General features: G+C 33.8%; 2 protein-coding genes across 6 annotated transcripts; one reads left to right on the forward strand and one right to left on the reverse strand.

Moving 5' to 3' along the window:
• The first annotated feature begins 1,652 nt into the window (after positions 1-1,652).
• LOC105782367 (vacuolar cation/proton exchanger 5) lies at positions 1,653-30,410 on the forward strand. Of its 5 annotated transcripts, none has more exons than XM_052631797.1 (13): positions 1,655-2,309; positions 23,568-23,689; positions 27,659-27,910; positions 28,026-28,093; positions 28,218-28,246; positions 28,328-28,518; positions 28,603-28,797; positions 28,874-29,041; positions 29,129-29,245; positions 29,327-29,380; positions 29,529-29,645; positions 29,800-29,894; positions 30,001-30,405. In XM_052631797.1, coding segments are annotated over exons 3-13 (1,284 nt in total). In that variant the 5' UTR covers positions 1,655-2,309; positions 23,568-23,689; positions 27,659-27,661; the 3' UTR covers positions 30,002-30,405. The 5 variants fall into 5 exon arrangements, with proteins under 5 accessions (XP_052487759.1, XP_052487757.1, XP_052487754.1 ...); XM_052631794.1 differs by having other exon boundaries at positions 23,574-23,689; XM_052631799.1 differs by lacking the exon at positions 23,568-23,689 and having other exon boundaries at positions 1,653-2,309; positions 30,001-30,406.
• A 15,588-nt stretch (positions 30,411-45,998) lies between these two features.
• On the reverse strand, positions 45,999-48,098 carry LOC105782390 (probable calcium-binding protein CML21). The gene is made up of 5 exons (XM_012607096.2): positions 47,724-48,098; positions 47,255-47,476; positions 46,947-47,149; positions 46,590-46,758; positions 45,999-46,451 (listed from the first exon to the last, which is right to left on the reverse strand). The coding sequence occupies exons 2-5, from the start codon at positions 47,406-47,408 to the stop codon at positions 46,330-46,332; spliced, it is 648 nt and encodes a 215-aa protein (XP_012462550.1). The 5' UTR covers positions 47,409-47,476; positions 47,724-48,098; the 3' UTR covers positions 45,999-46,329.
• Positions 48,099-72,089: the final 23,991 nt, after the last annotated feature.

Here is a 72,089-nt window from a genome sequence, read left to right on the forward strand (position 1 = left end):
ACTTCTCTTTCAAATAAATAGAAAACAAGTAAATAGAAATTCACCTTCTTTAAGAGGAACTTAAGCATATTTTAAAAATAACGCAACAAATCAAAAATCCCAAATTAAATAAAATCTCAAACATAAATGAAAGGAGAACTAAATCCGTAGAGTTTCCAAAGAGTTAAATGTACAATATCCACCAACAACAACAGGGGAAATTTCTTTCATTCATGATTCAAGCATTCACTCATGACTATAAACTAACTAGTATTTTCTAGCACTGATATAAGTTTTTGATTTTTACGTCTTGTATAATGGACACATAATTCAACTGATAAGAACATCCGCTCTACAAGCATCAACCTTGTACCATGACTAGGTGGCCACAATTTCACTGACAACGAGTGTTGTTGAAATGCTTGCGTTCCAAATTCCATATCTAATTGACCCGAGACCACCAAATATTACAACTACATCATAAAGATGAGATAACCCCATAAATGTAACAAAAACCAAAACAATCAACAAAACTAAAGTTCTTGTTAAATGAAGGCATAATGTCAAAAATAACCCCTAACATTTGACTGTTTGGTCACTTTGACCCTTTATGTTTTTTTTGGAGCACTTTCACCCCTAACCTTTTTTCTGGGTCAAATTGATCAATTTTTAACTGACATGTTGACGTGGCCCTTAGTTAACTAACGGTCAACATTAACTGCTGACGTGACGGTCTAAATGTAATTAAATGTTGACGTGGCACTATGCCAGCAAATGAATTTAAAAATATTAAAATTATTTTTTATTTTTATAAAATTATTAAGATTATTAAATGCATATAATTTTTTGTCCAATTTCATTTTTAGAGTTTATATTTTTAGAGGCACAACTCGACATAATGGCAAATTTAGACACAAAAGAAAAAGTAATAATGGACACGTTCCCATGTAGGCCTTATGTATGGATTAAATTTGAAAGGTAATACTTTTTCAATATTGAAAGGGAATGTTGGGATTTTATTCTTAATATTTATATGTTTATATTCTTTTGCTAAAACAAAATATTCCTTACCAACCAAAAAGTTCCAAACTGTAGCGAGATAATGAGAAAAAAGCTTATCATCTAACCACCAAGACGCCTTAAAACTAGAAACCTAAAATGCTAATATAACGGCACAAACATCCTATCAAATACCATAAAACAATAACAAAATTAATTTAGTTTTTATATTTTTATTTTTTAAATTTCAATTTATAATTTTAATTGTTAATAATATTAATTTTTTAAAAATTTGTTGGTGTAATATTTTGAAATAAATAAAAAATATTCACTTAGTGATATCGTAACTAAAAAAATAATGTTATAATGAATCATAATTTAATAAAATAATGATGTTGGCCCGAATATTAAAATATAAAAAGTTAAGAAATTAAATTCTAAAAAATATAAATATAAAAACTAAATTTGAAATTTATAATTAAAATTAAAAATAAATTATTGTGGATAAAGGAACAAGTTTCTGAGACTTTTCTGGCACATCAAAAATCATTCTACACAAAGAACTAATTGATTTGATAAATATGGCCAAGAGCAAAATCGTGACTTTGATTTGGCTGTCTCTTTGAAGGGTTGTATATGGGGGGTCAAGTTTTATGCTGGCCACCCGTCACAACATGTTAAAGGCACTACCAACCTAGCAGTAACTTGGCCACCTGATTACCGTCACTGATGCATACAAATACAATCCAAACAGCCCTTTTCAACACAATAACCGCTCCTTTACCTCACTCATCAATCTCGGAGCACCTTCAATTCCAAAAACCCTTCAACAGATTAGACAGCCAAATCAAAGTCACGATTTTGCTGAGTCCCAACATAACTCAGTAAAGACCAAGCAACTTTATCTATCAATCGACCCTACCTCCATGGAAGTATTCTCAAGCATTCCTATACCCATATTTTCTTTGTTTCCCTCCTTACCGTCTTCGTTTTTATTCAATTATTATCTTCATCAGGCTTTGACATTGAGGCCCAATGCATTGAGCGGGAATTGTAGCCATAACAATAGAGCAAATGAGTTTAGCAGATGAGGTCCCATCATCAGCCTTTGTATTCCATTATATAGTAGACCCCAGAGGGGGTGGCTGCAAGCTAGGAAGAAACTAGAAGCCAAGAGAGAGTGATTAAAAGAAAAAAAGAGAGGAGAGAAGAAAAGGCAGGAGAGGAAGAGATAAAGCCTAAAAGAGAGAGAGGAAAATAGCAAGGAAGCAGCCACTACCAAAACAAAAAAGACAAGGAAGGAAGACGTTCAAGAAAGGAGAAAGGAGAAGGTATGGAATATGTACTTTCTTACTTACCTTGTTTTACTCGTGATGGTCTTACTTTGCCGGTCAACATGACGTACTCACAATTAGGGATTCTGGGGTCTTATATATTTTGGATCTGGTAGTGCTGATATGGCCCTCGCTTGTTATTTTGATTTGACATGCATGGTCATAGTTTCTTTTCGGCATGGATGTATAAAAGCATGTGCCTTCTTCCTGCAAACCTACTTAGCTTAGGGTCTGTTTGATTGACGTAATTGATTTTCTGAAAAATTATTTCCAACTTTTCCAGCGTTTGATTGACAGAAAACATTTTCTATTTGAAAAATGAACTCCAAAACAAGGGAAATGGGTTACATGTTAGGGAAAATGTCTTACCCTTTCAATTTCCGTAAGACATTTTCCGTGCTCTCCTCTCTATCGCCTCCTTCATTCCTTCCTTCATTCCCGTGAAAATTGCTTCATTTATCGATTTTCCAAGAACTTGTTTTTTAATTATTCAATACTTATTTTTTAACACAATTACAAATAATTTATTTGATATTAGTTTTTTAATTTATAACGATTAATATTGTAGCTTAATAATTGAGTATTATTATAAATAAATCATTACAATATATGTAAAAACAATTTAAAATATAAAAATTTATTAATACATATTAATATATGCAAAAACTACTTTTCCGGAAAATATTTTCAGAAAATCTGCCAAATAGCAAAAAATATTTTACACAGATTCAATCAAACACCAAAAAATATTTTCCAGTAAATCATTTTACAGAAAAGTAAAACATTTTCCAAAAATCATTTTACGGAAAATATTTTACTGGCAATCAAACTGACCCTTATTCGCCTTTGGTATGAAAATGTTTCTTGGTTTTTTTTTTAGGTTACGTTGCCTTCCTACTTCCCTTTTCTTTTTGTTTTTATGGAAGAATCCTCTCTTTCAAACATGGAAAATGGGTATTATGTATGGTGGCACGTGCTGTAACATATATAGTCACATTCTCTTGGATTATAGGATAACAGAAATAAATTTCTTCTGCCCCACATTGTTAAAGTATGGTGGCACGTTCTGTAACAAATATCCTTAAAGTATTGGAAAATTATAATAACTTTTATTTTGATAAGTATTCACAAATTTATCTCTTACTAATATAAAATTTAAATTTATAATAATTAAATTTTTAGAATTAGGATTAAATTGAGATTATTTGTAAAATTTGAGAATTACTTTTTAAAATTATGACTAAATTGATATAATATGTAAAAGTTGAAGGCTAAATTTATTATTATACCATTTTTTAATTGTCACTTGCCGTTTGTGATTTTAATGGAGTGACTAAAATAAACATGGGTGTTCAAAATGCAAACTATTTATTTTAGATGCATAAAATAAAAATTGTTTTATAGTTGAGTGATTATCTGATAGTTTACTTTATTCTAAACAAAATTAAAATTTAAACTTAAAATTTTTATAACATGATATAATATAAACACAAATAAAATAAAATTTAAAATATTTTTCATTAAATAATAATTAATTTTTATCTATTTATCATTTCCACAATTTTTTATGGAAGAAAAAAAATCTATAAAACACTTCAACCTAAACACACACCCACGCTTTAAAGACAATTATGAAGACAAAACCTTTGAAGTCCACAGAGCACCAAAGTACTGTAGCAATATAGCTCCGTAAATGCCAAAATATCAAAAGCAGAGCACGCCATTGCAATAAAACAAGGGAGAACACCCCTACGATTTTCATAATATTTTCAATGATGAAGCTCTTAATCTCCCCGGTATAGCCCAGCACATCATAGCAAAAGCTTCCTTTACACAGCCGAAAATTATTTCATAGCCACAACTTTCAATTGAATTATAAAATCATGAGATTCCTTATTGGTTAGAATTCAATCCATATAACCGAGCAAACATACCCTGAACAAGCAGCTTACTAAAACTAGAAAGACCAAGCAAAACAAGCACCCTAAATCAGCAAAAGTACATAGAACAAAAGAATACCCCTACAGCCTGCAATATTATCTCTGCCACGAAAAGCTCCACCAACGTTAGCTCCTTGTTGATACAATGATACAATAACGGAGAAGTACAGAATAGGATGTGATGGTATCGGTGGAGGCCGATTCACCTAGTCGGGGCGTAAAGCCAAAGATTACAAAATGTGAAAGTGGAGAAAGTCTGAAGGTTGAATGCGAAGGCAAATTGGCAGAGTACAGGCTAGTGTGCTTGAGAGTTCATCCCCTTCATCATCATCTTTGAGGTTATTTATAGGCAAGATCCCGTGTAGGATGGCATTAGCATGTTAGTCCTGTAATCAAGCCATTATTGCAAGATGCATGGGTTAGATGTTTTCAATGGGATGAAAATGTATTCTGTCATTCAATCTGATTTAGAGGTACAGAGCAATTGAACCCACGTAAGATTTGATGACCAAACAGATCACGTTCCTAACAGAAGGTCGAGTGCTTGAAGGGACAAATGGTTGGTTTCCTTTAATGGTTACCTTTCATTTGTTTGGGTGGCTAGAACGTGCCTTCTCTTGGCGACCTTCAAATTTGCATCGGGAGAGGAGTGTCTCTCGAGTAGCCTTCTAAATTGCTACATGTCCTCATTTGTGGAGGGGGTATAACACTCCTCAACCTCCTAAAGTTTTAAGTTCAATTTCATTGCTTCGATATGAGCTAACTCTTCGGTGACTTCTTGCTCATGACCATCGACTTTCAGCCTCAACAACTTCCTGAACTCCCACACTTCCTTTGTTTCCTTCCAAATTACTTTTCTTTTCCTCGACTACTAAAATCAAAGTTAGAAAGTGACTCATTTGTGAACTTAGATGAATGTACCTGAGAGGTCTCTCTATTATAGGACCTAATCAAATTATTCCCTTTACTATTAAAGTTGGCATTTTCTATTGGAAAAATATTATTTACTATTTAGCAGAGTTAACATTTTTAAAGTTTATATAATTTTGTAAATGAAATCTTTTGTTTGGAATTGAACTGCAATTTATTTTAAAAAAAAATTAAGACATTTTTTATAGGGTAAATGTTAACTCTCTAACAATTTGGGCTTATTTGATTTTTTAATACTATAGGCATTAAATTGGTCCAATTAAAAATAAAAGAACTAGTTTGATCCATTCCCTATAACACAAGGACCTCCTAAGTACTTTAGCCCGTCAACTTACCACCATACGAAGTATGGCTTAGGAAATTTGTTTTGAGTAAACTACACTAATTATTTGTAAACTTTGTTTAAAATTATATTTTGGTCATCTAACTTTCAAAAGTTACATAACAGTCACTAACATTATCAAATTGTTACATTTTTGTCACTCAATTGTTAATTTCGTGAAAAAGTAAGGTTGCACATTAGTTCAAAGGATTAATAGATAATTTGGTCCCTAAGCTATAGTTAAAAATTATTTTAATATTTTTAAAATTTTCTTAACAATAATTGTAAATTTTTTAAAAAATTCTTAGATTAAAATTATTAAAAAATCTGTAAAAACATTTAAAAAATCATATTTTTAAATATAAAATATTTAAATATGTATAAATCTAAAATTTCTTAAAATTAAAACTACAATTTTCTAACTAACATTTCTTGCAAATATTTAATATATAAAAATCTTAAATTTTCAAATTAAATTTCATTTGCTTTCCATCATTGATCAACACCTTCAATCACATTAACAACTTCATGTTGTTTTACTGAGAAATTGCTTTTCAAAATATATTTTATTTTATTTTATTCTCAAAGCCCTAGCAAAATATATTAATGCAATATTCAAATTTCACTATTAAATTGATTATTGATGCTCAAGTTTTCAAGAAAAATCTAGGCTTGCAAAATCGTTTTCATTTTTGAGAATCGTAAAATTTTTACCATCAATAGCCTATTTGCAAGATTTTCTTAATAGTTATGAAAAAAAAAAGAAAGGAGAAAATAATTAAGTAAAAATAGGGCAAGAGTGAAAACAAAATGTTTTGTTATATTGTCTGAGTTCTTTGGTAAGTTTCAATTTGATCGAAATTTAGGTTTTCTTTTTCCTTTTAACTTATAATACAAAATACCCTACTTCTTTTCTAAACTCATAATTTCTTTTTTTGTAACTCCCGTTATTAGATTGATGGGGTTTTTGAGTAACTTTCCGTTTTGGAATTTTTAAATTTATAATGCATAATGCTCTTATTCTTCTTCTCCAAACCCACCATTTCTTTCTCAAATTTCAAGTTGAGATTTTACTTTCGATTATAAATAAAAACATATATACATTATTTTTAATGATTTGGGAAGAGTAAAGCCGACGTCGATCTGCATGAAAAAAGAGAGCAAAGAAAGATGAAAATGAAGATAGCATAAAACAAGAAAGGAAATGAAAAAAAAGAGTGAGATCAAAGTTGATGGTTATATTTTTTTTTGAAAGTTTAAATATTGATTTTTTATGAGATTAGATGTGGAAAAATTAGCTACAAAATTCTTGGTTTTTGTTTGCTGCAATTGAATTTTATATTTATTTTTAAGACTTTTTTAAAATTTTTACGATTATTATTAAGAAAATTTTAAAAATATCAAAACAATTTTTTAATTATAGCACAGGCATCAAATTAATTGTATAAAGTCTTTGAATTAAAGTGCAACTTTACTTTTTAATGAAAGCTAACAACTGTGTGAAAGAAATGTAATAATTTGATAATATTAATGACTATTATGTTATTTTTGAAAGTTGAATAACCGAAATGTGATTTTAAACAAAATTTAAAGATCAATTTGTATAGTCCTTGGTTTATGTTTCTTTTTTTATTATAAAGGCAAGTTTTATTGTTAATATAGCATTTTCTTTTGCATCGATGCACATGGCTTGATTATCTCTCTTTCTTACCTTTCTAGTATTTGAATGGAACATTTAAGAATTCAAGATGAACAACAATTGAGAGGAAAATAAGGTGAAAGAGAAATAGGCCTAGTTTTATTATTGATAGTTAGCTCTAATATCTAAAAAGAAAAGAAAAGCTATTTATTTACAATAATATTGATGGAATCCGTTGAGTAATTCACACTAACAAAATACTACTCATCCTTGTCCATACTTGATTTCAACCGTATACTAAGAATATACCCCTAACAACACTTATAGACACTTACCAATACTCAAAACATACTCTTAACCATCAACAATATATTTATTGAGTTACACTCACCTATATAGTGATATTCTATGATTCACCCAACTTGCCATATCTCTACAATCTTCTCCTTCTAATATGTTCTCTATCCCTACAAACCATGAAAATAACTCTGCCAATCTAATTACAAGTTAAGACTCAAATCTAGGATCTAGGATCTCATGTTTTAATAAAGTTTAGGTGGTAGCTATATTTATCAATTTGATGTACTTTGTATGTTAAATAGAGTTTAGGTGGCAACATATTTATTAGAAAATAATGGATATTTTGGAACTTTGAGGCATATTATTTTATTGATAAAATTGAAGGTTTTAATAATAAATTATGAATTTATATTCTATATAATATGCTCAAAATTGTTAAGTGATGAATGATAAATTGATGCTCAAATTAAACAATAGTTCTGTCTTTTAATGAACAATTGTATCTTTTGAACAATTGTATCTCTTGGTGAACAAATTCATTACTTTCGATTTAATATTGCATCTTTTCATTGTGTCTGTTCACTTATATCTATTAACTTTTCAACAAAACTCTTCATAAATCAATCTAGATCTCTTCATTCGTTTCCTTTCCTCTATATAAAGCCAAGTTAAAAGACTTCCAAAATATACCATCAAAAACCATCATTATAAAAAATTCCTTCTAAATTCATTCCTCCTAGTGATAGAGAAAGGTAAGATTGTGTTCGATTGATCACTGTTGTTGTGCTACTACTGTGATTGTTTGTTGTTGTATCTTGGGAGACAGACATCCAACGTTACTCAAAACACCGAGGAGAGGTCGAATTTGTCTTAAGGAAACTGTTCATATAGGCCTTAACAAAATTCTTTTCTAATTTTTAACTTTGTCCGATTACAAGTATTCTATTGTGTTACTGCTACTGTATTGTGTTGCATTATTATTGTTACTGACATATTAATACTACATACGATATTATATTTTTCATACAATCTTTACTATGCTAAATGATACTTATATTGGCAATTGTTACATTAGTTGTGTGTCACGGGCCTGAATTTTAATTGAGCTAATCATGTGATCTTAGGTGGTGAATTTGCTTCAAATTACTTAAGTCATCTTATACCCTCAAAGTTAAGAATCCTAAATAATTTTCTAAAGCGTTGAAGGTAGAAAGCTATTACGCGAAACAAGCAAGAAGGTAAGAAAATTCAAGAAAGCTTTTAAAGTAAATGTTTTCAATTTGAGTACTCAATGGTAAATGATACAAATGAGGCTGGGGAGGCCTTTATTTATAGCTAAGCCCCCATTAGAACAACCGCACAAATTAAATTACATCAACGACTTAGATTCAAACTCTTTATTATCTTTATCCTTAGATTTCAAATTAACCTAGTAAATTACAATTTATTGAACTATATTACTCAACCAACAAGTTTCAAGTAGACAAGTCTTTTAAAATATTCCAAGAATTGGACCAATCTTTTTGCATTAAGTAAGTCCAATTTATTCAAATGATTACCTTTATCTATTATGCACGTCTTGGTCATGCACCTTTGTGCATAGGCCGTGAGAGATGCATGTAACTTTTGGTAAAGATAGTTGGATTTACATTGACCATATATTTTTTTTGTTAGTAAAATTTATAATGACGTTGTTGGAAATTGTAGATTGCAAATTCATAATTATTCATGAGCACTTATTAGAAAGTGATGATTTATTCAAAGGATACATTTGATTCCGTGAGACATGTTTTTCTAAGAAGTATGTCCAATGGAAATCAAATGTAAAGGTTGTGACTCTTCAAAATAGTGTCCATTGAATATGTATAAATAGAGGGTCTATGGTGCTAAAAAATACAATTACAATCAATCTTATTTTCAGCAATTAGAGTAAAAGTTAAGGAATTCCTCGATTTTGCTAATCAAAGGAAATTTAAAAGTTTCGTTGTATCATGGGAGGAACTTTGCCTTAACCTTCTAGCAACTATGTGTAGGGGGCAAATAGTTTTCTTTAGAAAGCGTCACCCGCTCCTCGAGGTCTATTGTTTAATTCAATATCGTCTCTGAATCTATCTTCTCCACTCAATATTTTCCAACAATTAAGGAGAACTATTTTGGAGATGGCGATGGAGGCTACCACCGCATTCAAAGTGATGAACCAAGAGTTTGTAAAACTTGACCGATATGATGGTTTAAACTTTCATCGCTGAAAGGACAATATGTTGTTTCTTATTACTTTCTTAAATGTGACAAACGTTCTGGATCCAAACCTACAACCCGTAGAAGTTACCACCTCCAATGCAAACCTCGAGGAAATTAGAAAAGTGGCCAAACTCAAGAAGAAGCACGAAGAAGACAATTTCACATGTCGATGACACATCCCCAACACCTTGTTTGATTGATTGTATGATCTTTACATGTCGATGCAATCCCCGGTAGAAATATGGAAAGCTCTTGAAGAGAAATATAACACTGAGAGATAAGTTACTGATAAATTTTTAATGATGAAGTATTTCGAATGCAAAATGCTCGATAATATCCCAATCATGGATCAAGTCCATGAATTACAAGTCATTGTAAGTAGGCTTCGTGACTTGAAAGTTGTTATTCCAGAATTTTTACAAGTTGGGCAATCATCTCGAAGTTGCCTTCGTCTTGGAACAATCATCGGAAGGAACTTTTGCATAGGGTAAAGGATTCACTGTGGAGAAAATACTTAGGTATTTACGTATTGAAGAGGAAACTCAGAAACGTGATGTGGTGTATCTCCCCCAAAGTTCTAAAGTGAACCATGTGAGCGAGTCTAAGAACTTTCAAAATGGTAAGCGAAAGGCCACATCCGAGACCAAGGACGTGCAAGACAAGAAGAATAAATTTCACAATTTTTATCATTGTAATAAGAAAGGACACTATATTAAGGATTGCAAACTTCTCAAAAAGAAGCAAAATGCCACAACTTCCAAAGCCACTACGGTGGAGGACATGGACTTACTGGCCATGGTTATGGAAGGGATCGAGAGTTTGGAGATTGGTATGATTACCAAACTTAACATATTCATGACTGATAAGTCCTGTAATTGGTGGTTCGACTTCGGAGCTACTATTCATGTGTATAATGATTGACAACAATTCAAGAGTTATGAATGACTGGCAAACCGTGAAGTGCTTATGGGCAACTGTCAATCGGTTAAGGTGCTCTGCAAAAGGATGATGGAACTCAACTTAACATTTAGGAATAAATTGACTTTGACCAATGTGTGGCATGTTCCCGATGTGAGAAAGAATTTAGTGTCTGCGAGTCTTTTATGTAACAAGGGGTGCAAGATTATCTTGGAATTCGATAATTTTGTCTTGCTTAAGGGTGATATATATGTAGGAAAAGGATATTGTAATGAGGGTATGTTCAGGTTGAGCATTGATATGAATAAAGTCAATTCTTCTGCTTATATTGTTGAGTCTTATCTTATATGGCATGCGCATTTAGCATATTTTAATTTTAAAATTTTACAATATATGAAAAATAATGATTATATCAATCTAAGTAATGATGAGTTTTTGGATAAATGTGAAATTTGTTTTCAATCAATAATTACCAAGAAGTAATTTCCTAATAAGTGTGAAAGGAATTCGCAAGTGTTAGATTTAATCCAATCGGATGTTTGTGAATTAAATAGAACTCTACCAAGAGGTGGAAAACAATATTTTATCACTTTAATAGACGACTTCTCTAAATTTACTTATGTGTACCTCATGAAAAGTAAAGACAAGGCTTTTGATATGTTTAAACGTTTTAAAAATGAGGTTAAGAATTTTTCTAGTAAGAAAATCAAAGTGCTTCGTAGTGATAGAAGTGGTGAATATTTTTCAAATAAATTTAATGTATCTTGTGAGGAACAAGGTGTGGTACATAATTGTTACACACCTTATACTCTGAAACAAAATGTTTTGACGAAAATAAAGAACCATACTTTAGTGGATATGGTTAACTCGATGTTGTTAAATGCTAAAATTTCATATAATATATGGGGTGAATCATTATTGATTGCGTGTTATATCATTAACAGAAATACCATCAAGAAAATTTAACCATCAAGAAAATTCAAAGTATGAGTTATGGAGGGGTCGGATGCCAAACTTAGATTATTTCAAACTGTGGGGGGTGTTTGGCTTACTATAGAGTTCTTGACCAACGGAGAACAAAGTTAGGACCAAGAGCCATCAAAGGTGCATTCGCTAGATATGCCTAACACTCTAAGGCTTATCGTGTTCTTGACTTAGTGTCAAATACGACAACTGAAACAAGAGATGTTGTATTAATTGAAAACAAGGTTTTTGATGATTCAATAGATTTCGAAAAAGAATATCATCCAATAATCTTAAGTGATCAAACCAAAAGAAGTCTTTGTGACAATAAGGATACAGAGCCGATGAAAAGTCAAAGAGTGAGAAAAGTAAAGGACTTTGGTCCTGATTTTATTTTCTTGCAATCTCTAGCATTTCTTGTTGAGAGAAATAGATAATCTGTAATTAGGAAGATCCTCATAATGTTTAATGTGGATGGTGATCCACAATCCTATGGTGAAGCCATGACTTCTAGGGATGCTGCATTTTGGAAAGAGGTGATCAATGATGAAATGGATTCAATATTGTGCAACAATACATGGATTGTAGTTGATCTTCCACAAGGATCGAAGCCTATTGAGTGTACATGGGTGTTTGAAAAAAAGAATACTCTATCAAGGGGTTCTCCAACCTTTAAGGTTACATTGGTGGCTAAAAGATTTAAGCAAAAGGAAGACCTAGATTATTTTGACACCTATGCACCAGTGGGACGACTTCCATTCGAATTCTTATAGCACTTATATCTATCCATAAGTTACATGTACATCAAATGGAGGTTAAGACGACTTTTTTGAATTGTGATCTCAAAAAGGAAGTCTACATGAAGCAACCAGAAGGTTTTGTGCTTCCTGGGAATGAAGATAATGTGTGTAAGTTGATCAAGTTATTATATGGTTTAAAACAAGCGTCTAAATAGTGGTATGAGAAATTTGACTCGGTTATCTTGTCATATGGTTTTTTACATAATGGTGAGGATAAATGTATTTACACTAACTTTACTGATAGGTACGGTGTATTTATTTGTCTCTATGTAGATGATTTGTTGATTTTTGAGACGAACATGGAAGGTGTTCGCGAGATCAAAGAGTATCTAGCCTCAAATTTTAAGTTGAAGGATCTTAATGAGGTAGATACAATTCTAGGTATAAAGGTGAAAAAGTATGAAAGAGGCTTTGCACTAATCCAATCTCACTATATTGAGAAAGTATTGAAAAAGTTCAAACACTTGAATATCAAGGATTCAAACATTCCATACGATTCGAACTTTAGGTTAAGTAAGAATGATGACAGGGCTATAGCGCAACTTGAGTACGCCAGTGCAATTGGAAGTCTAATGTATGCAATGCATTGCACTAGACCCGATATCACGTTTGCTGTGTGTAAATTGACGATACTTACAAATTGTCCTAGCACTGATCATTGGAAAGGAATTTGTAGGATTTTTGACTATCTTAAAAAAAAAATTTGGGATTATTTTATAGTGATTATCCTGCATACTAAAAGGTTACTCGGATGCAAATTAGATTACAAGTGTAAGTGACAATAAGTCCACATCAGGATGAATTTTTATGATCGGAGGTGGAGCCATTAGTTGGGCCTCTAAGAAACAACTTGTATCTCACATTCAACTATAGAGGCTCAATTTATAGCCTTGGCAGCTACTGGCAAGGAAGCAGAAAGACTAAGAGATCTCTTGCTAGATAAAAAATTGTGGCCACAACGTAGGTTCACCATTTCCGTATATCGTGATAGTGAATCCACCATGTCTTGAGCATACAATAAGGTGTACAATGGAAAGTCTAGACATGTAAGTTTGAGACTTGAGTATGTGAGACAATTCATAAGGGACAGTGTGGTAACTGTTACCTATGTAAAGTCAAATGACAATTTAGCGGATCCATTGACAAAAGGTTTGTCAAGGGGTTTAGTTAAGAGTACCACCACTAAGATGGGATTAAAATCATTCTAATCACGTAATTGATAATGGAAACCCTACCTTGTTCTAGCCAAAAGTTAGTTTCGAGGTTCAAAGGGTAATAACAAGTTATCGAATGACAACGTGCACTAAGAATCAGGATTTAGTGTTTATGTTTTCGGATGATGAGTTTTACGTTTTAATTGATGGACATTAATTTTCATGAAATCCACCTATATGGACATGAAGTGGTGTCGCTTCAATGAGAGTTTCCTTATGGTTTTTTCTTATACATGTTCATGAAATTGGATGAGCACATGACCATAACTGTGCTAAAACAAATAAATCTTACTCTAATACATTACGGTTATGTGTGAAAATTTTCCAATATTAACTTTAAGAAGTGATGGTTTAAGCGACTAGCCACCATTCACTTTGTTGATACTTTGAGGAGTTTGCACTAAATGAAGGTTCAATTTGCAAACACACTTCTTTATGCATAATCGTTGTGTACTTATTTTTTAGAATTAGCAATCTAATGGGGGATTGTTGGAAATTATAAATTGCAAATTCATAATTATTCATGAGCACTTATTAGAAAGTGATGATTTATTCAAAGGATACATTTGATTCCACGAGACATGTTTTTTGAAGAAGTATGTCCAAAGGAAATAAAATATAAAGGGTTGTGACTCTTCAAAATAATGTCCATTGAGTGTATATAAATAGAGGGTCTATGGTGCTTAAAAATACAATTACAATCAATCCTATTTTTAGAAATTAGAGTAAGAGTTAGGGAATTTTAGGGAATTCCTCGATGTTGCTAATAAAAGGAAATTCAAAAGCTTCGCCGTATCTCAGGAGAACCTTTGTCTTAACCCTCTAGAAACTATGTCTGAGGGCAAACAGTCCTTTTTGGCAAGCGTCACCAACACCTTGAAGTCTACTGTTTAATTCAATATTGTCCCAAAATCTATCTTCTCCACTCAATATTTTTCAACAGGAATTACATATAGAAACACACTTAAATAGAATTTTTGTCCGATGATATAAGATTTTTAAACTTATACTGATGTAGTCTTGGTTTTAGTGACAGCCGAGATAAATTGTTTATAGCATCGACATAAGGAATTGAAAGTTTTATCAATTATACATACATTATACATATATAATTTGTAGCAATTCATTTGGTGCCCTAATGAATGACAATGGTGTGGTCGATGTGTAACACCCCTTGTCTGACCCGATCGTCAGGTCCGAGTTACAAAATGCCACATTTGTTGCTGGAGCAACTATTGACAAAATTAAAAAAAAGCATCATTTCTTATAACCATTCATACAATTAATATCAATACAACACTAAATATCAAAAACATTCTTTCCTAGGTTTTAATACAAATATGCGAATGTTTTAATTCAATTTGAGAATAAATAGGGACCTTTTTGTAACTTTTTAAAAAAAAAATTCAAATAAAATACATCTTAAATAAATCATTCAAATATGCAATCATATCATAAACTTCTATATATTATGATACACATTTAAGTCCGAGCCTTAATCAGGACTTACAAAAACTCTTTTGTAGACTTGAGTATGATATAGGACCTATTTTCAAAGTTTTCAAAATTTCAAAGTAGGTATCGATACCCTTGGCAGGCACTTATACCATTTTTAGCTACGATGTTCAAAGAAATTGAAACAAAATCACAAGTATCAATACATGTCATAAGGTATCGATACTCTATGTAAAGAATTAGTACCTTATCACAGTATTGATACCATTTTGAGGTTTAAAGTTTCAAGAAATGATGAAAAATTACTAAGAATCGGTACCCTCCCCCACGGTATCAATACCTAATGTGAAAAATGGCAAATTTGGTACTTAAACATGCTTCAACTCAACCCAAAACTACCCTATACAACTAATGCATAATCATCAACTCCCTTGCACAAAAACCATACTATAACATACCAATTCACATATCAAAATATAACATCATCCAACATCTAACTAACATGCCTCAATTGACACGAATTCACTTTAAATCTACTTGTACCATTACAAGTTGAACAACCTTACATATAGCTATAGTACACCATCATTTCATCAAGCCAATCCAAATCCAAAATGGCCATTCGAATCATTATTTTACCATACCAAAACATACTAAAAACACCATTCAAGTACCACACCAAAATAACACAACATATTGCCAAGGTAACACCATCATACAAACTTCACCATATTTCCATCTTGTAGTTATCATAAATTTCAAACTAATACATTATACCAAGTTAAACTAAATGAACACCTATGTACATGCCACATAACCGAACATAAAATGATTAAAAGACTACTAATTTAAAAGTGGGATAGTGTGAGCTTCTAGATGATCCACAAGACATGCTTGATAATCTACAGGGAAAGGGAAAATAACGGGGTAAGCACTTCAAATGCTTAGTAAGTTCATACAAAATTAACTTAACCTACCTTGATAATTCAACAATTTAGAAATTTAAAGACATATTGAAACTAAGCACAAAAATCTTTTGTCATCCTGTTACTTTCATATGTACATCAATAAAACAATCAATAGGTTAGTTTGCTTACACATCAAACACTTATAATGCAAATCACATATACATATTCAATTCATAAACATATATAATTAAATTTTTATTCATATCACTTTCAAATCATGCTTGTTTTCCATCATAACAATTTAATACATGCTCGATCTTTTTAACCACTTCATTTCCGTTTAATTACCATTTTCATTTCTATTTTCGCCTGGAGAACTAAAGTAAATTGGACTCGGATACATGGTTAACTACACCACACTAGAGAGCACGTAGTGCTAAGCAAAGAGCACTGAAGTATTGAACAAAAAGCGCCGAAGTGCTGAACATGTACAAGTGCACAAATAACCTTATTGACATGCCAACAACATCCTAATCGCTTACTACGTTTACATAGGATTTAATACTATATTTATACTATTTCAAACCATGTAGCAGTATATACATGTCATACAATCCTATAAGCATTCCATGTCCATTTTGGTACCATGTACCTATTTATAAATACCATAGACTTCATACTTTGTAATTTAGTCCAATTGATGCCAAAATCACTAATTTCACATATATATCAACTAGTAAACAACATAAATACAATTCAATAATAACATAAAACAAAACAACAAGTTCCAAATGAACTTACGACAAAAATAACAATAAACAAGGTGTCGGGGACTAATTTGTAATTTTTCTTTTTCCTCGATTATTCTCCGGTTGATTCAATTCTCGATCTATAATAATTTATTTCAATTTATCAATCCTAAACATCTTATAATATCTTATTATAAAATGTATCAATTCAATTTCATTTTTCAATGTCTCCTAAAATATTGCATTTGATTCAATTTAGTTCTTAAAACCGAAATTACCATAACTTTAAAATTTGAGCTTCAATTTCAAAATCGATCTCAATTTCATCCTTTTACAATGCTCTATTAACTAATATTACAATAAATTCATACCAATTTTAAAATATTTACACTTTAGTCCCTATATTCAAAAACTAGCAATTAAACTTTACTAACTAGTCTTTTTTCATATCTAAGCTTAAAATCTAACTAATTAACACCAATTTCATCAAGCATTCATCAATGGAAGCATTCATTATTTGCATTGAAATCAGGAGTAGTATTGCCTCCGAAGTGCTAATTCAACAAAAGTTAGAAATGACCATTCAAGAAAGAGCTCTAAATTTATATCCAACATTATGCGAAGTAGATGGTTTAACTGAGGATGAGCGCTATCGCGCATTGAGCAAAATTCCAGATCATCCAACGCAAATGCTCATTTTCTTTAGTTTACCTTCTTCTGTACGATTGGAATGGGTCAGAAGATTTCTTGCTGACCATTAAAATCGTGCTTGTGTTGATGATATTTTGGTAACTTTTTGTGTTTGTAATATTTGGATGGTATAATGACTTGATAGAATGTCATTACAATGTTGTAACTTTTGATGTTGTAAAATTTTATAAAATATGGATTATGACATATAAACTAATGAAATAATGTAACATTTTGTTAATATATGAATATTATGTTCGGATGTGAAATATAATTCTCAAGTTATTTATTACTTCTAATATTTTGATTTTTATTGTAGAATAATTAAATTATTTATTTCACTAATGATATTTTAGCACATTAAATATGTATTGCAATTTAAAAATAATAAAGTAGATTATATATTATTTTTATAGTATTATATATTATGATTTTTAATTCATATAATAATTATATTAAGAATTTTATTAAATTATATATTATTTTATTAAATTATATTTAATAATAATTATGTTAAAATATGGTTAAATTATTTATTATTTTATTAAATTATTTTAATAATAATCTTATTAAAATTTAATAACAATAACAATAATCATCTACCTAAAAAAATTCTACTAAGGGTATTCTAGTCATTTTAGTTTTTTTCCTTATGCTATTACAACATCATTCCATTCAACCAAACACAAGAATACTATTATAGTTCTATTCCATTACATTCAACCAAACAATTGAATTACTGATTGTAGCTCTATTCAATTACAGCCCTATTTAATTACAGCCTTATTCCATTAGAGTGAACCAAATGTACCCTTAAAAGCCAAGGCACAGCGTGCACGACAAAGTCAAGAAACAATGGAAAAAAAGTAAATTTTTTACTAGACCCTGTACTTTACTTAAATTATGGATTTAATACCTGTATTTTAGTTTTACCAATTTTAGTCTTTGTATTTTTCGAATCGATCAATTTTAGTCTCTATACTTTTCGAATTGGGTACCTATGTGGTCACCTAACTTTTGAATATGTTTTATTTTGATTTCCCAACTTTAAAAACTTTTAATTTCATCCCTAATGTTTTCAATATTTAAAATTTTAGTCACACATCGTTAAATACTTAACAAAAAGTGATGTAAGCCTTTTCTTATTGGCCTAATAATAATTTTAGCCCTCTAGTATTTACACATTTTATCAATTTAATCCTAAATCTAAAAATTCAACAAATTTAGCCCTCAATGTTTACAAAATTTGTCATTTAATTCTAATTCTAAAAGTTTAAAAAATATTAAAAAAATTCATTTTTGGATTAAAAATGATAAAAATGATTTAAAAAATCTAAAATGCATAAATAAATTATATAAAAGCCAAAACATTAAGAGCTAAATTTGTTATCAAGCTAATAAAAAGGGCTCATGTCATCTTTCAAAGCTTAATCAACAACTTTATCCTTTCCCTTTCCTCTACTTGCTCCAACACCCTCCATTACATTCTCTAATAATTCATGCAAATCCATAATTAATCCATAATTAACATCATGAATTTAGCAATTAATGGTCACTTAATGACCACTCAAACAAATGGTGTCATGGAATGCAAGGCTTCCTAATAACCCTTCGGACCCATTATTCGAAATTCTTATATATTTCAATTCTCTTGATCGAATTGAAATCCGATTCCACAATTTTTCTTTAACGACTTCAAATTATCATTGAATACCAATTAATTCTAAAATTTTCATCTTTTACAATTAGGTCTCGACTTATACAACAAAAACTTATTTAACAATTACTTAAATTAATTTAATCACAATTTCACCCACTTTACCATTAACTTGTTTTTCACCTAACTTAAACTTAATCAACTAAGTAATTCAAAATTTTCGCTCAATCCCTTTACTCCTTTCAATGGTAACTTGTATCAACTTTAACAATTGAACAATCAAACTTATGGGTCAACTTTACTAAGCTAAATAGATTAGAAATCTGTGAAAATTTTAAAAGAAAATTTTGAGTACCTTCATTGATTTTGGCCAACTATGGAGGATGAGCTCAATCCATTTCCTCTCCTCTACTTTTGGCTACGGAGAAAGATGATAGAAAATGTTATCATCTCTCCACTATCACATATATTATTATTTTTAACGGTGTAACGGTAAGATGACGTGGAACGTTAAATCATCATTTCAAACGAAAATTTTAGGTTAAATTATACAATTGGTCCCTATATTTTTTCATTTTATGCAATTTAATAATTTTCTTTTATGTTCTTTTAATTTTCTTTTTTTCTTTATTTTCCATTCGCTTCTACTTCTCCCTCTATCTTCCTCCCTTCTCCATTTCTTTTAGTGTAATTTTTCTATGTTTTCCATTTCTTTTAACATAACTTTTTTATGTTTTTGAAACAAGAAAAGGTCAAAGTTGAAACCAAAGTAAAACTTGCCTCGTACATTCTCACTCCACAATTACAAATCATCATCATCCATTGTCGCTTTGACAGACCAATTCGAATATCTCAATAACTTAGTCCACAAGGTCACCTCACTCGAAAACCTCGTTAGTCGTGACTTATGACGGTCCACCCTAAAAAAAGTTTCTTGAGCCCATTCCCTCAATCTCCTAACCAACCTCCATAACCACCTTATCTACCTTACCTACAACTTTTCGCCCTCTCGAAACTACGTTATTTCATAGATTCTTTAAATGAGCTCGACACTCTCAATGACTAAAATTACCACCATACGAAACTTACCCTCAGCTTTACCTAGACTAGTTAGGTTCCATGCTTCCTTTCTCTCTCCGATTTATCCATGCTCGACTTCCAATCAAGCTTGCTTGGGAATATCTAAGAAGGTTTAGATCAGTTTTATCGTTTGCTTAATTTTATTCGTCTGAAAATAAAAGAAAATGAAATGAATAATATACACGAATTTGCCAAAATTTGGAAAAGGAAAAAATGTTTTGAATATAAAGAATTCAATTTATGTTTAGATTTGACTAAAGATATGGTTTTTTATATTGATTAGTTAGATCTAGATTTAGTTTCAAAATTAGGTTATATTCAAATCGAGATTTGATTAAAAATGATTATTTGGTTTTGAGTGAAATTCAATTTAGGAATAATGTGAAATAAACAAGGACTTGGTTTATTTAGTGGGCAAAGATTATGCTTTTGCAGTGAAGAATATGAGATGAGAGAAAAAGAAAGGGGAAGAAAAAGGAAAGGAAAAAAGAGAAATAAAAAGAAAAATTAAATTTTAAAAAAATAAAAGTATAGGGACTAGTTATGCAATTTCACCCAAAATTTTAGTTTGATATGATGGAATAAAAGGCCGCGTTAGATTGTCGTTACACCATTAACAACACTTAACAACTCAATGGCTAAAATGTAACAAAACTATAATTTAAGTGACTAAAACGTAATATTTTAAACATAAGTGACTAAAATGTAACCAGAGGCAAACAAAAGTGACTATTTTGGTAGTTTACCCATAATGTTTTGTTTAATGTAATGGGATAATAATGATATTACTTAATGGCCATTATCTTATTAATTTATTTATTTTTGGTAAGGAAAACAAATATAATAATCTAACTACATAAGATATCTTTGAGCAAGACTATCACTTGCTTGAACATTAGAAGACGGTGCAATCACCTCCCTTGGAATCTCCTTAAATATCTTCAGGCCATGATTTATATCAAAGGGTAGCTTGGCTAAACAATTAACAACTTTATTAAAATCTCTAGGAAAATGTTGTATGGTCAAAAATTTTGCATTCGCTAGAAGGAGATGGATATGTCTAATAAGAGCATAATTTGAACTCGACAATGAAGAGTCTTGAATGATCTTGATCGCTTCCAAGCTATCTATTTGGATCATTACACTCTTATATCAACTGTCTTGAATGAGGGTTAATCCATCGAAAATAGCCCACAATTCAGCATCAAGAACTGAACATTTGCCCAAACATCTGTTGTATCCCATAATCCACTCCTTTTTCCTGTTTCTTATGGCTCCCCCCATTGCAGCATTTCTAGAAGCAATCTGGACCTCTCTATCAGTGTAAAGGTTAATCCAGTTCTCTGGAATATAAGTAGTTGAATTTGTTTCTTTATGGCTAGACACATTCTTCTTGTGAAAAGACACAAATTATTTTACCCAAATATATGATATTTTAACTATCTCATATGTATTCTATAAGACTCCCTGAAAAAGAAAAAGGTTCCTATTCTTCCATATTTGCCAGATAAGTAAACCAAATAAACAAGACCAATTTACCTCATTAGTTACTGATTTAGCGAGATTCTGCAAATTAGATTTTAGCCACTGAATAAGGCCACCTGTAAAGAGAAACCCATTAGTTCCATCTGGTAGGACATGTGTCCAAATTTATTTAGCTGCCGGACAATTTCTGAGAACATGCAATATGTCTTCAGAATGATGATTATATATACCAAAAAAGCTATCATATCCTATACCCCTTTTAACACACCAAATTCCACATCACATCCTTTGTATTCCACGATCTCCCTCGAATGTGAGAATACGATTTTTGAGAGAGAAAATACCATTTAAAGTATAAGCCCAACTAATCCTATCAGAACTTGCAGAAGGACGGGGTGGGGAAATACCCACAATGTGTCTAATTATATCATTAGGTAACCAAAGACTTAAAAGATCCAAAATCCAAGATCCCTCTTCAGTGGTCATATCACGGAGAAGACAGCCCAAATTAATATTAGCAAGGGTAGGAACTTGATAAATCAAAAGCCCCATATCCGGGATCCATGGTACTCTCCAAAAACTAATATCGTTCCCATCTCCAGCTAACCAAATCAAACTTTCTGAAATTAGGGGCCATGCCTTACAAATGGCCCTCTAAAGAAAAGAACATTTCCCTCGCGAGATATTATCTGGTAAAGCCTCTTTCATACCATATTTGGCTTGAAGAATTCGCACCCATAGGGCATCCCATTTGGAGACTAAGTTATACCCTATCTTCATCATAAACGAGGTATTTTGGTCTCTCAAATGTCTAATTCCAAGCCCTCTACAAGAATAAGGTTGGTAAACAGACTCCTAGTTGACCAAAGACATCCTCTCTCTGCTAACGGATGACCCCCAAATAAATTTCTTGACTATACGTTCAATCTCATCACATAATCCCTTAGGGAACATTATGGACTGCATGAAGTAATTAGGACCAAATAGCAAAACTGATTGCGCTAAGGTTGCTATACTAGCTAAAGATAATTTCCTAGCATCCCAACTATTCAACTTACTCCGAATCTTGTCAACAATAAACCTCAAGGTATTATTCAAAATCCTTTCATTAAGAAAAGGTACCCCAAATAAATGCCAAGATTATGCACCCTGTGGAAACCAAGGAATTTCACTTAATTGCATACCAATAGCGTCATCTATTCCTTTGGAGAAATAAATATCAGTCTTCCGAGCATTAACCCAATGCCCAAAATATCCACAAAATCTCTCTAGAATATCTTTGAGAATCAATGTTTGTTGAAGATCTGCATGACAAAAAATGACAAGATCATTTGCAAAGAAAAGATGAGAAAGACGTAGGCCAGATCTCAATAAATGAACAGGCTGCCAAAGGCCATCATCTATAGCTTGATGAAAGCTATGACCGAGTCATTTCATATAAAGAACAAACAAATATGACGAAAGTGGACATCTATGGAGAAAGCGAACATCCTTGTCGAATACCCCTCGCCGGCCTGAAATTTTGTGTTGGAACACCATTAACCATAATGCGAGGGCCTGAACTTTTGCATTGGAACACCATTAACCATAATTAAATGATGGTTTTTATTCCTTCAAGCCATTAACCATAATTAAATGTGGGCAAATTGCTTTAATTGCATATTAAGGGATTGATGAAATTCTTAATATGTTTTCATTAGTTGAGGTCACTTACGACTTAGTCCTCATATTAAACTAAATAATGCGGTTAATTAATTACTAATTAATTATAATTTTAATTATTCAATTAAAATTTAATTTTGAACTAACTCGACTTAGGTTGTTAGGTTTTGAAATCGAATCTTCCGACACTTACGAAAAACGGGTTGTTACATAAGGATTGGAAATGTAGATTAAAGTATAGGGACTAAATTCACAATTTACACATAATTAAGGTACTAATAGTAGAATTTAACCATGAGAAGCCACAGGGCACAGGGGGGTTCTTTCATGCAAACGGGTTGAAAGGAAAGAAGCAGCGGCGTTGGAGAAAGTCACAACCAAGTTTGCAAAGGAGAGAAAAGAAGAAGAAGGGAAGCTTTAGTTGGTATACATACATTTTAAGCTATAATTTGTTTTTATTGATATTTTATTCCCACCTTGATGATCCCTTTTAGCTTAGAATCTTTCATGTAGTCTTATCATTTCATGCAAGATGTGTTTGAGTTATTCATTCTGGCACCATGTGAACTTCTCGAAAGTTCACTAGGGGACGAGAAAATAGACTCGTGAATTACTCAGAAAATTTGGTGGGTTAGTCTGTGTTTTTTTAGAAGGAAAACTGCATATATTTTATGAATGTACATCCATGTGTTTGCATGCATTTAGTAGATTAAGCAGTACACCCACACAAGTATATATACCCATGGGGGACGTGTCTCTTGGCTCATTCAAGGGTGTTTTAGGAGGCTCACTTTGGCAGGGAGGGTGGGAGACGTGGCCTTATGCATGCCTTCATCAAGGAGTAGCCCATGCATTTATAAATATATGTATATATAGGTTTTGAGCTTGCATAGATATGCATATAGGATGGGAATAATTTATTTTAGAATCATCCTAAAAATTCATAGTTTTTAAACACTAATAAAATAATATCACATCACCAAAATTTAAAGATCACAAAGTATTATTACACATTTATCTATATCTACTATCTTCTCCAACTTAATTTAACTTTAATTAAATATTTAAAATAATTAATTTTAAAATTATAAACAAACATCTTTTCTTCTTTTACAATTTTTATTTTTATTTTTTAGTTTTTGTTCCAGGAGTTAATATTTTTATTTTTGTGAAAGCAAATTATTTAAAAAAATTAATTTTAGGTAGTGGATTTTTTTCATTTTAAATTATTTTCTATTTCATAATATACATTTTAAAAATAAAATTATATTACATTGAATCTTCAATAACAAGAATGGTGTAAATTTTAGAGTTTCTATATTATTTGATTTTTATTTTAATTACTTATGTTTTTTTAAATTAGTGCTGAAGTATAAGTTGAATATGATTGAGTGTATAATAATAATTTTATGTCTTTAAAATTAATTTAATGATATAGCGAAATTTTATTGATACCTAAAACTTTTATTTTTAGGACGATACTAATATAAGTTATTCCTATATAAATATGCACAAATTAATGTCAAATTAAATGTGGTGGTCCCATGTGCATGATGGTTATATGTGTATATTATAAAATTATATTGATATTATATGTTGGTATTTAGATATCATGAGTTTTTTTTAAATAATGTTATTATTTAAATTTTATTTTGTTTCATGACGTATTTGAATGTTTATATTGTTGCGTCTTGTACATGCAACAAAGTCTTGACATTCATGGCGATTAAGATCAAAGTCAACATCTCGATGTAATTTAGATTGTGAATCTATGGTTATGTTGGGTGAAATGTTATTGATTTTTATTAGAAATAAGTTGTCTCTTACAAATCAAGTATCTTCATAAATAAAACTCGATATTTTTGTGTTATTCAAAAATATTCGTAGGTATTTTTGTTTTTTTAATAGAATATGATTTATTCTAATAATAATTGTCGAAATCATTTTTTTTTGAAAATAAAAATTTAGTTGTCGACTTTAAGAACGGAAATTGGGAGTCCCCACCGACCTTTATTTGAGGTGTGATTGGATCACCTTGAAAACAATTTTAGGTCTACGAATTTTGAGAAAATAGGTTCGGGAGTCGGTTACGCACGAGGAAGAAAATTGGCACCGAATCGGTTGTTTAATGTCTTAGTGTCGAAAATTTGAAAAGATTTTAAAATACGATCCTTTTAACTTGAATAAATTGAATTGAATAATAAGACACTCTTATTTCAAAGAAAAAATTTGGGCCAAATTTTGTAATCTGGACTGTACTAATTGGACTTTGAATTTATATTTTATTTTTATTGGGTTTTAATCGGGCCCGGGCAAAATAGGCCTATTACAATAATAAATTAATTTTTATTTAATGTAATCACATTTAAATACCAAATTTGAGTTTGTACTTTTAAAAATTGCGATGATTTGCTTTTAACCAGGCATCAATTTTGGGGGTTGTAAGGGTGTTAAAACCTTCATTGCATGTAAGATACTCTCGAACCCACCTTTTTTTAGACTTCAATGTAGACTCAAATTTATCTTTTTCTGAAAAAAATTTAAAATTTCATTTTTAAAAGATGATTTTATTGGTGTTCGATCACACTTAACAAAAAAGATCGGTGGCATTCTTTTTTTTTTATTTTTATTTTAAAAACCTATGTTTTGTAAAAACTAAAATTTCCATATATTTTTAGAAATTCGTCAAGCTGATTTTCTTATTATCAATTGAAAAGGGGTCACGATGTGTATGTATGTATATATATGTATGTATATAGATACACACAGACATATAGCTCGATTGATGTGTTGCATGTGTCACGAGATTAAAACTTTAGTCTCGCAATCAGTGCAGCTTTAGTCGATTTTTTTACTTTAAATCCGCCTAAGTCAATCTAACTATTGAAAATGAGGATTCTAAATAGAAATTCTCCAAGGCACCGAAAGTAAAGTAGAAGCAACTCAAAGACAAAGAAGAATGAATTGAACAGAAAAGTCACAAGAAAACAATAACACATTAAGTGTTTGAGAAAATGCTCTCAAAGTATTTTATTATTTAAGAATGAAGTGAAGTAATAAATGAGATACAATGAGATGATTACAAATAAGGGGAAAAACCTGTATTTATAGTTGAACTCCCTTAAATTCAACAAAAAAGTTTAATTTACATTGACTGTCGAGATTGAAGCTAATCTACAAATGAGATTCTTGAAGGATTCCCACAATCCTCTAAGATTACAAATCAAATCTTCTAAGATTATTTTCCATATTTACTTTGACAACCCTAGTTTTTCTTTAATTGCTTTATTGGGCTAACAAGACTCTAAGTAGATGTGTTTTTCCACATGTTCCACAAATCGGATCAGTTTAAGTGAATCGAATGAGCTCCATTTAATTAATTGACTTCCATAGGATTTTATATATGCATTCGTCACGGGTTTTGATCCGCAGCCCGTGACACATGCATGTCTTGCATATGGTGCATAACCAGCTATAAATATAGGTTATTAAAGTGGCTGTGGATATTGCTCACTGGAAACTACATTTTGTGACAATCTATTCATGGATCCATGAAGTGGTTCCACATAACTACGTACCACACTTGATCAGTACTTTTGCCTTTATAAGGGTTGAATCATTCAGCAAGATAACGATAAAGGGTGCATATTTTAGGAAGTGAATTAAGTTTGAGTTTCAGTAGGAGTAACATTAGGAAACATGTGGCTTGCAATTTGTGCACTTGAAACTGTAAAATTGAGAGAAAAGAAGGCAAAAAAAAAAAAGAAAAGAAATTTCTTACTGCGTTTAACTAGAACTATTCTCTTTTTATAATTAAGCATGCTAGCTTTTGATTATCGTTGTGTAGTTAATTTATCCCTTTAAGATTGCATTTCGAGTCCTAATTTTTTTGGATTGAATTGTTGAACAAAGTTTAATTGAGGAATTAGTAACTAAATTCGAAAGCTTGCTTTGTTGTACAACTTTTGGATTATCTTACAGCATATAAACATGCTATACATACATATTATATTTCTGGTTATTTAACTTAAATGATCTGACAAACACATTGAGTCGTGTTCGAAAATGGAAAAAAAATTAGACATATATATACCTATATATTCATTGATGAGAACTGAATAAGAAACCAAGAAACTGAAGCTAGCACATGAATTAAGGAAGCCCTTTCTGTCAGTGGGGATTGAGAACTAATTTATTTTAATACAAGATGATGGATTACAAGCTGCAAATATTAAGGGTGAAGTCCAATTTTGAAGTAAGTTATTTTCTTTCAATTAATTAATTCGTCATATCCTTGCATTGTATTGGATTCAAACCTTTTTAATGCAGACATATTGAGTTCAGGGTAGCTGAGGTGGTTTTAAGTTGATTTCTAATTAACTAATTAATGTAGGAGATGGAATCAGCAGATGAAACAGGAATTCATGTGGTTGATGACATTGACGATCCAGAAATAAGAGAAGTTGACGCACAACAGCGACGAATACAAGCATTTTCTGTTGGTTTGGAGGGAGCAGGTGATAGGAAAACTATAGGGACTGTCATATATAAGAGTATATACACTGTTATTTTATCGAAGAAGTTCAACTTGCTAATTCCCTTTGGACCTCTAGCAATCTTTGTCCAGAAAAAGACGAATCAAAACGTGAGTAGTTTTATATACTCATTTGTTTATTGTACACTTTCCTTTACATATATGCATTCCTATATTGTTGTTAAGTCAATGTGTATATACATATATGGATCACATTAATTCACAGGGTTGGGTCTTTATCCTTGGCTTATTGGGTATAATGCCGTTGGCTGAGCGGTTGGGCTATACTACAGAGTAAGGACTCGTACACAGTTTAATTCCCTCTTTTAAGTATTACCAACTATTTCATTTTAATATCAGAGAGGTTCTTTTTATAGTTCAGCCTCAGCTAACATTCGTTGCTCTCCTCTCATTTTAGGCAGTTGGCATTTTACAGTGGACCTACACGTACGTATATTGTTTATATTATGCATATATAATGTTTATTCTAACCATCGATGAACTTAAATTTTGAAACCATATTTGCAGTTGGGGGACTTCTGAATGCTACATTTGGGAATGCGACAGAACTTATTATATCGATTTATGCGCTACGAACAGGAAGGATTCGTGTAGTTCAGCTGTCATTGCTTGGCTCACTTTTGTCCAACTTGTTGTTCGTTCTGGGGATTGCATTCTTCTCCGGTGGAATTGTTAGAAAGGAGCAGGTTTTCAACAAGGTTGGTAATATCTCCCTCTATTACTCCTTATGAATTTTGTTTGTTCATTTTAATTTTAACATGTTCCTCCGAATCCCAAAGCAGGCAACTGCTGTTGTGGATTCGGGACTGCTGTTGATGGCAGTGATGGGGCTACTATTCCCAGCATCCCTACACAGCACAGGCACTGAAGTGCACTTAGGGGTATCAGAGTTGGCTCTTTCAAGAGTTAGCAGTTGTGTCCTGCTTCTAGCCTATGTTGCCTCTATCATTTTCCAGTTAAAGAATATAAAACATCTGGTGATCATCCATCATAGATCCTTCCCATTCTTTTCACGTTTTTAATTAGTGGTTTTGACAAACGACATGAAATCAGGAAGGAAATCAGCATGGAGAGATCTTATATTCTGATGACCAAGACCAAGACCAAGACGAAGAAGGAGAAGCAGCTCCTGAAATTTCTAAATGGGAATCAGTGATCTGGCTTGGAATTACAGCAGCTGCAATATCTATCCTTTCGGAGTATCTGGTTGATGCCATTGAGGTAATATAAGCCTTCACCTTCCTCTTGCTTTAATTTCTCTTATTAGCTATGTATGGATGTATGTATATATTGTTTTTCCTTTTTCAGGGAACATCTCTTGCATGGGGTGTACCAGTTGCTTTCATTAGTGTTATCTTGCTTCCAATAGGAGGAAACACAGCAGCAGTTACTACTTCAGTCATGTTTGCCATGAAAGACAAACTTGTAAGGGATTTATTTTCTCATTTCTAAAACTTAATTTGTGTATACCGAATCATTTTCCACATATATATTTTTTTCCTGCAGGATGTGTCCTTGGGAGTGGCAATAGGGTCATCAACTCAGATTTCTATGTTTATAGTAGGTGTTTTCTTTTGATAGGCTTCTTTTCGTATTGATATACATCCACTACATATAAATACACTTACTATATATATACACATATTATATATATACGGACACAGGTATCCTGAAATTTTTGTTATTGGTTTTTATCGATTTTCCACAGATTCCCTTCTGTGTGGTAGTTGGATGGATATTTGGGCGACCTGTGGACTTGAACTTTCAACTTTTCGAGACAGCAACTCTGTTCATGACTGTTCTATTTGTAGCTTTCATGATGCAGGTAAGTATGTATGTATGTGAAGAACTAAATGAGAAAATAAATGTTAAAGAAAAAAGATGCAACTTTTGAAGAGAGAAGAGCAAGGTAAAGTGAAGTTATGGGCTAGAAATTAAGATATTATTATGACATACATATTTGCACTTGCAATTTGCAGGAAGGAACTTCTAATTACTTCAAAGGTCTAATGCTTCTTTTCTGCTATGTCTTAGTGGCTGCAAGCTATTTTGTACATGAAGACCCTTCCTCCTGGTTAGTTATTACTTATTATATATTAGAATTGATCCCATGAGCCATGGCCACTCCCATGCCCATGCATGAAGCATACATGCTTTAACAGACTAATTGAATTTTGCAGATACATCCTTACTAGTAAGCAAGCAGCAGGAATTGAAGCAGTGGTATTATGGTAGAATTCTGAAACCTAGAAATACAAGAAGACAGAAGTGAATGTTCATTTCTAAGCAGTGGATGCTACGTCTGATGCAACTATCATTTCACTGGAGTTTACTTAGCTGGTGCTTGTTGGTTAATATATATATAATAATTAAATTTAGACTTTTATGTGTATAATTAATTTGAAATTAAAATATAATTGTACAAAATAAAAGATAAAATATTTTATATTTTTAAAACAAACTTCTCATTTTCTTCTGAAAAATTCTTCAGATTTCTTTAAGTCCCAACTCTTTGAGGTAAAATATTTTTGGGTTTTTTTTTTTCCTCATACCCCTCCACAAATTTGCTTAAAGTACTTTCTCCCCCCCCCCCCCCCCCCAAAGAGTCCATTCTTTGTAAGCGAAAATGAGTTTCTTAGATATAGTGCTGCTACATTCTTCTTTGAATTAAGAAAAAAAGAACTTTCTCTTATGTTCTCCTTTTAGGTCATAGAAGTCTCATTCTAAAATGAAAATTTTCTCTGCTTTGTTGCAAACTTAACCACTCTGAATCGTAGTCATCGTCAAATCCATCCTATTCCGGCATCTCCTCCGTTAATAAACTTTGTCAATGGAAAGCCTACTTCATCCCTTGTCCTCTAGTCAGCTATGCTTCAATAAAAGCCCGTAAGATGTTAAAGCCCCAATCCAAAGTTTAAAACTTAGCTCGACATTACCTTTGTATTGAGATAAACCCCTTCAATATGCAAGGAGTCTGATCACTTATGGAATCTTGGGTTCATCATATTCTCGAAGGATGAGAACAAGTCTCACCACCGACACAATGAATTTTAGAGCAATGGTGCAAGAATTCACAAATCTCTGCACCACCATTTTTGGGTTCATCATAATTTAAACAACCTTTTTAGCACCACTTTAGGGTTTAGACAGTATAAGAGAATAGAAAAGGAAGAAGAAGAAGAGGAGAAGAAGAACAGAAAAATGGAGATGCTGACCGTGATTCGGGTGTGCTATTGTGGAAACCCAACCAATTTAAATACGACTTAGTCCAATGATAACCCATGTAGGAGGTTGTTTTGGGTGTAAAAAGTATGGGAGTGAGTTTCAAAATCTATGCCGTTTTTTCGCCTGATTTGATTCACCATTGACGCCCCGTTCACGAATTGTGTTGTTGGATCTTTTGAAAAAAGTGAAGACATTGGAGGATACAAGGAGGAGGGAGAGAAAAACATGGGATTTGGTGTTGTTATTTGTAATATTATTGTTGTTTTTGAAATGAAAAATTAGCTTATGTGATAGTTGGTGTTGTTGTTAACACTGAAAACCTGTTTATGTGACTGTTGGTATTGAGAGAGTATTCTTTCATGGTGAGAGGAAGCTTATAGACCTAAATGTCATGGTCTGTAAAGGGTATTAGTTTGCTTACAAACTTAAAAGTTGAAAGGCTAATGCCAATATCATACATTTGTATTTCATTTCATTGGATTTTCTAATGTTTAATCTTCTTTTAAGACTTGAAAGAGTATTTGGTTATTGTTTTTATTTTCTTATATTGCATGGATCAAATGGTAGAATGATAGAAGAGACAAAACAAATGAAAAAAGAAGTACAAAAACATGGTCAGCATTAAACTTCATTCATAAATTAAGGCGAAACTATTTACAAAAAGAAGGGCAAACTATTGTCAAATTTGTCTACAATTCAATACAATTGAATACATTTGAATTGTAGACAAATTTATAAAAAAATTTCAGTAACTATATGCCTAAGTTTAGATAACAGTAGCAACCATAGGCAAATTTACAAAAAACAATCTACCTAAGTTAAGAAATTAGTAGCAGTAATAGGCAAGTTTACACAAGCTCAAAACGTTAACAAATAAACATTTAGTTCACAATGTCACCGATGGGTCTGTCACTGATGACTCTTGAGTAGAAGACATTCATCTAACAATAGTTTGTTTCCTCTTAAATGAAAGTTTTTCTTTTAAGGCAACATCTTCTTGGTGATAAGCGTTGAAAATAACAAGTTTTTACTTCATTCTTAATGCATTTTTAGATGTCCATTTAATGTTAATTTTGAATTTTATGTTCTTAATCCTTTAAATTCATAAGCCTCCATACGACCTAGACACATGGCCGTGTGAATCACATGGACTTCTAAATAAAAATTTATTTTTTTCCGTGTAAGTCCGTGACACTAGTAACAACTCTCCTATTTCCAAAAATGAGCACATGGGATCAACGTAAGGAAGGTAATGCTAGCATGACTGAGGTGGCTTTGATTCTACCTTTTTTAGGGGCCCAATTGGCTATTGAAAATGAATAAATGGATACTAATCTTATTTCTTGTGGCTGTAACTTACAGGATATGGGTTTTTCTAGTTCTGGGATTAGGGAGTGTGGGATGCGGTGGAAGTGAAAGGTATTTCTATAAACAGGTTTCTTCTTGAGAAAGAGACTAGAGAAGATTTGTTAATAGAATCTAGTCCTTGCGACTTGAGTACAAGGAGTGAAGGTGAATGCCAAGTGAATATGATGCCTAAAAATCCAAATCAAGACAAGTTAAATCTATGTTTTAAAATGAATAACAAAGAATTGTGGAGCTTGGGTTTAAGAAAAAATGGAGAGGTTGGAAATATAAAAAATAGTTTTCCAAAACTTTTGTCTTTGGGGGGGAATTGCAAATCACTCTTGATTTGATTTTGAATTTCTTAATTGAAAAAATAAATTTTGGGGAGGTATGACAACTTGAGAAAAATTGGGTCTTAGGGTCATTAGTAATGAAGATGATGTCATTCGAGAATTGGTTGATATTGAAGAGAGAAGATTAAATCAAGATTTTTAGATGGGTTAAGTTTTTCTCTTTTTTAAAGTTTTAATCTTTGGTCCTCGTTTTATTGGGATTTTTTGGCCCAACATATTTTCAATGGTGATGATTTTATTGCTCAATTTGTTGGTTATTTTTGGTGTGAGAGCTACTTCTTTTGTATTTCTTCGACTTGATAACGTTTTTGATTCGTATACTATAGTATAGGAATAAGGTTGTCAAGAAATTGTAAGTAGGTGTGTTTATAGTTTGATTAATATTATATTAATGAACCGACATCGATCTAATTCGGTTAACCAGTCGGTAGTTAAATTTAGTTTGGTCGAAGGTTGGTTAGTGATTTTTTGAAATTTCGATTTTCAGTTTATTTGGTTCGAAATTAGATAATTAACCGAATTAACCGAAATAAATAATATATATTATATATAATATATTTTTTTGAACTATTGAAAAAAGTAAACATTAGCAATGTATTTTTTATATGTTTTATTATACTTATTTTAACCAAAAGACAAAAATATATAAATTTTGGTTAATTAGGTCCGTTGACTGAATTAATCGAAATATTTTGGTTCGATTAATGTATTTGAAAAAAAAATTGATTCGATTAACAGTTAAAGATTTTTACATTTCGAGTAATTCGATTAATTAATTTAATTCGATTAATAACCGAACCGACCGTTTGAACATCCCTAATTGTTGGAGAGGCGTTTTTTTTTAGGCTATCTTGTTGCTAGTTCCATGTTGGTAATTCCATGTTTCTTTAGGTATTATTGGAGTATTGTAAGAGTTTGTTAAGGGTCTTATTTTGTTTTTATGTTTTTTTCTTTTTGAAGATGTACTGGCTCTTTTTCTTTGTTGGATTTGTGTTAGGGAGTGGTGGTGCATCTTTTGAGAGTGTTTTGTGTCTACGGTTTTGGTGTCTGTAATGGTTGGTGTTTGGCTTTGTGTTGAATCTTGTTTCACTAACCTTTTGGCTACTTTGCCCTTTTTGGGTTTAACAAATGGATATTTTGGCTAATAATAATAATGACCTTAAAGAAATAACAACAATCTCGGTTTTAACCTTCATAGAAAGTATAATACTAGTGATTAATGGGTTTAATTGGTTTATTGGTGTTGGGACTTATAGGCGCCCCTGATGAAATCCTTAGAATTGTTCATGATGATACGAGTCAAGTTGGAGATAGGAGACTCTTCCTTATATAATTTATCTGTGTCTTTTCTTACAAATAAAAAAAAAAAGGTTCAATTGGTGAATTGATGATCAAACTTAAACTTGTCGAGATTAAATGCATTGTCACTAATCCTAACCCCACTCAGTCTCTCGACTCGCTATGGGAACTAGGATTTGCCACTAGACCACAACTCTCGCTTGCAAGCCTAGCATACACATGTTATGTCGACTCTTCATGCTTAGGGAACTAGATTGGTGTGGCCAATTAAGGCTAGAGCTCTCATTTTCGCTAATAGTATGTCCATGCTAATGTTATAACTGTAAAATCTAATACAAAATTTAATAAATTAAGTTAGATAATTAAAAATAAAAAAAAACTAAATACATAAGCGTACCTAAACCCATCAATATGTTGAGATCTCCAAGTCTTGTAGTTTTAATTTTCCAAATTAATACACATGTATTTTAGAGAGGATAATTCTCTCTTTTTTGAAGACGAAATGTCGGAAAAGTTACATATCTGTAACTTGGGTATAATAACCGTAATATATAACTTTTGCACATTAACTTTAATTTTAATTAGCCCATAATCAACTAGAAATTAGTTACTAGAGTATATACATATATTTGGCTCATACATTATTTAATAATTGAAGCCCAAAACTTTAATTATATTAGATCACTTTTAATTTGGGCTAACCTTTTATGATAATAAACAATAACATGTAATTATTCTTATTATATATGTGTGACAACCATATTAACCAATAATCTTCCACTTAGACCACATATATATACTAATGACCTTATAATTACTTGTCATTCTATAACCTTATGAGTTGAAAATTTTACTATCATAACTAGTCCATTAATTATATTAACATAGAACCAATGCGACTTTTGTTACATATATCGTAATTAAATCGATTCACGATCACGTATATTAACACAACCAAGTGACATAAATCAAGTATGGATGTGTACCATGAAAATTACATGTAATGTAATCTAAACATGTCAATTTCCATCTAATCCTCCTAAAACCATAATGAGATCAAAGGCTTTTTTTATAAAACTAACCCAAAAAAATTAATTAATTACATAAATGACCTATTTTTTTGATAAAATACGTAAATAACCTAAAATCTACAATAAAAGTTGGTGGAGCCAAAGTGTTTGGCGCCACCAACATGCCACGTCAGCATTGGCGATAAAAAAATCAATTTTTTGGTGGAGCCATGTAGAATAGTGCCACCTGTATAAATACTAGGGAAATATTGTGATTTTTGAAAAAATGTGGGGGGCTCTAAATAAATTTTCCTTTTTCTGGTGGAGTCAAATAATTTGGCACCACCAGATCCCAAGGCCTTGGTACATTTTGTCCTTTTCCTTTTTTTTTATTTGTTTATTATTTGTTTTATAATATTTTAAATGTTTTATAACATTTGTTTATTGGAACAATTTTTTTTAATTTTTTTAAAAATTGTTTATTATTTGTTTTATAATATTTTAAATTTATATTTTAAACATTTTATAATATTTGTTTATTCAAAGGTTCTTTTAATTTGTTTATTATTTGTGTCTTTTTAAATGGCTCCACCAATTTATTACTAGGGAAATACTACGAATATTTTTGAACAAAGCAAAGAAGTAACTTTGGTCAATTGCAGTATAGAGGATCAACTTGCAGACATCCTGACCGAACCACTTGGAAAGTCGAGGTTTGAAGAGTTGAGGGATAAAATTAGTTTTCGCAGCATAAAGGCCAAGGAGGAGTGTTGCGAGATGACCGTTCATGTAAAGTTGGTGAACACTTCAACTTTGGTGGACTAAAAAAAATATGAACATATTTTAAAAAGATTGCTTGCAAGTTAAACAAAATATATTTACTTTCTAGAAGATTTAGTTTTATTAGTATAATATATTTAGCATTTATTAGTATAAATATCTTTGTTATTTCTTTCCATATTTAGGAATTTCTCTTGTTATAAATACCCTTGTTAATTGTTCAATTTAGATGAGTGAAAAATAATAAAAACCTTAGCGAACAATTCTGTTGCTAAATTTTTCTAGTTTATTTTCTGGAATTCTTTCTTCCTTAATTTTGAAATTCCAACAATTGATATCAGAGCTATCTTCTCAAGGGTCGTAATTGTTCATACTAAGTTATATATGGCTTCCGCAAGTTCCTCGCGACCTTCACTGTTTATTTTCAATGGTGAAAATTATCATATATGTTTGTCAAGATGAAGACCTACTTGCAAGCTTATGACCTGTGGGAGGTTGTGAATACTGACGTTGAGCTCGCACCATTAAGGGACAATGCTACAATTGCTCAAATCAAACATCATAGTGACAAGCGAGCTAAAAGATACAAGGCAATATCATGTATACAGAATGGCATCTCGGATGTCATATTCACACGTATTATGGCCTGTGAAACCCCAAAAGAAGCTTGAGATAAGCTAAAAGAGGATTTTCAAAGTTCGGATAAGACTAGACAAAAACTCATTAATCTCAGGAGAGATTTTGAGAATTTGAAGATGAAAGAGGCATAAATTGTAAAACAGTACGCATATATGATTATGTCGGTGGTAAATAACATCAGGTTACTTGGGGAAGAGTTCATAGATAGCAAGGTCGTTGAGAAGGTCATAACAACACTTCCTGAAAGGTATGAATCAAATATTTCCTCACTCAAAGATTCAAGGGATCTCTTAGTGATCTCTCTTTCAGAATTGATAAATGCCCTATATGCTTGAGAACAAAGAAGAGCATCAATGCATAAGGACCATGCAGAAGAAGAAGCTTTGTGAGCCCTAAGTATTGAAGGTGTGAACCTCCAGAAAGATAAGGGAAAGAAAGGTTGGTTAGAGAGGAAGGAAAAGTCGATGCAAGATGGTGGAAAGAAAAAATATTCACCATTCTCGCATTGTAAGAAAAACACTCACCCTAAGAAATATTGCTAATACAAACTAGATATTAAGTCCAGATCTTGCAAGCAGTTAGGCCACATGGAGAAGGTATGTAAGAACAAAGGGCGAACCCCTCAACAGCATGTGCAGGCTCAAGCAGAGTAAGATCGCATTCAGAAGGAGTAAGTGTTCACATCTTCAAGTTCTGCATCAAAGAACAAAGTCTTGAGAGGTTGGTTGATCGATAGTGGATGCACCAACCATATGACCTCAGATGAAAGCATCTTTAGGAAGATTGATTGAAGTTGTGATCTTAGAGTGAGGGTTGGTAACGACGAACTCTTAGAACCTAAGGTAAGGGCGAAGTTGTGATTAATTTGTCATGAGGTATTAAAGTAATTTCAGATGTTTTTCTAATACCTGTGATAGATCAGAATCTTTTTAGCATTGGTCAACTTCTTGAGAAAAACTACAATATAGTTTTCAAGAATTATGGTTGCATAATATTTGATTCATTGGGACATGAAGTTGTAATAGTCTTGATGAAAAATAGAAGTTTTATGTTGGATTGAAATCTGGTGAACTCAAGGGCCTACACCAGTACGATCAATGATGTGAACATTTGGCACAAAAAAAGGGACAGGTGAACTATAAGTCCTTTAGCCGAATGTGTCAAGCAGGTTTAGTTCAAGAAACAATCAGTGCTGAAAAGAAAAATAGTACTTGCGAAGTATGTCAACTTGGAAAGCAAGCGAGGTTACCTTTTCTAGTGAACAAAGCTTGGCGTACTCAAGAAAAGCTACAGTTGGTGCACTCTAACGTGTGCGGATCAATGAAAAAACCATCATTAGATGAATGTAGATACTTTGCTTTGTTCATTGACGACTACACCAAGTATTTCTGGGTGTATTTTTTGAAATAAAAAATTGATGTTGCAGAAGTATTTTGGAAACTTAAAGTACAGGCTGAAAACCAAATTGACAGGAAGCTGAAGAAGATTAGGTCTGGCAATAGAACTGAGTACACTTCTGAGATATTCCAAAACTACTATGAAGAAGTTAGAATCTATCACCAGCTCACCAATATTTACACTCCGTAGTAGAGTGGAGTGTGCGAAAGAAAGAATAGGACAGTAATGGACATGGCGAGGTGCCTATTGTTTGAAAGCAAGTTGCCAAATGAGTTTTGGGTTGAGGCAGTGAACACATTAGCCTATTTACTAAACAAGCTACCATCCAAGGCAGTAAAAGAGATGACTCCATTCGAAGCTTGGTTTGGAAAGAAACCCTCTGTTTCTTACTTAAAAGTTTTTGGTTGTGTTTGTTTTGTTCATGTTCCATAGGTGAAAAGAAGTAAGTTCGAAATGAGGTTGGAGACAGGTATCTTCATTGGGTATAGCAACAATAGGAAGTGTTATGATCCTTCCTACAAGAAAATTTTGGCGAGTAGGGATGTTGTGTTCAATGAAAGTAAAACATGGAATTGGGATGCTACTAAGGCTAAGCAAAGGTTGGGCGAATTGGGTTCACAAAACCATTATGATGATGGTTAGCTAAGGTCGGAGTCTGACGATAAGCTAACTAAAGTAGGCTTCGATGACACTCTAGTAAGAGGGACGCGATCCATTGATCAGATCAATCAGAAAGCTGACGTAGCACTACTTGAACTTGCAAGTTTTGAAGGGGATAAAACTATAGAAGGGCAGAAAGAAGCCATGCGAGAGGAAATGAGCATGATTCATAAGAACCAAACTTGGGAGCTTATTGACAAACCATCACATAATAAGGTCATTGGTGTCAAGTGGGTGTTCAAAACCAAATTAAATGGTGATGGTTCACTTAACAAGCTAAAAGTGAGATTGGTTGTGAAAGGCTTTAGTTAACAGTATGGCATTGATTACTGGGAGACTTTTGCACTAGTAGCAAGGTTGGACACAATCAGGTTATTATTGGCCTTAACAGCTCAGATAGGTTGGAAAATTCATCAGTTGGATGTTAAATCAGCCTTTCTGAATGGCTATTTGTAGGAAGAAATCTCTGTGGAGCAACCTATTGGGTTCGCAGTTAAAGGAAAAGGGAAGAAGGTATATAGGCTTACGAAAACCTTATACGGTTTGAAATAGGCTCCATGATCTTGGTACGTGAAGATAGATGAACACTTTGCGAGCTTGGGATTTGAAAAGAAGCTTAGCGAGCTTACCCTATGTGTGAAAAAAATTGGTAAGCTCACTTTGCTAATTGTTTCGCTATATGTAGATGATCTACTTGTGATTTGAAGCAACAAAGTCTTAGTTAAGGATTTTAAACAACAAATGGAGAACACGTTCGAAATGTCAGATATTGGGGAAATGAGATATTTCCTCGGGATAAAAGTTCGATAGGTTCAAAAAAGAATTTTTATAAGTCAACAGGGCTTTGCATTGAAGATTTTGAAGAGGTTTTGTATGGCGAAGTGTAAACCAATAAGCACGCCTATTGCACTTGGAGAAAAACTCTGTAGTAGTGAAAACTTTCAGAAAGTTAACGAGAAGAACTATTGAAGCCTTGTGGGTTGTTTGTTGTACTTAATAACAACACGACCAGATATTATGTTCGCAGTTGGCTTGTTGTCAAGATTTATGCACTGTTATGATACTTTTTATTTCAAAGCGACGAAGAGGGTGTTGAGATACATAAAAGGAACAATTGATTTTGGTGTTTGTCTCATAATAGCAAACATCGCAATGGTGAGCTCTTTAAAACTTGTTGGGTATGCTGACAGTGACTGGGCTGAATCAGTGGATGATATGTGAAGTATATCTGGATATTTATTTTCACTAGTATCTGGGGCACTCTCTTGGAGTTCGAAGAAGCAATCAATAGTTGCTCAATCCATAGCTATATAGCTGTATCAATAGTAGTTAATCAAGCAATTTGGTTGAGAAAATTTTTGTTTGACTTGAATCGTGAGCAGGTTGAAGCAACTCAAAATTTTTTACAGCAACCAGTTTGTCATAGCAATTGCGAAGAACCCAGTCTTTCATGGAAAGACAAAACATTTTAAAATCAAGTATTACTTTGTGAGAGAAGTTGAATAGAGCAAAGAAGTGACTCTGGTCCATTGTAGTATAGTGGATCAACTTGTAGACATCCTGACGAAACCACTTGGAAAGTCGAGATTTGAAGAGTTGAAGGGTAAAATTGGTGTTCGAAGCATGAAGGCCAAGGAGGAGTGTTGCGAGATGATCGTTCATGTAAAGTTGGTGAACACTTCAACATTGGTGGACTAAAAAAATATGAACAGATTTTAAAAAAGATTGCTTGCAAGTTAAGTTTACTTGCAAGACAAGTTAAACAAAATATATTTACTTTATAGAATATTTAGTTTTATTATTATAATATATTTAGCATTTATTAGTATAAATATCTTTGTTATTTCTTTCCATATTTAGGAATAACAAAATACCCTTGTTAATTGTTCAATTTAGATGAACGAAAAATAATAAAAACCTTAGCAAACAATTTTGTTGCTAAATTTTTTCTCGTTTCTTCTTTGCAATTCTTTCTTCCTTAGTATCAAAATTCCAACAAACTTTAATTTCTTGAAATGTCATTGTTTCATTCCTTGTTCGAATAACATTTAGGACAACACTTGGGACTACAAATTAGGAACACTTGGGACAACTTATTGGGATAGTTAAAGTGCAGTAAGTTTGTTGGCATTTTTTACTTGGATAATTTTGGCAGACTTTCTATCAACAAATGATCTCTTGTTTATACTTTTATCAAGTTTATTGTTGTAGGAGGATTTATTTTTTCCCTTGGTTAAATGATAGAAGAGAGAAGAGGTTGATTGAAAGCAAACTTTATCCTTATCTTATAAGTGCATTTAAAGCTTATAGGAAACTTGCATATGAAGGAATTTATGGGATAATTATTATAGATAATTAAAGAGATTAATTCAGCTTTTAACTAAGTATTTCAAGCCTATCTAAATGTTACGAAAGAGTTCTTGTGTTAGCCTATAAATAGGCCTGATTGTTGTACACAGAGATAAGTTTTTGGAGTGTCTCTTTTGACTGTTGTGTTGAGTTTTCTTATTGTTTTTGTTCGACACTCTTGTAGACATTTTATTCAAGAGTTATTTTGACTTGTAAGTGAGGTTGTTGGGTGAGTAATTTGTAATAATTGGGTTCATTGTTGGGGTTGCAATTATCCATTATGTAAAAGTAGATTGGGTTTAAGCCAATAGGTGATATGAATAATTGTTGAATAAAATCATTCATTGAGTGCGGCTCCACAGAATAGGATTTGTCCCAGAAACAAGACGTAAATCGGGGATCTCTATCTGATATAATGGAGACTGGCACTCCATGTAGTCTGATAATCTCAGATATGTACAACTCAGCCAATTTATCTAAAGAATAATCCATACATACCGGAATAAAGTGCGCGGACTTTGTCAATCGGTCAACAATTACCCAAATGGCATCTTTCTTTTTTGGAGACATCGGTAACCCAAATACAAAATCCATAGTGACTCTTTCCAATTTCCATTCCGGTATAGTGATTGGTTGAAGTAACCCCGAAGGCACTTGATGTTCAGCTTTAACCTGTTGACATACCAAACACTTTGATACAAATTCAGAGATATCACGTTTCATACCTGGCCACCAATATATCTTTTTCAAGTCATTATACATTTTATTACTCCCTGGATGTACAGACATAGTACCATTGTGGGCTTCGTGTAGAATCTTCTGTATAAGCTCGGAATTCTTCAGTACACATACTCTGCCTTTGAATAATAAACAACCATCAGTCCCAGTCTGAAATTCTGAATCATTACTGGACTTATAATGTGCCTGTTTAGCCTGTAACTTCTCATCATTTTTCTGAGCTTCACAAATTTGTTAATGGAATATCGATTTAGCTCTCATTTCAGCTATGATTGAACCATCATTAGCCAGTGACAACCGGGTATTCATAGCTCGTAAAGCAAACAGAGATTTCTGGCTCAAAGCATCAGCTACCACATTAGCCTTACCCGGATGGTAATCAATAACCAAATCATAATCCTTTATCAATTCAAGCCACCTGCGTTGTCTCAAATTCAAATCTTTTTGTGTTATCAAATATTTCAAGCTTTTATGATAAGTATAAATATGACACTTTTCACCATACAAATAATGTCGCCATATTTTCAATGCAAATACAATAGCAGCTAACTCGAGATCATGTACTGGGTAGTTTCTTTCATGTGGCTTAAGTTGTCTTGAAGCATAGGCTATTACTTTATCTTCTTGCATCAAGACACAACCTAAACCATTTAATGATGCATCACTATAAATAATAAATTCTTTACCCGATTCAGGCTGTACCAACACAGGTGCTTTTGTCAACAACTCCTTCAATCGGTCAAAACTTTGCTGGCATTTATCTGTCCATTCAAATTTAACATCTTTCTGTAATAAACGGGTCATCGGAGAAGATATCATAGAAAACCCCTGTACAAATCTCTGATAATAACCAGCTAAACCCAAGAAACTTCTAACTTCAGATACATTCTTCGGTGGGCTCCAATTGACAATAGCTGAAATTTTACTCGGATCTACCCTGATGCCTTCTGTAGATACAATATGTCCGAGAAAACCTACCTCTCGAAGCCAAAATTCACATTTACTGAATTTAGTATAAAGCTTCTTTTCACGCAGAATTTGCAACACCATTCTCAAATGTTCAGCATGCTCATTTTCATCTCGAGAATAAACTAGAATATCATCAATGAAAACTATTACAAACCTGTCTAGATACGGTCTGAATATCCGGTTCATCAAATCCATAAATACTGCAGGTGCATTAGTCAGCCCAAATGGCATAACCAGAAACTCATAATGCCCATACCTGGTTCTGAAACCTGTCTTTGGCACATCTGACTCTTTTATCCGTAACTGATAATAACCCGATCGGAGATCAATCTTCGAAAATACTGTGGCACCTTTCAGCTGATCAAATAAGTCATCAATTCGAGGCAACGAGTACTTATTCTTTATAGTTACCTTATTAAGTTGCCGATAGTCAATACACAATCTCAAAGACCCGTCTTTCTTTTTCACAAACAGAACTGGAGTACCCCAAGGTGAATGAATCGAACGAACAAAACCTCTGTCAACAAGTTCCTGTAACTGTGCCTTTAACTCTTTTAATTCTGTAGGAGCCATACGATACAGAGCTATGGAAATTGGGGCAGTTCTTGAAATCAGATCTATGGAAAATTCCACTTCTCTTTCCAGTGGCAACCCTGGTAACTCCTCTGGAAACACATCAGAAAATTCACATACAACTGGCACTGCCTGTATCTTTGACTCAGATACCTTAGTATCCAACACATATGCCAAATAAACATCGTACCTTTTTCTAACATACTTCTGAGCTGTCATAATTGAAATCACATTAGATAATTCATCTGTCTGATCAGATTTAACCTGAAGTAATTCTCTATTCAGGCACTTCAACACAACATATTTTCGTTTACAGTTTACTACTGCATCATGCTAAGTTAACCAATCCATGCCCAATATCACATCAAACTCATCAAAAGGCAATAACATCAAGTCAATCGGGAAACAAATACCTCTTACCATCAGTGGACAATTTTTACAAACTTTATCCACCATCACAAACTGGCCCAGGGGGTTCGAGATTTTAACCACAAATTCAGTAGGTTCAACAGATAAATTTTTAACAAATGCTAATTTTGTGCATATGTATGAATGTGTAGAGGCAGGATCAATTAATGCAATAACATTAGTGTCATAAAGAGAAAATGTACCCGTAATTATATCAGGAAAGGACGCCTCTTCACGAGCTCGAATAGCATATGTTCTTGCGGGTGCTCTAACATCGGATCTAGCTGCTGAATCTCTGGATGCACCCCTGCTACTCACTCCCAGTCCTGGGTTTCTCTACGGTCTACCTCTGGTAGGAGCATTTTCGGATCTTGCACTCATTATTTCTTCCCTTTTTGTTGTTTCAGGACAATCCCGAACAAAGTGATCTGGTGCTCCACATCTAAAACAAACATTTTCACCTGCTCTACACTCTTCGGGGTGGCGTCTCCCACATTGAGGACATTCTGGCCTAGGAGGTCAAGTACTGCCCATACTTGCAACTGTAGTGGTTTGGGCTCTAGAACCCTCGAATCTTCTACCCCTGCTTCGGCTAGAATATCTAGCTGGAAAATGTGATCCTCTAGAGAGCTCCCTAGGCCTCTTAGATGTAGACTGAAATGATTTACTCATTTGCCTCTTCTTTGTATTCTGCGCTTCAGCTTCAACTTTGCCTTTCTCTTTTTCTTTCAACAAATCTTCTACTTTACAAGCTCTCTCAACTAAAACAACAATCTCTCTAATTTCCAAGACACCCACTGCTAATTGAATATTATCATTAAGCCCTTCTTCAAATCTCTTACACATGTTTACTTCAGTAGACACAAATTCCTGGGCATACTTACTAAGTCTGACAAACTCGCGTTCATATTCAGTCACAGACATCTTACCTTGTTTTAGCTCAAGAAACTCATTCCTTTTCTGATCTATAAATCTCTGGCTGATGTACTTCTTTCGAAACTCCTCTTGAAAGAAATCCTAGGTCACCCTCTCACTCGGTACTACTGACACGAGGGTCTTCCACCAATGGTAAGATGAATCTCGAAGAAGTGAAACAACACATTTCATACATTCTTCCGGCGTACAAGATAATTCTTCAAAAACCCTGATGGTATTCTCAAGCCAGAATTCTGCTTTTTCTGCATCATCATCTTTGGTAGCCCGAAATTCTTCAGCCCCTTGCTTCCTAATCTTATCAACAGGTGGTCTCTCCCTGATGACTATACCTGCAGCTGGGGAAGCTACATGGGGAACCTGTGAATCCTGAGGGGGTGGAGGTCTTACAGCCGGATTCGTACGAACGAACTCGACAAACCAATCATTCATGGAATCCATAAAGGAAGGTAGTTCAATTACTCGATCCTCGTTGCTACTTGGTTTAGAAAACCATGCATGTTGAAAGGCACGTATGAATGCTTTCACTTGTTTATTAATGAAGCAACCTAGGAAGCTATTGAAGATAGGTGGATTCGACCCAGTATGACTACTGTTGATGGCATTACATGTCCTAAAGAAGAAGCAAATACACTATCGCTGCTCATGGAAATTCACAAGTTCTAAATGTCATTTTTAGTGGAGTTGACTTCGACCAACTTCAAGTCATTTATTTGTGTGAATTTGCTGAGGCATGGAAAATCTTGTAAAACCAACATGAAGGAAATGATGTCGTGTTGTCAAAACTTCAGATTAAAATTAAAAAAAATATATATTAGAATTAAATAAAGACAAATAGGTAGAATTTGAAAAAGGCAATGAGCTAACTTAAAAGTAAAATCTTTCATTTTCATGTTTGTTTTACGGTTCATGTTTGGGATTTGTAGTTATCGCTCCCAGCAATGTCATCTTCAAGGATCAAACCACGTTCTCTAATTGAAAATGCAAAGTGCCTTGCCACTACACCCAACACTTGTTAATTCCAAACCTTTTTATTATATGATAAAATTGTTTTAAAAATATAAGTTATGCAAATAACATAATGATTAGTGTAGATAATAGGTGGGTAAAGACTAGTTGTTTTAACTAAAAGATGAGTAGTTATTTTAAGCAATTTTTCACGAGGCGGAATTGGTTAAACCACAAGAATTATTGAAGATTAAAAAGAATAGAAAAAACCATGAATAATAAAGAAAAAAGTTAATTTTGTAAATAGTAATAATAATATAAACCTTCATTTTATAAAATAAAAGATTAAAATTAAATATTTAAACTAATTTAAGTAGAAAATCAAACTGTTTTTATCCAATTCAATTTTCTTTCGGTTTTAATAGTAATTGAAGCAATTGGACCCAATTCCGATAACCATGATTTTAAGAAAAATGTTTACAATTGTATTCATTTCTCGGCTCAAATGACAAACAATAATTTGAAAATATTAAAAAAATGTTTATAGGATAAGTTAAAAGAACCAATTTATTACTAAAACAAGGACCAATTCGTTAAATGCTTTCGTAACCGAACATGCGAAATACACCTTCATTAGCTGAATATTTGTTCTCGTCATTCCCCGCATAAGCAAGTAAATGTTTTTTTTTTTTTTTAATCAAGACTCCATTCTACAGACCTTCATCTCATGAATGAACACACCTTACTCTCTTATCCTATATGGAAACTTGTATATCAACTTGGCCATTCATATGATTATTGGAAAACAAAGAAACAAAGGACACTTCATTGCTGAGCTACCAATTAATGTCATCATCACTTGATATGTATATATGTTGATTCAGACCGTCCCTTCTTCCTCATCTTCGTCATCTTCCGCATCGTCGATTCCAACCCAATTTGTGAATGCAAAAAGAAACTCTTTGAAACTCACTGATCCATTTTTATCCCAGTCCATTTCTTCTGCAACCACGTAATACACTTTGTTCAGTGTATGCCAAAACTTCCTAGTACTTATTAATGCAGTTTTACATAAGTGAAGTAAAAAAAAAAAAAAAAACAAAAACAAAAATGCACACATATGGTATGGAGATTGCTGACCAAATCTTTTCATGGCTATTCGTCCAGACGAACGCTCCCCGGATTCATTTATGGCTTGAACCATCTCGTTCTTGCTAACAAAACCATCCTTGTTCTTGTCCAAGAACACGAATGCATCAACAAAGGTTTCGAATGTGGCCTCCAAGTTTGGCATTCCCATTCGTGATTTCTGATAATGTCATGGAAGGCCAAGATAACAGACAACAAACACAATTATAGCAAGTATTATAGGGATGGGATACCATGAAAAGGTCATATGTCGATAGAACACATCACCTCAAGGTAAATGTTCAAGACAGCTACATATAACTTAAAACAAACAGAGATAAGGTGAATCAAGTTTTGTGTTAAGGATACACCTTCATGTCCAGGAGCATTGTCCTTGAGAAGATAGACCAGGCAAAGAAGTACAATGAACTCGTTGAATTTTATTCCCATATTTTGATTGAAATCGCATGCCTTAAACAGATCACTTATCTCCTCCTCTGTGAATGAAATTTGAAGCTTGTTGAAACATTTTTTCAGCTCTTCATTGTCGATTGCACCATTTGAGTCCTCATCTACAAAGAAACGCAATGCATGGAACATGCCACTCAAAATATTATGCAAAACATACAAAGATATATGTAGAATTTTTATTTATAAGAGGGAAAAAAGGGCTATACCAAACTGCTCAAAAACGGCTTTACAATTCCTTAAACTCTCATCAATTTTAGGGAATTTTAAGATAACACTGTTAAAGGATTTCATTGCAGTTCCTACAGAAGCCCTTCGCTGCATAGCTTCAACCATTTTAGCTTCTAGTTTTGTTTCTGCCATTTCGAATGATTTATCATACACCTCCCATTTCCAACTACTGGGACGCGGAAGACAGGCTTAATGTTTTCCTGCCATAAAAGTAGAAAATATTAAAAATTATTGAAGCCATCTCATTGTAGCAAACATGACAACAAACAAATAAAATATTCTATTTATCTGCAACCAGTATAGTCATATGAACATAAACAGAATACCATGAAGATATATATTAATATTTTTTGTGGTAAAAATCCAACTTGATATCAAAGATGAGATATTTCATGAACTATCAACAGCTTAACATAACACAAATATTGTTCATGGCTGAATAGTTACCAGGAAGATATAGGGAGTTGAAAAGCCAAGCAGGATCCTTTGGGTCTTCTGCTACCCTAAAAACAAAAAGGAAAAAGGCTTGAATTCGACCAACTTTGAGCTTCTAAAGGCAAACAAGAAAACCAACTCTAGGATCTGAATTGTGTAGGGAGGAAAGAGGAGGAAGAAGAAGTAGAAGAAAAATGCAAAGACAAAATTAAGGAAGGAATGATGAAGAGTGAGAGAGAAAGTGGGAGAGTGTGGAGGGTTGATTTTGTCCATTTTGATCTGATTTGAAAAGGCAAGGTTTGTGGTGAACCCACCACGTATTTGGTTTCCTTACGAATCACCATCTGTACTTTCGTCTCTTCCAATGTTGCAGTTGTTGGGTTGAGTTTGGGTTTCTTGCATTGACTTTTTCCTCAAAACAAAAACTATACTATTATCATGATATCCATCAACGTGTCTATATATGTATATATGTGGTCTAAGGAGCAGAAGATGATCGATTGAGTACAAAAATGGAACTCATCTCAGTCTCCATAAAGAGAAAATTCTAAGGTGACTGCCTTAGATTGAAATTTCTGTATTCTTTCCTTAAGCTTGATATCAAGGGATTGTATCAAAATTGTGATTCTACATTATCTTTATTTTTTTCTAATAAGAGAATGACAAATTATATTTTTGCTTCTGATTTTCAGCTTTTTTCTCCTAACAAAATTCAAATTCAACTAAAAATACTAAAAATCAAGAATTTGTCATCCTCCTTTTAGAAAAGGATAGAGATAACGTGGAATCATAGTTTTATACAATTCTTTCTCTATAAAGTAAACCCTTAAATTGAAAATTCATCCTAATCGTTTGATCATTAAAAAATCTGTTTATTGGTAAACCGAGTAATAGCTAACTCAAGAATTAGAGGTGAGCATTTATCTAATTAAATTGATTTAATCACCTCAACAAATGAAATTTAATTAATTTTATTTGCTTTAATCGTTTTAAAATTAATAGATTTTGGAAATTGGTTTATTAAGTTAGTTATCTCTTAATTTTTTTAACATGAAATTCATTTGTAAAGAGAAAACAAGAACAATCAAAAGACTCAAAGAATCAAGAGAAAGTATAACCTAAACAAGCTTATCCCATACACTAGAAAACAACTTTTGATTTGATAATGAAAGAAACATAGGTACTTGTAAAATTTTCATTTAGACTTGTATCTTTAAATGATTGCTACAAGGGACAATCAAGGATTTCTTGTTTTTAAGAGTATTGAAACATGACGGATATTTGATGAAAGAATGTATAGAGGCACAAAGCAATAAAGCAAAACAAAAAAATAAATTTATTATAAACTTCAATTTTTCATTCTACAATTTTGGTTTACATGAACATCTATGCTTAAATAAGCTGAAAATAATAATAAAAAAATTATAACTTGGCAAATGTTGGAACTTGTACAGTATAACTTGTCTCTTTATTGGTTGATTTTAGTCTAATTAACAGTCAAAACATCTTATAAAAAATTATCATTATTTCAGTGCAAGTTGGCAACTTGTAGAGAAAGAACTCGCATGTATAAGCTCACCTAACACAGCTCACATCTTTGGTGAGCTCGCAACTTTGGGTGAGCTTGCACCTTTCATGAGCTCGCACCTTTGGGAAGTTTGCATCTTTGCGATCTGTATTTGCCATTGTATGGATGGTCACTTCGCAACACTCCTCCTTAACCTCTATGCTGTGAACCCCAATATCATAACACTGGTTCTCGAACTTCATCTTCCTAAGAGGTTTTATTAGAATGTTTGCTAACTAATCTCGCGAACTGCGGTGAACCAAAGTTACTTCCTTAGCTTGTTCCACTTCTCTCACAAAATGATACTTGATTTTGAAGTGTTTTGTTCTTCCATAGAACATTAGATATTTTTGCAATTGTGGCAGTAGAATGATTATCACATTTTATTTCTATTGCGGCTACAACATCCTTAGCTTCAGTAGTTGATTATGTTATTGTTTCCTGCTTTTTTGAACTCCAACAGAACATATTTGATCCTAGAGTAAAAAAATAACCTGAGGTACTCTTCATATCTTCAGTACACCCAACCAATCACTGTTTGAATACCCAAGTAACTTGACCTTTCTAGTTTTCACAAACTTCACTCCATGGGTTAAAGTTCCTCTTATGTATCACAGAACCCTTTTGACTACTCTGCAGTTGTTCGCATTGCAGCAATGCATGTACCTTGACGATAGACTTACACTAAACTTTATGTAAAGTTTGGATGCAGCCAAAAAGCAAGCATCCAACCAAGCTTCTATAGCTTGTTTCATCAACTCTTTCAACATCTTCATTGCTGGCGAGCTTTTCATCTTATCCGATAGGGGTGTTCATTGGCTTACAATTCTACATACTATATTTTCATAGAATCTTCGTGGCGGAACCTTTTTGGTTTATAAAAATTGTATAGCGAGTTTGAATTACTTTCAGACCAAGGAAATATGCCATTTCTCCCAAGTTTGACATTTCAAGCTTCACTTGCATTTGCTCTTTGAAATCAACCACCAATTTGATGTTGTTGTCAATCACAAGTAAATCATCAACACACAATGATATAATGAAAGAGCTTCATTACTAGATTTCTTCACATATAGTGTGGGTTTGCTGACACTTCTTTCAAATCCCAAGTCTGTTAGATGATTATCGATCCTTACATACCATGCCCTTGGTGCTTACTTTAGGCCATACAATTGATTAAATGCTAAAATTACATATTTTATGTAATTAAATTGGTTAATTTATGAGAGTGCACCACTAGTTTTTCAATGTTTATATTGAATTTAGTGCAGGGGTGCAATTTGGGGCTAAATAGAAGAAAAAGGAAACAATTGGGCTATATTGAAGAAAGAAGCAAAGAAGGCGGGCCAAAGCAAAATTTTTCCAAGATGTAATTAGTTGAAAATTTATGTTGACTTAGTGGGAGATTATGTAGGGATTTTTATATCATGGAATATTTTATTTCCTTGACTTTCTATGACTAGTGGCTCTTAATTTAGCAAAGCCACTAGTATAAATAGGGGACTACTTTGTTCATTTAATCATCAAGTCATAAATCAAGCTTTCATCTTTGAATGCAATCTCTTCTTCATTCTCACGAAGCTATTTGTTGTTTTTGGTTTCTTTTTCTTCAATTTATTAATTTCTAATTTGTCACCAACTTATACCATTTACAATTTCTTTTTCAAACTTCCTTTTCATTTCCAGTAGCTAACCATCCCACTTTAATACACTACCAAAATTCCAGGCCCCATAATTAATCACGCCACCCATTCTTTTCACCCATTTTTACCTTATTTAATTTATCCAACTCCAATATGCCCCAAACCTTAGTTGACTAAATCCATTTTCAGCTTTAGGTCAAATTAGCCTCGTCAAAACCCATGAGTTACGAACTCGAGCAATTTAACTCCTAAATTCTAGTACTTATTATTTCTCCGGATTAAGAGTATGATTTTGTCAACTCACAAAGTCAGATCAACACCAAGTCAAAAAAGACGTCGTTTGAGTTAGTGTGGCTAGACGTACAGTTGGAATTCTGAAAGGATCGATTGTCTGATTGCTTTTCCGTGAACATATTGGCGTGCCAAGTGGGGATTGCTATTTGGTTCCATCAAGGGATGTAGTATCCAGATTTAAATGTCCCACACGGTTGAGGATATTGGTTCGTGCTAGGCTCTTCTAGAACGCAAAGCTGCCGAAGTTCTAAATCATGAACGTTTCGTTGGTTGTTCGATCGATAAGGGTTAGTTATAGGACGCTCCATAACTAATTTACACAAAGAAGAGTTGGTGTCCGAGGCATCGTTGGGAGCTATAAATAGCTTATTGGAAAAGAGGAGTTCATCTAATTTCGAGGATCGGTTCAAAGACGAGGAAGAACCCGTGCCTAAAGCTGAGCTTAGTTTAATTAATTTTTCCTCAGATTTATTTAACTATTTTTATTATTTTATTTTTAGCTTTTACTTTTCACGCATTTTTTCCCTGTTTATTTCAGGTTCCAGGTTTTCAAATTTATCATCCCCCCAAATTTCTTGGGCACGACAGCTGCCCAGACACGAATCTGGTCGAGAAAGAGAAACAATCTTCAGTAAACCCAGTACCTGAGGGATCAACCCTACTCCCTATACTGCTCAAATTGCAAATTAGGCGTGGGTTTATATTGGTGGAATCGACACCCATCAGTTTTGGCCATGTTGCCAGGGACTGGCAACACTTACAATTGTTTAAATCGTCTTCATGACCAGACCTTCATCCGAAGATCTCGAATATGACCCAGAGATCAAGAAATTAGCACGAGCACGACGAAAAGAGATAGAAGCTCTTAAACGTGCAAGTAAAGTAGAAGTTGAGCTAGGACAAGGGATCCTAAAATCTGACGTCTAAAAGTTGAGACAAGCAATTCGTGTAGAGACAATTCGACGTGGGAAACAAGTAGAGGTGGTTGATCCTGAGACCGAACCACTTCTTGAAACAAGAGAAGCAAAAGACAACCTCGGTGAACCAGAAAGGATGGCAAACCAAACCATTCATCAACTAGCCGCCGCACCCAACGAGCAAACACCGTTATGCATCAACTATCCAACCAACGAAAACTCGTTTGAGTTGAAATCAGGCCTAATCCACCTTTTGCCCACTTTTCGAGGCTTGAAGAATGAAAATCCACACACTCACTTGAGAGAATTCCACATGGTCTACTCAAGCATGAAACCTCAGGGAGTAATCGAAGATGAAATTAAACTTTGGGCCTTTCTTTTTTCTTTAGTTGATACAGCTAGAGAATGGTTATTTTACTTATCCCCCGGTTCTATTACATTGTGGGATGACTTATCTCGTGTATTTCTTGATAGATTCTTCCCAGAATCGCGAGTAGCTGAACTTAGGAGAGACATAGTGGGAATTCGCCAAATGGAGAGTGAATCGCTCTACGACTATTGGGAGCGGTACAAAAAACTGTGTGCAAGTTGTCCTCAACACAATTTGATCGAACAATCACTTCTTTAATATTTCTATGAGGGTTTTCTCCCTATGGAAATGAAGATGATTGACGCTGCTAGTGGAGGTGCGCTTGTCAATATGACTCCTCAAAGGGCAAGAGAACTGATATCCACCATGGGGGCAAATTCTCAACAGTATCGGCCAAATTCAAAACCCACAAGACAGGTTAATGGGGTAAACGTTTCATCCTTAGAAGATAAATTGGATAAACTTACTAATATTATTCAATCTATGCTTACGGAAAAGAATAATTTGACCCAACTGTGTGGAATATTTACTACATCTGAACATCCGACGGATTTGTACCCAATCCTTAACGAAAATTCAACGGCATATGTCGATACTATAGGAGGTTTTCTGGGACCTCCGCAAAGACGCTATGATCCTTTCTCTAACACCTACAATCATGGATGGAAGGATTATTCCAACTTGAATTACGGAGCTAATCCCCGATATAATCCATCATACCAACTGAGACCTCTGCAACCACCACAACAATAACCCAAGCCGAGCATATCTCTAAAAGCTGTTATGGAGAGACTTGCCATCGATGCTGCAAAATCCCAACAGAGGACAGACGCATCAATACAAGAGTTAACTAATCAAGTTAGTAAACTCTCGATGGCAGTAAATCATTTGGAATCTCAAGGTAAATTACCTTCCCAGACGGAGCTGAATCCTCGACAGAATGCGAGTGCAATAACTCTTCATAGCGGGAAGGTTTTGGAAACAGTTCCAGACAAAAGTCATGGGCAAGAAAAGGAACGGGAAAAGTAGATTTTTGATCCAAAAGTCAGACTGGAATCAGAAATTCAAAAACTAGTCATGATGCCACCTCCTTTTCTATGGAGGCTCGCAAAGGATAAGAAAGAGAAAGAGGAAAAAGAAATCATCGAAACATTAAGGAAGGTGGAGGTAAATATCCCTTTGCTCTACGCTATCAAACAAATCCCTCGTCATGCAAAATTCCTCAAGGAATTGTGTACTAGCAAGAGAAGGTTAATAGGTAACGAAATAGTAAATGTAGGAGAAAATGTCTCCACAGTACTGCAAAAGAAAGTTCCGCCCAAATACAAGGACCAAGGTATGCTTGCTATTTCCTGTGAGATAGGTAATGTAGGCATTAAGAAAGCCATGTGTGATTTAGGGGCTTCCATTAATGTTATGCCTTATCCTATTTATAAGTTGATTAATGCGGGTCCTTTAAAAGAGACAGGAGTAATAATCCAGTTGGCGGACAGGTCAGTCGTCTATCCCGATGGGTTGCTTAAAGACGTCTTTGTTAAAGTTAACGAATTAGTTTTCCCTGTAAATTTCTACATTATTAATATGGCGGATGATAAATCAACTAATTCGTCTGGCATTTTTCTTAGAAGGCCGTTCCTAAGTACCGCAAGCGCAAAAATTGACGTTCGGAGCAGAACACTGACAATGGAGTTTGATGGCGAAATCGTGAAATTCAATGTCTACGAAGCTATGGGTCATCCTAACTCACTATTAAATATTTCTAGTATCAATATTATAAATTGTTTAACTCAATCTTATTTCAAATATTATGACTTTGATGAGTTGGAAACTATCCTTTACAGAAGCATTGACATGGATGTTTTAAGTAGTCTCGAGGAATTATCAATATAGGAGATCCGTTGCCAGAAATTGTCAAACGCTAGGAGACGCAACCACCGTTGATGAATCGAGGTAACAAATTTGAACTATTACCTTCCCAAACTAAAATGTTGCCTTCAGTTTTGCAGCCACTGACCTTGGAGGTTAAAGCATTGCCGGACCACTTTAAGTATGTCTTTTTGGGAGAGAAAGACACATTACCGGTGATAGTGTCAAACAAACTAACCAGAGACGAGGAGGAAAGTCTAGTTCGAGTTCTGAGGGATTATAAGGAAGCTATTGGTTGGACGATAGCTGACATAAAAGGGCTAAGACCATCTACTTGTATGCACAGAATTTCCATCGAAGATAACACGAAACTAAAGAGAGATGCTCAAAGGCGCCTTAATCCACCGATGATGGAGGTAGTAAAGAAGGAGATCCAGAAAGTGTTGGATGCTGGAATGATATACCCAATCTTCAACAGTGATTGGGTTAGCCCGGTTCATGTCGTACCCAAGAAAACTGGCGTGACAGTGGTGAAAAATTCGTCAGGAGAGGTAGTTCCTACCCGAATCCAGAATGGATGGAGGGTTTGCATTGATTACAGATTATTGAATGCAACTACTCAAAAAGACTATTTTCCACTTCTCTTCATCGATAAAATGCTAGAACAATTAGCTGGTAAGACCCATTATTGTTGTCTCGATGGATAATCAGGATTTTTCCAAATTCTGGTGGCACCTGAAGATCAAGATAAAATAATTTTCACGTGCCCCTTCAGAACGTTTGCGTATAGATGAATGCCATTTGGAACCTGTAATGCTTCGGCCACTTTCTAGAGATGCATGGTGATCATATATGTCGAGAAAATCATTGAAGTCTTTATGGATGACTTCACGGTGTATGGTAACTCTTTTAACGAATGTCTCAATAATCTTGCTAAGATATTACAAAGATGCCTAGAATTTAATCTTGTTTTAAATTATCAGAAATGTCACTTCATGGTTGACAAAGGATTAATTTTAGGTCATATAGTTTTATCGAAAGGAATTGAGGTCGATAAGGCAAAAACGGATATTATTAACTTATTACCTTACCCCACATCTATGAGGGAAGTTCGTTCATTTCTTGGCCATGCAGGATTCTACAAATTTTCATGAAAAACTTCTCGAAAATCGTGCAATGGCTTTGCAGTCTGTTACAAAAGGATAAAGAATTTGAATTTGACTGGACTTGTAAAGTTGCATTTGACGTGCTGAAGCAGAAATTGGTCTCCGCTCCTATAGTGCAACCACCAAATTGGAACTTCCCGTTCAAAATTATGTGTGATGCAAGTGATCGAAGTGTGGGAGTTGTTCTTGGCCAAAGAATAGGGAAAGAGCCTCATGTTATCTACTGTGCTTCGAAGACTTTGGATGCTACCCAAAACAATTACACAACCACTGAGAAAGAATTATTAGCTGCTGTGTTTGCTTTAGATAAATTTAGATCTTAACTGTTGGGAACTAATGTGATTATTTTCTCTGATCATGCAACTTTGAAATATTTAACAGGAAAGAAAGAGGCAAAACCTCGACTGATTAGGTGGATTTTGCTCCTACAAGATTTCAATTTTGAAATTCGGGATAAAAAGGGATGCGAAAACTTAGTAGGTGACCATCTGAGTCGATTACCGATTCCAGTAGACGACACACCATTGAAAGACAACTTCCCAGATGAAAACCTATTTTCAGCAAAAGTGATTCATCCTTGGTATGCAGATATAGTAAATCACCTCGTCACAGGTACTGTTCCTTCAGAATTACCAAGGTCTAAAAAAGATAAGATAAAGAAAGATGCTCGGTATTACATTTGGGATGGCCCTTACCTTTGGAAGCATTGCTCCGATCAGGTATGTGTAGCAGAAATAGAGGTACAATCTAGTTTAGCTTTTTGTCATTCTTATGCATGTGGAGGACACTTTGGACGAAAATGCACCGCACATAAAATTCTCGAGCGTGGACTATTTTGGCCAAACATATTTCGTGATGCCTTTTTATTCTACAAAACCTGTGAAAGATGCCAAAAAGTTGGCAATCTTAGTTGTCGAAATGAGATTCCCTTTACTCTTATTCATATTTGCGAAATTTTCGATGTGTGGGGCATCGATTTTATGGGTCCTTTCGTTTCTTCTTTCGGTAATTTTTATATACTCTTAGCTGTTGATTACGTCTCTAAGTGGATAGAGGCGAAGACCACTCGTAATGATAATGCTAGGACTGTGGTTGACTTTCTTAAAAGTTCTATCTTTTCCAGGTATAGCACTCCACGAGCATTAATCAATGACAGAGGAACTCATTTTTGCAATAAGCTCGTAAGTGCACTTATGGAGAAATATGGAGTGACTCAACGAATTGCCACTGCTTACCATCCACAAACAAATGGACAAGCAGAAGTGTCGAATCGAGAAATCAAGTCTATTTTGGAAAAGGCTGTTAAGCCTAACAAAAAGGATTGGAGTTTGAGACTCAATGACGCACTTTGGCCTTACAGGACAGCTTACAAGGGACCAATAGGCATGTCACCTTACAGACTCATTTTTGGTAGACGGTGCCATCTCCCAGTCGAATTAGAGCACAAAGCATTTTGGGCAGTTAAGCAGTGTAATATGGAGATGGAGTCTACAGGAAAGTCTCGAAAGTTGGACATCCAAGAACTCGAAGAAATTAGAAACGATGTATATGAAAATGCTCGAGTTTATAAAGAAAAGACGAAGGCGTTTCATGATAAGTCGATCACTAGGAAGCAATTTTCATTAGGACAGAAAGTTCTTCTATACGACTCCACCTTAAAAATTTTCGCTGGTAATATTCGATCCAAATGGATAGGTCCATTCATTATAACTAATTTATTCTCGAATGGTGCAGTGGAAATTCAAAGTGAAGAAACCCGAAAGTGCTTTAAGGTGAATGGTCAACGGGTAAAACCCTTTTACGAGAATTTTAAAATGCACATAGTTGAGGAGATTGTTCTCGAGGAGCCCAGAACTTGAATAACAGGTCGTCGAGCTAACGACGTTAAACAAAGCGCTGTTGAGAGACAACCCAAATTTTCTCTTTATGTAAATAAATTTTTAGATGGTAAAAGGAAAGTGAAAATGCATGTCAAGGATCGGTTCTGTCTAAGGAAAGACTTGGTACTTAAGAATATCCATTGTGACTCACCTCTCTTTCCTGGGAACTTACTTGGTGCATTTATCGCGGCTATTTTACTAAATCCCATAATCTTGGTTTTTAATAATTTATTTCTCGAATATTTAAGCATAGCATTAGCAAAGCCATATATTCGAGAAATACATATTTTAATTTTAATTTTTATTTATTTGTATTTTTAACTTTAATTTTTATATATATTTATTTATTTATATTTATATTTTTTTATTTTTGCAGGTAGACATTCCAAGACAAAGTTAAATCCCCCATGTCAGCCCACAAAATTCTTTTTATTTCAGCTAAGACCCACTCCACCTACCCACCATTTAAACCAATCCAATACCCAACCCAAACACCATCATACCTACCCAAAATCAAAAATCAAAAATTAAAACCCAAATTTTTACCCCCAACCGTCCACTCTTTTTCAAATAAAAAAAACCTTTCACCCATCAAATCTTACTTTTTCACCTAGGAAATTAAAATTCCACTACCACTCTCCTTAAACAAATAAAACACTTTCACCAATCAAACACCTAATTACCCCTTATTTGACCGGCCATAAACTAAAACCCCTTTTTCAAATCCTACCATTTTTTTTCTTTTTACTAAGTTTCTTCCTTTACCATCGTCAAAACCACCACCCATCACCTCTTTCTTTCAAACCAACCACCCCACCATGGTCTGCACCCGTGATCGCGCAGCGTAAGAACCACCCTCAGTGGAAAACTGACGTCAACACTGTTTCTCCGCTCCACCCTTTGTCACCATCGACTCTAATGAGTCTCCTCATCTTCATCGTTGCAACCGCACCTTCCTAGAAGAAATTGCAGCCCAACTCCGATTGCTGTAGTCTACCTACTCCATGAGCCACCCAATTCGGCCGACCATCCTCCAAACAGCCCGGTCGAACCACCAAACTCACCCGACAGCCAAGACCGCCCATCCCCTAGACCAAACATCCATGCACATCCATCAACACAACCGGGGCCTTCGAGAAGAATTTCGCAACCCCCAAACAATGGTGTTGAACCACATTCAACGCAAAAATGAACCCGAAGTCGCCAATAGCCACATTTGGCTGGTTCATCAACTCCGTCAGCAGACGATGCCGAGTATTGCGAAAATGAAACGAAAAATCAGGACACTGAGTATCACCCACGTGAGCAAGGTCAATTTCGACAAGGAAGAGGATTCATGCCTCCGGAGAACAGATTCCACGGGAATTTAACGTTCACAAACCCAGCGCACTAAGCACAATTCGAACAAATCCAACATCGCCCTCTTCAAATATGTAATCATGTAGACACATTCTCATTATTCTATTCAAAAATTGAAGAATATGTTAATCAATATCTTGATGCTATTGGGTGGACTGATTTTGCTACCATTGATGAACCTACATATTTTGAGTTGGTTTTTGAATTTTATTCTACATTTTACTTTGACAGTTCTACTAACACCGTAGATACGCCTCATGCTGTCAATTTTCGATTGTTAGGAGTGCAATATAATCTGTCAATTTCTGAGTTCAATGTTGCTTTAGGTTTCGTTAGTGAGGACTATTTAGCAACTGATGACTATTATGAGTCATTTCTCGACATACCACCTAACTTTGATGTTAATGAAGCTTTAGCATTGTTAACTGAAATGAGACAGATTTCGTACTATCTGAAACGTTGCAAGGACATAGGAATTCATAGTCCTGCACTTTAATATATACATTGATTCCTTGCTTTCAATTTTTCAGGACGTAATGATGCGTCTGCCTCTTTAACTAGGATTGAATTATATTTTCTATGGTGCATACATTCGGGAAGGAAGGTAAATTTAAGATATTGGTTTGCTATACAGTTTCAACATGTTTTGCGGTCGAATAGACCTCTAATTTTGGGCACTTACATTACACGTTTAGCCTCCAATTTGAATCTATCAGCTCTCAATTTTAGTGCTTTGAATTTGGCATACAAAACGGAGTCTTTAGATACATACTGCTTGGATTCGATGGGGTTAGTTGCCGGTACCCCTTCTTCTTTTTATTTTGTTCCTTCAGGTATGAGAACGGATCGGTCGCATAGAGTGTTCCGACGAAGACACCAGCATGGAACAGAGCCTCCAACTTCTGTCAAATCTCGGTTAACCCGAAACAAGGCAAGACTCGAATCTTTGCGTAATTTAGTGACAAACGTTCTTACACACCTATGAGACCACCCTCCACGATGTTGAAATACATGGGGAGTTATTTTTTTTCCTTTACCTACTTCCTTTTACTTTTTATCCTTTATATAATTAAAATTACATTGGGACAATGTAAAATAAGTAGGGGGAGGGGTATAAATATCAGTTCTATTTTGCTTATATGTCATCGTTATTTTTACATATTTTCGATAAAAGGTAAAATTTTTCTTTTAATTTGGATGGAACACTTATGGTTTGACCTATTTAGCTATTTAGTTCTTTGCATATAAACTTTTCAATAGCCTAGACTTAGTGGGCAAGATTTTTAGAAATTATGAGTTTGCTTGACTGCCTACCTTTTATCACATTTTTGAATGCAAAGAAAAAAAAGAGAGAAAATTTAATACTCCTCTGGTACGAATGTTAAGAGTGACAATTGGGGTTGTACTCCGGATCGAGTAACTGAAATGTGGTGCTTAGGTTGTCATTACATCTCACGTAAAAAGGTTTGTGTGGCTATCTAATTTCTTTGCACTCACTCCGCTAACAAGCTATCATGAGTAGGGCGAAATAACCTGCTTAGAGAATCCAAATTGAGTAACCGGTACATGGTGCTTGGGTTGTCATTATGTCTCGCGAAAAAAATTTGAAAATATCCTAAGTACAAAAATAAATAAAATAATAAAATGAAAGGTAGGTCTATCAAGCTCTAATAAATTCTGAAATATATTTACTTACTTCTTAGGCTAGGTTATTTGAGATGTTAATGTGCTAGGATTAAATTGTTGAATTGTGCAAACCATGGGGGTCAAGTCCTATTTTGGAGGAAATTTTTCCTTTTTGTAGATACATGCATAATGCTCGAGGACTAGCATTAAATAAGTAGGGGGATTTGATTAAATGCTAAAATTACATATTTTATGTAATTAAATTGGTTAATTTATGAGGTGCAATTTGAGGCTAAATAGAAGAAAAAGGAAACAATTGGGCTAGATTGAAGAAATGAGCAAAGAAGGCAGGCCAAAGCAGAATTTTATCAAGATGTAATTAGTTGAAAATTTATGTTGACTTAGTGGGAGATTATGTAAGGATTTTTATATCATGGAATATTTTATTTTCTTGATTTTCTATGGCTAGTGGCTCTTAATTTAGCAAAGCCACTAGTATAAATAGGGGACTACTTTGTACATTTAATCATCAAGTCATAAATCAAGCTTTCATCTTTGAGTGCAATCTCTTCTTCATTCTCACGAAGCTATTTGTTGTTTTTGGTTTCTTTTTCTTCAATTTATTGATTTCTAATTTGTCACCAGCTTAAACCATTTACAATTTCTTTTTCAAACTTCCTTTTCATTTCCAGTAGCTAACCATCCCACTTTAATACACTACCAAAATTCCAGCCCCTATACTTAATCACACCACCCATTATTTTCACCCATTTTTACCTTATTTAATTTATCCAACTCCAATATGCCCCAAACTTTAGTTAACTAAATCCATTTTCAGCTTTAGGTCAGAATTAGCCTCGTCAAAACCCGTGAGTTACGAATCCGAACAATTTAACTCCTAAATTCTAGTACTTATTATTTCTCCGGATTAAGAGTATGATTTTGTCAACTCAGAAAGTCAAATCAACACCAAGTCAAAACATTACGTCGTTTGAGTTAGTGTGGTTAGACGTATAGTTGGAATTCCGAAAGGATCGATTGTCTGATTGATTTTTCGTGATCACATTGGCGAGCCAAGTGGGGATTACTATTTGGTTCCGTCAAGGGAAGTAGTATCCAGATTTAAATGTCCCACACGGTTGAGGACATTGGTTCGTGCTAAGCTCTTCTAGAACGCAAAGTTGTCGAAGTTCTAAATTACGAATGTTTCATTGGTTGTTCGATCGCTAAGGGTTAGTTATAGGACGTTTCATAACTAATTTACACAAGGAAGAGTTGGTGTCCAAGGCATCGTTGGGAGCTATAACTAGCTTACTGGAAAAGAGGAGTTCATCTAATTTCGAGGATCGGTTCAAAGACGAGGAAGAACCCGTGCCTAAATCTGAGCTTAGTTTAATTAATTTTTCTTCAGATTTATTTAACTGTTTTTATTATTTTATTTTCAGCTTTTACATTTCACGCATTTTTTCCCTGTTTATTTTAGGTTCCAGGTTTTCAAATTTATCATCCCCCTAAATTTCTTGGGCACGACAACTGCCCAGACATGAATCTGGTTGAGAATGAGAAACAATCTTCAGTAAACCTAGTCTCTGAGGGACCAACCCTATTCCCTATACTGCTCAAATTACAAATTAGGCGTAGGTATATATTGATGGAATCGACACCCATCAACAGTGCTTTCTTTAGTTTATATACCTTGGCTTTGCATCCAGGCACTACGAACCCTTGAGGCTGGTCGACATAAATTTCTTCTTTCAGGAAACCATTTAGGAAGGCTGACTTCACATCCATTTGATGTATTCTCCAACCCTTTTGAGCTGCAAGAGTTAGATTAGCCTTATGGTATCTAACATCGCAACATGTGCAAAGGTTTCAATGAAGTACACCCCATATTGCTAGCTAAACCCCTTCGCAAATAATCTAGCTTTGTATCTATTGACTAAACCATCAGGATTCATCTTGGTTCTAAACACCTATTTTACTCCAATTACTTTCTTATGAACTAGCCTATCTACCAGCTCCTATTTTTCATTTTTGTTGATCATGTTGATTTCTTCTTTCATGACACTTCACCATTCAACTTCTTGGGCTGCTTCTTCAAAGGTGACTGGTTCCAGCTCTGCCAGATTGCACCTTTGATGGACTTCAGTGATCAACCTTGTCCGTCGCACTAGATGATCATCAATAGCCTCATTTTCAGTTTGATCTCTAGTGTCTTGCAGATCCAATTTAAGTACTCTCTGCTAACGTATCTCTTACTCTGTTGCATCCTATTTTCGGATTCTCCTTTCACCGAACTTCATATATTTGCTTATGATTATTTTCTTGGAGAAAGGGTTATGAATTTTATAACTTTCTCAACACTGGAATATCCAATAAAAATATCTGGCTACAATCTGTTATCTAGCTTACTTCTTTTCTCTCCTAGGATATGAACAAAGTAGGTGCAACCAAATACTCTTAAGTGATAAACAAAGGGTTTAAAACCATGCAAGAACTTGAATGGTGTCTATCCTTCAACAACTTTAGTTTGCAGTCTGTTTAGCAAGTAAACAACAATGTTTACTACTTCTGCCTAAAAATTATTTGGCAGTTTGCTCTCAAACAACAAGCAGCGAGCCATATTCATTACTATTTTATTGTCCCTTTCACTTACTCCATTCTATTGTAGAGTATACACATTTTTCAACTAATGATAAACACCAGCTTCTTCGCAGAACTTTTGAAACTTTTCTAAAGTTTACTCTATCCCATTGTTTGATATTACCATCTTAAGCTTAGAACCACTTTGGTTCTCAACCATAGTTTTAAACTTGAAGAAGATATCAGCCGCTTTGGACTTGTTCTTAATGAAGTACACCCAACAGAACCTTGTACAATCATCAATAAACAACACAAAGTACCTACTTCTATTTGATGAACTTGTTTTCATGGGTCTACAAATGTTAGTATGTACAAAGTGTAACTTTTCATTAGCTTGCCATGCTCTGTTTGCAAGAAATAAAAGCCTTGCATGCTTCCCAAGTTGGTACACCTCGTATATATCTTCATGATCAACCATACTTGATAAATTTTCAACAAAGTTGTTCTTAGACATTTGGCTTAAGGATCTGTAGTCAGCATATCTCATTCTCCTGTGCCATAACTTGGTTTCATCCAACGATCTAATATAAACAACAGAAGTTGCTAAGTTTTAGTTCAGAACAAAACTTCTATCAACCATCTTTGATGATATGAGCTCGTATCCATTAGGATCAAGGATTAGACATTTACTGTCCTTAACTGCCACAAAATATCTCTTATAGAGCAGCTGACCTACACTTAGCATATTTTTATCAATGTTAGGAAATAAAAGAACATCAGTTACAAGATTAGTACCTGATGGAGTTTTAATCAAAACATCTCCCTTTCCAACTGCTTCGATGTACTGTTCATTTCCAACTTTAATCTTGGAGTGGAAACTCTTATCAATGCTCTTGAAGATGCTTGCATCTGTATTTATGTGACATGTATAACCACTATCAACAAGCCAGTTCTTTCTATCTTTGCTGGAGGATTCACATGGTGCAACAAATTGGGCTTTACAAGAGGGTTCACATGGTGCAGCGAACTAGGCTTCACAAGAGGGTTTGCATAATGTAACGAACATAAATTATTCTAGATTTGTTTTTGTTGTTTGCGTCTAAGAATTTTCTTTTTATGCATGCCCCTTATTCTTGCACACTCTCTTTTCATGACCAAACTGTTTGCAGATTTACATTAAGCATTAGACCTAAACCAATAGGCTCTATTAGAATGACCCAGCTTCTTGCAATGCGAGCATGATGGATATTTTTTTCTTTCCATTGTCTCCTTTTGACTTTTCAATTTTATCTGACCAACTTTTCTTTCCTTTTTGATTTGAGGAGCTTAAGCCTTCTCTGTTTGAAAGGCCCCCTCAACATACCCTTCTTCTTTACTCGTCCTTCTTTATTCTTGAGCATACAGAACGTTGATTAGTTTAGAGAGTGAGACAGTTGAAATATCCCTCGAGTTTTCCTCTAAGGATAAATTTGATTCATATCTCTCAGGAAGTTTAGTAATCAGCTTCTTAACTACTTGACTGTCTGTGAACTGGTCCCCTAGCAGTCTTATCTGGTTCACCACTACCATGGTTCTGTCTGAGTATTGCTTTATAGTCTCAGCTTCCTTCATTTTGAGGTTTTTAAAATCTCGTCTGTGATTGATCAACTATTGTTGCCTTGCCTTTTGAGAACCCTAGAACTCCTCGTTGAGCTTACCCAAAATTGTGTAGAAGTGTCACAAGCCATGATCCTTGTAAAAATTACATCTGAAACACCATTTTGCATGCAAGACATTACCTTATGTTATTTACCACATTCCTCACTGTATTGTCTCATTTGAGCAAGCGTTAGATTTGCTCTTAAGGTTGGTGGTTCTATTTTAGCATTTACAACCTCCTCAAGCTCAAATGCTTGAAGGTAGGTCTTCATTTTTACTACCCAAATGTGGTAGTTTTCTCTCATCAAAAAAGGGGGTGAAGGAGGTGAAAAGCTTGCTGAAGACATTTTTATGGAAAGAGAGGTTGTTTACAAAAAAAAAGAAAAGGTCCTCAAAGATAATTGGCTTTAGATACCAACTGATGGATATTTGGTGAAAGAATGCATAGAGAACAAAGAAATAAACTGATTATAAACTTCAGTTTTCATTTTACAATTTTGGTTTACATGAACATCTATGCTTAAATAAGCTAAAAATAATAATAAACAATTACAACTTGGAAAATTTTGGAACTTGTACTGTACAACTTGCAATTGTATTGGCTGATTTTAGTCTAATTAGTAGTCAAAACATATTATCAAAAATTATCATTGTTTCAGTGCAAGTTGGCAACTTGCAAAGAAAAGAGCTCACATGTATAAGCTCGCCTAACACAGCTCGCCCCTTTGGTGACTTCGTAGCTTTGATGAGCTTGCAGCCTTGGTGAGCTCACAATATTGATGAGATCGCAGTCTTGGTGAGCTCGTACATTTGGTGAGCTCACAATTTTGGTGAGCTCTCAACTTTGGGTGAGCTTACATCTTTGGTAAGCTCGTACCTTTGGGGAGTTTGCATCTTTACGACCTATGTTTGCCATTGCATGGATGGTCACTTTGCAACAACACATTAAGCCTTATATGCATGGATCCTTTACATTCATGCATTGAATTTCTTTCTTCATATTTTTGTATTTTTCTATAACTCTTTTACCTTTATTTCTAGTTATAGATAAGCCACCATTATTGTACTTTCAAAAGGCTTTAGTTTCTTATAAGAAGCGTGAATTGTTCCTGCAAATCTTTCATAGAAATATTTAAGCCATTAGTTGTATCAACTAGAGTTGTAACATTCAAGGAAATGCTCTTACCGAACTTGATTTTATTGTTTTTGGTTTCTTTCGTATTCATCTTGAATGTTTATAAAGAGCCTATCAACTTATCAATGCTCAGATCTAGAGATCCTTTTTAAATTCCTTTGGATCTACTTCATTGAAGGTGGCATACAAATCATTTGAATTAAAGCTTTCACCTTTGTTGTAGATGATTTTTTTTGAGTCATTTATAAAGCATCACATGTCAAGTCGAGTGACAAGTTGATACCATGGATTAAAGCCAAAATTACCATTGGTGAAAATAGTGACATCACATACTGTGTCATAGTTAATTTTCTTTAATTAATGTAAATTAATTAAGGGATAAATAATAAAAATTTTACATTATCACTAATTAAATTAAATAGTTTAGTTATTGTAGAATGCTGAAATGAGGAATTAAGTTCTACAAGAACTTTATTTTATGCAAGTAATTGACAATATGATAGCAAGATAATTTGTATTTTTAATGTAATTATTTTTGGCTAATTATCGGATAAAATGCTATTAAATTTGGATTTTTGATTAGGAATGAAGTTGGTGTGTACAAAAAAGGGCTAAATTGGAACAAAAAGAAAAGAGGAGGGCTTGATTGAAAGATTGAAGATTCAAAGATGACTAGATAAAAATTGAAGGGTTGAAGATTTTTTAAAAAGTGGCTAGATAAAGATTGAAGGATTTTTATATTGTTACAATTACGTAATTAGTTTAAACTCTAGTTTAAATTTGATTTTTAAAATTTGAATTATTTAGTGATAATATTTAGGAAAAATCTAGCTAAATTTTAGCACTAAAAGTGTATATAAATACCAAGTGGCTACAGCCAATTGAACATACACTTTGCCTTTCATATTTAATAAATTCTCTATTTTTTTTCTCCCTTTCTGCGTCATCTTTCTATTATGCTCTTTCATTTTTTTTTCTTTACTTTCAACTTTTGGTTTAATTATCTTTCAAGGTCCTTTCCTTTCCCATTTTCCATAATTCCACAAATCTATTTTCAAAGCATGACTTTTTCCATGATTAACTAAACCCCTTTTAGCTTTAGCCTAGAAATTACTCCAACAAAACAATCGTGAGATTCGAACCCACTCAAAAAAACTCCCAACGTAGTATTTTCTATCTCTCTGGTATATAAGGTAGTACAAATTCGTCCCTTAAAGTTGTTTCCGCTTCAATTCAAAAACTGCTCCTTGGGCTGGAGTTGTTTGGCATACAGTTGGAAAGACGAATCGACTGTGCTGTGTTCGAATTCCGTGAAAAAATTGGCGTGTCTAGGTGGGAAAAGCTAGTTGAATTCTTTCAAGAGAGATAGAGATTAGATTTAAACGACCCACACGGTTGAGGCCATTGGTTCGAGTTGGGCTTTTCAGATCGTAAGGCTGTCGAAATCTTAAATTGTGAACACGTGTATCGCAGTTAGAAATTTGGCAAGAGTCAGTTTGCAAGTCGTACCGAGATTGACTACATAAGGAAAAGTTGGCGATCAGGATGTTCTTTGTCGCTATAACCAGCTTATTGCTTGGAAGGGAAAATCTATTTCAAGGATCGATTCAAGATTGGAGTACGCCGAGGCTAAGGCTAAGCTTAAAAATATTTTATTTTCTTAAATTTATTTTTACATTTTCGAATCTATTTTTATTTTATTTTATAACACTTCATATTTCCTTATTTTATCATCTTAATCAATTTAAACACCCCATTTTTTTTACTCTCTTTTAGCATTACTATGCACAAATCATGGGCACGACTATGGCCGCGGCAACAAATCTAGTCACAAGAAAAGGCGAAATTAGATAACCAATCCCTGTGGATTCGACCCTACTACTATATATTTCAATTTATTGTTATATTTTTTTGTAGGAATTTATATTTGGTGGTTTCAACTCCCATCACAGTATAAAAAGGAGTCATCTCCAATCCATTTGACATATTCACCTATTTGAAAAGTACAAAAATTCTCTGAAGAAATTTCTAGAGAAACTGAAGATATGAAAAACACTACACTAGTTTTGAAGGAAAGTTGTCTTTCGATCTAGTTCAACCGAGGAAAGGAAGACAAAAGACGTTTCTCAAGAAAGTCTCCTTTTAATCCAATTGAATTGGAGAAAGGATAACCAAACTTATTTCAAGAGCAAGTCAACACATCATTTGAAACAACTCGCATCCATTCAAAATCAAGTCTAAACAACCCTTTGATTGAAGTCCAACCAAATAATAGAATCAAAGGAATTTTTCTATGTTGAAAATATCATTGCAACTTCTTCAGAGTTTATCAATAAATTCAACTCTAAATTTTCAAGTCAATTTATGACTCGAAATTTGTATTTATACTTGTCTTACTCTTCAATCTAATAATCTTTTGGTTATAGAGTCCGCATTTCATTTATTTCAATTTGGGGAGGTTATCATTAGGTCAAAATGACTTTTTAAGGATTTTCATCAATTAATTTGATAAAAACTCTCATTAGAGCTTTTCAATAGACATAATTGGATCTATCCAAGAGTGGTGAATGCGTAATTAAACCACCTTCTTTCATAGATTCCATTCCTTGATTACCAACTTGGAAAATGCAAAAATTACCTTAAATGGTTCACTTGGATATCAATTGAAAATACTTTTTGATAATCAATTATGCTTCTTTATAATGAAACATTGTCTGAAATATCGAAAAGAAAGAATGTACTCTTCCATGTGTTGGCACATACTATGCAACAAGTGAAGCTAAAGAGAAATAAGTAAGACAACCAAAATGCTTAAGCAGTTCAAAATTATTCTGCATCTATTGGGCCTTGCTTAGAGAAGAATTTACTACTACACTCATTGTGCAAGCAATTATTTAAGCCTAATCTATCAAAACCCACTAATAATTGCAACATCACCTTCCTACATTTAGAACAAACTCTCCCTTAATGAGCTTTTCCTACTACTCATTTGATAAATGAAATTACAAAGGACAAACACCAAAGAAATGTTCTCAATTAAAAGATTTCTACAACTCTTAATTTCCAATCACAAAACGGTGAATTTAAAATACACTAACAATAGTTCCTCTTTATAAACATATGTGCATATGTGCTAACTTAATTCCCATTTCTTTCTGTAAAAATAACTCTTCCATAAATAGACTTTAAAGTCAGTTGATGAGGCTTAAAATAAGTTACTTGTGTAGTGGAATAAAAATGTTAACCATGATAAGGCTTAAAATAAGTTACTTGTATAGTGGAATAAAAATGTTAACCATGAATTTGAATTTCTAGTGCCTATTTTGATCTTTTCTAGAGTCATATTTGAAATGTTTTTTGTTGTAACTCAGATTGTAGCGCATACAAAATGTGGTTTATCACATCCAATCCAATCTGTTAATATCCATTTTTCAGCTTGAGTAGGGCCAATTATATTTGATATTAGAGTCAGTAGTGTGATGCATATGCTCCTAGCTGATCTAGGACTTCTCCTGTATTCATCTTTGGACAATCACACTTGAACTAAGACTTTTCAAAGCTTCCCATTTCCTTTTTATGAGAAGGATAAGTTTTCTTTTAAATAGAAATAAAAATCCTACGTTTTCCTTCTTATAGAATATATTTGAAATAAAAGAATAACTATAGAATTAAAAAAATTACCAACAATTAATCCTGATACAAAGATATGACTTGTGTGTTGTTATTTAGGTTGATAAGCGGCAAACCACAAGTCAAATAACACCGTTTGTATGAACACAATTCTTTGCAATTAGTGATTCATGGTGTCAATGGCCTTTCCATCTTTTTGCTATCCAAGTTCAGAATCTTCAATCCACATCCTTTTACAAATGTCGAGGGAATGATTCCATGGAGCTTATGCATCTTCAAGTTCAACGACGGAAGACCCTGGTTAAAGCTTCCAATTCATTATGGGATGACTCTACTGAATTTATTATGAGACAAATCCAAAATCTTAAGAAACTTTGCATTGCATATACTAAAAAACACTCCCATCAATTTATTGTTTGAGTTAATAGGAATATTCTATTATGGGGTAATATTAGTATATCACCTTCAATGGTAGGAATCTATTAAAGCAGTTTTGCTAATGAAAAATTGGGTTTTGAATTCAGTATTTATAATGTGCATTTCTTCTCATGTAGTTTTTTTACCCGTGTGCCATAGGATTAGTATTTATATAAAATAAATAAGGAACTTGAAATGAAGATTATAGTTGGCCTTAAAAGACAAGATAATACACATTTTATCTGTTTCATAAAATCTTAAGTGCAATTAATGTGGGCAAAGCATGCAAAATATAAAAAAGTGTTAGGGGACTCGTTATGGGCATTACGAGTTCCTAGTTATGCCTTTTGGTTTGACAAATGCTCCGGCTGTATTCATGGATCTGAGTTTTTCAGTCGTATCTGGATCAGTTCATCGTGGTCTACATCGACGATATTTTGATTTACTCTAAGACTGAGGATGAGCATGATGAGCATCTTAGAGTAGTACTTCAGATACTCCGAGATAAACAGCTCTACACTAAGTTGAGCAAGTGTGAGTTTTGGTTGCGAGAGGTAACTTTTTTAGGATACGTCGTTTCTACCGAGTTGATCCTAGAAAGATTGAGGCTATGCTTGATCAGAAACAGCCTAAGAATGTATCTGAGATCCACAGTTTTCTGGGTCTCACGGGTTATTATCGGTGTTTTGTTAAAGGGTTCTCTTTGACTGCAGCTCCTTTGACTAAGCTTCTATGCAAGGGTGTTCCTTTTGTCTGGACTAATGCACAACAATCGAGATTCGAGAAGCTCAAGTCTATTCTCACTCAAGCTCTTGTTTTGGTACAACCTGAATCTGGTAAAGAGTTTGTGGTGTATAGTTATGCGTCACACGTCGGTTTGAGATGTGTACTGATGCAAGATGGTAAAGTTGTGGCTTATGCATCCTGTCAGCTTAAGTCACACGAGGGGAATTATCCGGCGCATGATCTCAAGTTAGCTGTTGTGGTATTTATGTTAAAGATCTAGAGGCATTATCTGTACGGTGAAAGGTGTATCATCTACACCGATCAAAAGAGCTTCAAGTACCTTCTTACTTAGAAGGAGTTAAATCTTAAACAGGGTCGATGGATTAAGTTGCTCAAATATTATTATTGCACGATAGAGTATCATCCTAGTAAGGCCAATATGGTGGCTGATGCTCTTAGTCGTAGAGCGATGACTGATTTGAGAGCAATGTTCGGTCATCTTAGTCTGCTCGATGGTGGGGGTCTGTTGGCTGAGTTGCAAGTTAAGGTGACTTGGATTGGGCAGATTCGAGAAAAAAAGTTGGGGGATGAGTCTTTAGTTCTACAGTTTCGTCAGGTTGAGGGTGGCAGTATTTTTTATTTTGGATTGAATAAAGATAGAGTTTTGTGCGTCTGAGGTCGGGTTTGTATACCCAATGATTTTGATCTGAGACAATCGATTCTGAGGGAGGTGCATAGTAGCCCTTATGCTATGCATCCTGGTGGTAATAAGAGGTATCGGAATCTCCGTGAACTGTACTAGTGGTTAGGTTTGAAATGAGAGGTAACGTATTTTGTTGCTCATTGTCTGACGTTCCAGCAAGTTAAGGTTGAACACCAGTTGCCTTCGGGTTCATTACAACCTTCCCTTATGGAAATGGGAACGAGTGATGCTGGACTTCGTTAGTGGGGTGCCAAGTATTCTGTTTGGGTCATTGTGGATCGACTAACCAAGTCTGCCCATTTTATTTTGATTCAGACGGACTACTCTTTGCAAATGTTAGCGAAGCTCTACATTTCTAAGATTGTAAGACTGCATAAGGTTCCTGTTTCGATGATTTCTGATAGGGATCCTCACTTCACTTCTCGTTTCTGAAAGAAATTGCATGAGGCTATAGGTTTGATATTGGACTTCAGTACTGCATTCCATCCTCAGACCGATGGTCAATCAGAGAGGGTGATTCAGATACTAGAGGATATGCTTCGGAGCTGTGTGATTGATTTTCGAGGTAGTTGGGAGGATTTTCTGCCGTTAGTTGAGTTCGCCTACAATAACAGTTTCCAGTCTAGCATCCAGATGGCACCTTACGAGGCTTTGTATGGTCGTAAGTGTCATACTCCGCTATGTTGGTCTAAGTTGGGCAAGCGACAAATTTTGTGTCCGAAGTTGGTTTCCGGCACAGAAGATAAGATTAGACTGATTCAGAATTGTTGAAAGGTGGCTTCTGATAACAGAAGTCTTATGCAGACTTGAAAAGGAGAGATGTCGAGTACGCTATGAATGACTTTGTTTTCCTTAAGG

Source organism: Gossypium raimondii, chromosome 1, assembly GCF_025698545.1.
Source record: "Gossypium raimondii isolate GPD5lz chromosome 1, ASM2569854v1, whole genome shotgun sequence".
NCBI lineage: Eukaryota > Viridiplantae > Streptophyta > Magnoliopsida > Malvales > Malvaceae > Gossypium > Gossypium raimondii.

Excerpts from the sequence above, each read along its gene's own strand:
- LOC105782367 (XM_012607067.2), top strand. The coding sequence starts at position 27,473 with ATGATGGATTACAAGCTGCAAATATTAAGGGTGAAGTCCAATTTTGAA. Across the intron at positions 29,042-29,128 it reads ATCTGGTTGATGCCATTGAG|GGAACATCTCTTGCATGGGG; the intron begins GTAATATAAGCC and ends TTCCTTTTTCAG. Across the intron at positions 29,646-29,799 it reads TTGTAGCTTTCATGATGCAG|GAAGGAACTTCTAATTACTT; the intron begins GTAAGTATGTAT and ends TGCAATTTGCAG.
- LOC105782390 (XM_012607096.2), bottom strand. The coding sequence starts at position 47,408 with ATGGCAGAAACAAAACTAGAAGCTAAAATGGTTGAAGCTATGCAGCGA. Across the intron at positions 46,759-46,946 it reads ATGCTCCTGGACATGAAGGT|AAATCACGAATGGGAATGCC; the intron begins GTATCCTTAACA and ends TGACATTATCAG. Across the intron at positions 46,452-46,589 it reads AATAGCCATGAAAAGATTTG|AAGAAATGGACTGGGATAAA; the intron begins GTCAGCAATCTC and ends ACGTGGTTGCAG.